Here is a 60948-nt window from a genome sequence, read left to right as displayed (position 1 = left end):
ACAATTTTACAACAAAATAAACATTGTTTCAATTCATCAATTCACTCAAGAAATACCCAATCAAAATACCTATCAAAGGTACCACAATCATAACAATTCAATTATATACATACCATACATACTAGCATAACAACTATACATTGTTCTCGAATAATATGTAAGTTGGTTATTTGCACAAAATATTATTCATAATATTTACATAAGCCAAACATTAACCAAAACCACACAAAAGCCTATACATGTTATATAATCAAAATTAAACGTTTCAAAAACTACCGAGATAATCTAGATAGTGTGACTTGGGTGCCGATCTGATCGTCCAACCTTCCGAGAATCTACAACGACATTAAACAACACAAGTAAGCTTAATGAAGCTTAGTAAGTTCGATGAGTTAAACAATAAATCTTATCGAACTAACTATAATAATTCAAACAATAATAATCATCTAAGAGAAATCCCTGTCATTCACAACTCCAATTGATAAATTCATCCATGTTCAGATCAATATGAAATAAATAACATATCTTTCAAATTCATTAAACAGATTACCTTACTAATATTTCCATCTGAAACGACTTACAGGTAAGAGTACATTGTCAAAAGAAGTTCATAAGAGCTAGTCCTCCCGAACACGCCAACAGAAGCTCGAAAGAGCTGAACAAAAGCTCATAAGAGCTTAACAGAAGCTCAAAAGTGTTGATCCATCTGCATCACGCCAAACAGAAAGTATAACACGAGAGTTTGCAATAAATGTTAAACCTCAGTTTACTTCGGTAATATACCAATATCTCCCTCCAATACCATCTCCACTCCAAACCCCCATAATACGCCAAAACACGAATATACTCTAATCTCGCGTTCAATCTAAATCGAGTATCAAAATCAATAATATATCTCAATTTACTATTCAATATCTACAATTAAAAATAAATATATAAATTGTTCAATGGTAATCTACTCAATAATTCATAATGATATTAAATTCTAAACTGTACGAACTTACTTGGACTGAATTGTAGTAGTTTTAGAAGTTCAGGGACTATTCCGCTATTTTTCCTTTCTCACGAGTATCTACGGGATCTTAATCTAAAATGTAAAATTCTTCATTTATCAGCATATATTTCATTTCCAAACCATTTTACAATTAATAACCTTTTTTTCAAAATTACACAATTGCCCCAAACTTTTACAATTTTTACAATTTAGTCCCTTAACTCGAAATTCTTTAGATTAATCAATTTTATCAAGTCAATATTTTATCCAAATATACCAAGCCCTCAAATAGCCCCTAATAAACATCAAATTCACTATCAAACGCTAATATTTTGACATTTTCTCAATTTAATCCTAAAATCAAAATTTAACAAAATCTCTTTACAAATTCATCAAATATCATAATCAAAGCTAAAAATACATGGTATTCATCAAGAAAATTTAATATTCATCAATTTAAACTTCCAAAAATTTTAATGAATAAAAAATAAAGGTAGGGCTAGTTGGACCTAGTTGCAACGATATCAAAAATATAAAAATTACAAGAAATGGAGAAGAAATTCACTTACATACAATGTTTCTATGCCTAGCCGATTCTCAAACTACCATTTTAAGACAATTTCAGTTATGGAAGAAGTGAAAATGAAGAAGAAAGGTATTGTTTCACTATTTGTTAATTAATTTTGTTATAATTACAAATTTACCATTAAAACTTATTATTTTGTCACTTTCCTTTAATTTTCCGTCCCACTATTTTAATTAAGGCTTAATTATCCCTTAAGTCCTTCCTCAATCAATAATTAAACCATTTAATCACTTAAATGCATTAATTAACAGTTTTGCACCTTTTTCAATTTGGTCATTTTCTCTTAATTAACTATCTAAACGCTAATATTTATAAACCAAATTTTAATAAAACCTTAATAATACTCCGTAAATATGGCTCGATTTATGGAAACGAGGTCCCGGTACCTCATTTTCTAAAACCACTTGACTTTAAAGTCATACCACTTTAACCTAATTATTCTTTCAAATAGTATAATTTACCAATTCAAAATTTATTTTAATACCATAATTGACTCGTAAAATTAAATAATAATATTTACGAATTTACTCGTCGGATCTGTGGTCCCGTAACCACTATTTTGGACACCACTAAAAATTAGGTTGTTACAGTGTTTGCTAGTTAAACCTCGAGAATCCTCTTCGTGAGACTTGCTACTGGGACTTCCATTACCCACCTTCGATTCTCTTCCTGATATCAAGGTGGGAGCCTTTTGGTTTGGTATCCTGAAGAGTGGTAGTTGTGAAAGTTGAAGACCGGTGTTGGTAATATCACTACCGGTGGGTTCTTCCTCGTCTTTACCTGACCGTAAGTTGTATCTCAGCTGATTTCGACCACTTAGCTCTGGGCGATATTGACCGTCGGAGTTGTCTTGACTCAAAACTATCACTTTTGCTCCCCTCTGATAAAATGTGACTCTATTGACCATTCTTCCTTATTGATGAGCAATGTCCCTTAACCGAGGATGAGATTTGAAACGCAGAAGGAAGAACCTTCTCCTCCATTGAAACCTATTCTCCTATCTACCTAGCGTGCAGTTCAATCCCTTGACTTTTAGTCGAATCTGACATCGAATCTCTATTGAGTTCTTGCTTTCTCGTGATGTCACTTCCCTGTTCATTTTTGTTTGATGGAGAGTAGGAATTTGAAATCTAATTTTTAACAATTCTCTGTCCCTTTTGAGTTTTACCTTTAGCTAGAATACTACTTGTAATACCCAATTTTGCCCGGGCCCATTAAAACCCAATTTGAAATAAAACTAAGTGGGAGTCCATATTACAACCCAAATTCGGCCTAATAAGGCCCAAATTGCTAGCCCAAGCCTGTTAGCCCAAAAGAACATAGGGTATAGCAGAAACCCTAAGCAGATTGAAGTAAATCAGTGCCGCAGCAACTGCCCACGACATGGCAACGGTTTCCACCCACGTTCAGCAATTCCCCACACCCACCATGCACGTTCTTCACCTGCAACAAACCATAAACAGCATTATAGGATCGAATATACAACAAAAAAAGGGGGCGAAATTTGGTGGATGCTTTCTGGTAAAGATTGGCTATAAAGTCAATCGATTTTTGTAAGAGGGGGTTACACACATATATTGAAAAAGACTGAAATACGAAAAAAAGAATCAGAAAAAAAAATAAAATTTTGAAGGTGATTTTTGTTCTTTCCAAGTCTTTTTACTTTTTCTGTTTTTTTGGTCTCATATTTTTCTTTTGTATTTTACTTCATTTTTTTTAAAATAAAACGAAAAGTAAAAGAAAGGGAGGAGATTCTTACCAGTAGAAGCGCGCCGTCGGCATAGTTTTCTTCGCTTTGTCCAAATCGAAGTTAAAAGGGGAGGGGGTTTTGGCGTGAAGAGTTGGGAAGAAGATGAAATAGTTTTTAAAGCTATTGCTGCTGCAGAATAGCGTTTAAATTTGAGATTGAAAAGGGTTTTAAGTACTGATGGGTTGTTTACGCTTTTAATCCTTCCATTTTATCCCACCATTTCAAAATTATTGTTGTTTGTTTTCAAATTTTTCCATGAAACATTATTAATGTTTTGATTTAATACAATGTTGCGCAATGCTTTGGGTGGTTTGGGTAAATTGTTTTTTCAGCCCTCCTTCTGTTACACGTGTTTTAATTTACTCCCTTTCTTGTTTTTATTTTCAAATTTAGCTCTCAACTTCTATTTGGCATTTTAATTTAGTCCTTAATTTGTTTCTTTTTTAGTTTATTTTTATTATATTGTTTATATTGTTTATATTGTTTATTATTATAATTATTATATTATTATTATTGTATTTATATGTGTGCGCCTATATATATTAATATACATATATATTATAAATGTTTTAACTATATAGGTAGTACGTATATATATTTTATTATCATATATTTTATTTTTATAGTTCGTACATATTTTATCTACATTCATTTTTTATATAATAATATTTATGTTTTCATGTTTTATAATTCATATGTATATACATTTTATAATATGTACATATATTTTGCATTCTTTTCAAGGCTTTTATAAACATTTTCCATGTTTTTATATTTACTAATATATTATATTTATACATTTTTTAAAAAACATGTATTAATACATTTTATGTGTATTTTATTTTATTACTATTTTTATGACTTACGCATTTTTTCCCTTTCCCTCATATTCCTATACGTATTTGCTAAAATTGTTTATATATTATACTTATAAATATGCATAATTTAATTTTAAATATTTGCTTCATATTGCATTAATATTTTAACATATTTTTAATAAATATTTTGATTTTTGTAAAAAATAGTAAAATTGGTTTTATGATCCAAAGGCTTTCAAAATAAAAACGATATTCAAAGTTAGGGATTTTCGAGGAAAATTGAGCCCTAACGTATTGAGTTCCGATTTTCTTTATTAATTCCAAATAACCGAGAATATTTGTTATTTAAAATATAAACAAAAATCATTTTCGGGAATTCAATATGTTATGTCCTAACGCATTGGGCATGACATATTGCTTTCTCGAAATGAAGATTTTCTTTAAAAAATTAATTAAAAAAGCGATATTCAAAATTCGAGGATTTTGAGAAATTATACCCTAACGTATTGGGTCTCAATTTCTTCGCATGACTTGAATAATTGATTATCCTTTTCAGATTTCAAAATTTGAGTTTAACAAAATCTTTTTAATTTTCGACACCAAGACATTAAATAATCAATTTGGTACCGATTTTTGGGCGTTACGAGGGTGCTAACCCTTCCTCGTGCGTAACTGACTCCCGAACTCGTTCTCTCAAATTTCGTAGACCAGAATAATTTTTAAGGTGAGCTGATCACACCTCAATCAAGGATCGGTGGCGACTCCAATTTTTTTGTTTTTAAAGTCGACAACTAAATTTTTGTTTTCAAAAAATGGTTTCGACAGCTTGGCGACTCCACTGGGGACCTTAGAGAGTCGAGCCATAAATTGATTATTTTGTGTCTTTTTATCGAAAATTAAAGTTGTTTTAAATCATGATTTTCCCCTTTGCATTCATTGGTTTTATCATATGCTTGCTTGATTGATCTAAGTCCGTTAGTTTATTTGCATTTTGCATTTCATGGTCAATTTTACCCCTTTAAGTGGGAGTGAGAAACTAGTCCTTCGTGAGGTTTTCACCTCCGTGTAGGATGGTGGATCGCTTTCGGAATACATCTGTACCTATGTTTTCGTGAGATTTTCATCTCCGTGCAGCCATAGGGAAATGTATTCCCCTGAACCGAACTTGGTCCATATGAGCCTATAATGGGTGAGGATCGAGGAATCTGTTGGTTCGGGTACCCTTGCTCTAGAAGCCAAAACCTCATATAGTGAACCTTAGGAACCCACCCTAGGTAGAATTACTTTGAACCTTAGTAGACACCTAATTAGGTTTTTACTATTTCTTGGTTGTATTGTATTTAATTGTTACTGACTTGTTGTGTTTTACTCTGATTGCATGGCTTTACAATTACATGGCATTCCATTATAAAGAGGCGTTGTTTCGTATTCGGTTGCTAAACAGAAAGTTTATCGTGGGAAATGGGTTTCTTGATAAAGTGGAAGATAATACTACGCTCAATATATTCTGAGAAACGCAAGAAGGGTGATGGAGGAATACATGACTTTACTTCGTGCCTCAAGGTCAAGCTGATTGTTCAAGAGTTTCTGACATTCCAATTGCCTTAAAGAAGCTGAGGAGCATTACGGGGATGGGCAGACGTTGGATTATAACCAAAATCAAGCAAAAAAGAGGTAGAGGAGATACCCCTTTTGAAGAATTCTCAAGATTTATCTTGGCATCCAGATGAAGAAGGAGAAGATGTCTTCACCTGGAGTATGAGGGCAAAGCCGTATATATATATCTGCTTTATGTAAAGAAATTTGTCTTCTAGTAAAGTTTTCTAAATGGAATTGAATTAGAATCAACGTCTCTTTTTGCATTCATCTTATGCATTTGCATTACATTGCATCATACGCACTAAAGTCCACCAAAAGAGCCAAATCAATTAAAATTATTCCTCAGTTAACCTGGAAACCAACCAGCCAACTCAGCACCGTTACGGTACAAGAGCGAAATTAAAAAATATGGACCAAAGGTTGGAAAAGCTCGAAGGGTTCCAAAAAGAAATGCAAGATCAGCTTCAGCAGCAAATGAAGGAACAACTCGAGAAGATTCAACAAAGTTTGATGAATAAAATGGAGGAATCACAAGGAAGTATGATGACAAAGTTAACGCGATTGTTGACTGAAGGAAAGGATAAGAGAAAGAGCCCTGTAACAAATATGGAAGAGGAAGGCGAGGATGGACTCTAGTATCCTCCAGGCTTCACTCCTCTACATGTGCAGCACCAAGAGGAAGTGTACCCGCGTAAATCTTCTGTTACAATTAGGCCTCAGCAATTTCAAGCCGATGCTTCAAGATCGATAAATTTTCAGGCCGGATCAGGCTCCAGTCCTGAGAATAATACTGCCAATCCTATTGTTCCTGATTTCGATGAAGCAGTTGAAAAAGAGAAAACAAAAGAGGAATTACCAAAGCAATTCAAAGAAAGATAGAAGTGGATTGAGGAGAAATTCAAAGCGATGGAGACTACTGAAGGATGTCATGGGGTGGATGCTAAGGACTTAAGTTTGGTACCGGATTTAGTGCTTCGGTACAAGTTTAAAATGCCGGATTTCGAGAAGTATAATGGGACCACTTGCCCTGAAGCCCACATTACTATGTTTTATAGGCAAATGACTGGGTATGTCAATAACGACCAGTTATTGATACACTGTTTTCAGGATAGCCTCGCGGGGGCAGCGTCTAAATGGTATAATCAATTAAGCCGTGCTAAGATTAGCTCTTGGAGGGATTTAGCACAGGCTTTTATGAAGCAGTATGGGCATGTGGCGGAAATGGTTCCTGATAGGATCACTTTACAGAACATGGAGAAAAAGTCGAATGAAGGTTTTAGACAATACGCTCAGATATGGAGGGAGGTGGCAGTGCAGGTCCAACCACCGCTCCTTGAAAGAGAAATGACGATGCTTTTTGTAAATACGCTAAAGGCCCCTTTCATCACACACATGCTAGGCAGTGCCACGAAAAATTTTGCTGATATAGTCATGAGTGGTGAGATGATTGAGAGTGCTATTAGGAGTGGAAAGATTGATGCTGGAAGAATTAATCGAAAGCAAGCCCCAAAGGAAAAAGAAGATGAGGTGAACAGCGTGAATACGTACAGCAAATCGATTACGGTGAATCAGCCAAGAAAGGTGGTTGCTAATCAGCAGGGTTCATCAAGACAAGAATCAGATGTGAAGCAAGGTACTGAGAAACTCCAGTTCACGCCAATTCCAATGTCGTATAAGGAGCTGTATCAAAGCTTATTCGATGCGCACGTTGTTTCCCCTTTCTACTCAAAGCCCCCACAGCCTCCGTACCCTAAATGGTACGATGCAAGTGCACAATACGATTATCATGCAGGAATTACAGGGCATTTTATAGAAAATTGCATTGCCTTTAAAAAAGTGGTTGAAAGGCTTATCAGTATGGGCATTGTCAAATTTAACGATTCATCCAGTGCAGAAAATCCGCTACCTAATCACATTTGATAATGGGGTAAATGTGATGCATGAAGAAGTGGTAGGAAACGTTCACATCAATGCCATACATAGAGACACAACTAAAGAAGAGACCTTGTTAGATATTCACCTTTGTAAATTTGGGAGTGTTTTAATTAATTGGACTACAAAAGAAATCTCTGTGGTATTTAGAACTTACTTAGAGTAATGTTCAAAACACACTTGTTGCTTTTAGCCTAGAGGCAATAAGAATTCCATTGTGAAATAGGCTCATGTTTGAATGTCATTATTCTATGAATACATCTTTGCATTCATTTTTGAGCCAATATTCTTTCATTCTTTTCGAATAATTCTAAATTCTTTCATTCTTTTGGATTTTCTTCCAAATCATTCATTCATTTAATTCATAATCATACTGTACAGATAACTATTCATAAATTTATACATTCTTTTGTATATTCTTTGGTATTTATTATGGGCCCCCAGATATCAATGACATGAATGACACTGCTACAGATTTAGAATCTCCTTTTGAGTAAGACATGTGTTTAGAGGGATCTCATGACTTTGAAGATAACATAGATTGTAGCTTATCTCTAGACTTGTTGAGGATGGTGGAGCAAGAAGAGAACAAATTTTACCTCTTGAAGAAACAATGGAGATTGTTACTTTAAGAGAACATGCATAACCGGAGAAACGAAGCAAAACCTTGTTAAGTTACTTCAAGGGTTCAAAGTTGTCTTCGTATGGTTATACCAGGATATGCCCAGGTTAAGCACTGATATTGTAATTTGAGCAATAACACAACGTTAAAAATTTATAGTATGTTCAAGATTTACATCATGAACGATGCAGTTAGAATTCCTTGTCGGGGCAATACCTTCTTCTCTGGCTTATCCCGTTGAAGTCAAGTTGTCATTTTTCTGTATTTTTGTTGGATTTTATCCTAATTGAAGAGAAAGATCTAAAATTTTCTCGTCATAGTTAAATTTTGCCCCTAAAGGCTCTATGAGAGAAACCTGATGCAAGAAGATCTTTCGCATACAAAATGAAAGTGGAAGATCTTATGAGGAAGACTTTATCTGGAATAATATTGATTCTGATAAAAAAGGATGACTAGGACTTACCTAATACTATGAGTGCAGATTCAATTCAAAAAAAAAAGAGGAAAAAAGAAAGAAAAAAAGAACAAAAACAAAACACAAAAACAAAAAAAAAGGAGGGAAAAAGAAGAAAAAACAGAAAAAAAAGAGAAAAAGAAAAAACCCCGCTGGGGCAATGCCTTTCTATTTAGCTTATCACAGTTTTCCATTGAAGTCGAAATTCTTTTTCTCTGGGTATTGGCTGAGCTGAAGTAGGATGAAGATCCAATCTCGATAAGATCAGTTGAACTTAATTGAAGGAAAAAGGCTATTCGTCACGGTCAGATGTACCAAAAACGGATGATGCGAGCTTACAACAAAAAAGGGTTGGTCCTAGAAAATTCCACAAGAGAGACCTGGTATTGAAAAAGATCATTCCTCTACAAAAAGATTTTAGAGAAAAATGAGTGCCAAATTGGGAATGTCCTTATGTTGTAAAGAAGACATTTTCCGGAGGAGCACTGATCTTGAGTGAGATGGATAGCACAAAACTTGTCTAATCCTGTAAACTCAGATTCAATCAAGAAATACTTCGCTTAAAGAAGGAGAGGATCAAGGTAAAAACCTACAAAGGGCACTTTGAGTTGCAAAAAAAAAAGATGTGAAAAAATAAAAATAGAAAAATGAAAAATGGAAAAAGTAAAAATGGAGAGGCTAAGGCGAAAACCCGCAAAGGGCGCCTTAGACCAAAGGGGATTTGAGTTGAAAACCCGAAAAGGGCGGCTCAAATATTGATCAAAATTGGGCATGAGGTAATTAGAGCAGCTCAAATGTTGATTAGAATGAGGCATGTGGTGATCTTGCTATGCCTGAATCAGCAGGAAAGGGTACGCGACATCTTGGGGCATTGACGGAGTAATGTAGATCTCCAAAACACATGTCAAACTCAAAATGGTCTTCAAGAAGTTTGTACAGAGAAGTTCAAGCTGCGACATTTGGGGCACCTCGTCTCCATACTATTTATTTTGAATTTGTTGTTCTTGGAATACTTCATTCTTTTCCAAGATACGTATTCCCAATCAATTTCTTTGTTATCCTTCTTTACTATTTTTGATAATTTATTCCTTTCGAGCTATGCTCAAAACTAACTTTATTCTTATCCATTGTTATGACCTTTTTGCAAGCATGTTGCATTGGAATAATGATTAATGGACTAATAAAACTTTCACAATGGAAGTTTTGCATATTACTCTAGAAGTTTCTAAACAATATAGGAGCCTGAAACAGGACTGTTGTTTAGAACGCACCAGGTTTAAAGGTTGAAATATCTGGGAAGGAAATGTCTAAATTGAGACAATCCCTTCGGATTTTGTTGTCATAACATTGATTGAACAAAATGATAGGACGATAGGTTGGTGGCAAGGCTCAGATGAACAAGCAAGCAATAATCACCAAGCAATAAAAAAGGGTTTCTTTGGAGAAGAGAATCCTTCATTCGTGCATAGGCATTTGGTATGACACCCTGAGATTGGTATAAAAGACCAAAGGGCTTCACATTTTGCATCCTTGAATTGCGATAGATGAGGATTGAGAAAAGGCCAGATTTTTCTACCCTTGGGTTACAACGGGAAAAAGATGGTACCAATGTTGCATCCCAGTAGATTGAACTTTGAAGTTCACAATGGGGGCAATCTGATTGAGTGTTTTTTTGAAGATGCTAGCCGAGCAAGAGGACGTTGTAGTGCGTCAGTGATACGACTTTAATAAATTTTTAGTAATGACTACCTAAGCGGGATCATTCTCGAAAAAAATGACATTCCGCATTCATTCAAACGTCATTCATACATGTTTAGTTAGGAGCATTTGATTCATTCTGATCATGATATCCTAATCACTAGGCATAATTAGGTTCATAAGTTGAATTATACAGGTCATGTTCCTCAGAGGACAAACCGGTGAAACTTCAGCCTTGCTTTCCTGAGTTTGCAGCGGAGCAGACTGAAGATAACAGATCTTGCCTTCCTGTACTAACAGAGAAGCAGATTGAAGATACCAGCCTTGCCTCCCTGGGTTTGCAGCGGAGCAGACTGAATATAGCAGATCTTGCCTTCTTGTATCGACAACGGCGCGATCAAGATACCACCTTTGTCTCCTCGGGCGTGAGGGAGTAGGTTGAAAATAGCAGATCTTGCCTTCCTGTACTGACAACGAAGCAGATCGAAGATACCAGCCTAATCTCCCTGGGCAGTAGTGGAGTAGGTCGAAAATGACAGATCTTACCTTCCTGTACTGACAGAGAAGCAGATCGAAGATACCAGCCTTGTCTCCCTGGGCAGTAGTGGAGTAGGTTGAAAATAGCAGATCTTGCCTTTCTGTACTGACAGCGAAGCAGATCGAAGATACCAGCCTTGCCTCTCTTGGCAGTAGTGGAGTAGGTTAAAGATAACAGATCTTGCCTTCCTGTACTGACAGCGAAGCAGATCGAAGACACCAGTTTTGCCTCCCTAGGTTTACAGTGGAGCAGACTGAATATGGCAGATCTTGCCTTCCTGTACTTGCAGCGAAGTAGATCAAAGACACCAGTCTTATCGCCTTGACGTTGCAATGGAATAGATTGAGGCCACAGCAGTGAATTTTACTTCCCTGGCGTTATAGCAGTGCAGATTGAAGCCACGACGGCTAATTTTATCTCCCTGGCGTTAAGACTTAGATTAGCTGAAGTAGAACGGATTGAAGCTGTGGACAGCGAATCCTATCTCTTCGACATTGCAATTTAAAAGATTGAATCCACAACGGCGGATCTTACCTCCTTGGTAGTGCAGTGGAACAGATTGAAGTCACGATGGCGGATCTGGTTTCCCCGGCATTGTAATTAAAAAGATTGAAGCTACAACGGCGGATCTTGTTTCCCCGACATTACACGGAGTGAATTGAATCACCAGATTTTGTACTTCTGAGGAATGCAGTAGGTTGGAATGAGGCTACCTGAAGAAGAAGAGCGCCAAGGTCCAGCACGACCGGGCAAAATTAGCCATTTTAAAGTCTTTGCTCTATTCCCATTACATGACAACGAGCAAAGAGGGGCAGCTGTAATACCCAATTTTGCCCGGGCCCATTAAAACCCAATTTGAAATAAAACTAAGTGGGAGTCCATATTACAACCCAAATTCGGCCTAATAAGGCCCAAATTGCTAGCCCTAGCCTGTTAGCCCAAAAGAACATAACGTATAGCAGAAACCCTAAGCAGATTGAAGCAAATCGGTGCAAAGAATCGCCTTACGACATGGCAACGGTTTCCACCCACGTTCAAATTCCCCACACCCACCATGCACGTTCTTCACCGCAACAAACCATAAACAAGATTATAGGATCGAATATACAGAAAAAAAAGGGGAAATTTGGTGGATGCTTTCCAGTAAAGATTGGCTATAAAGTCAATCGATTTTAAGAGAGGGGTTACACATATATTGAAAAAGACTGAAATACGAAAAAAAGAATCAGAAAAAAACAAATTTTTGAAGGTGATTTTTGTTCTTTCCAAGTCTTTTTACTTTTTCTGTTTTTTTGGTCTCATATTTTTCTTTTGTATTTTACTTCATTTTTTTTAAAAATAAAACGAAAAGTAAAAGAAAGGGAGGAGATTCTTACCAGCAGAGGCGCGCCGTCGGCATAGTTTTCTTCGCTTTGTCCAAATCGAAGTTAAAAGGGGAGGGGGGTTTTGGCGTGAAGAGTTGGGAAGAAGATGAAATAGTTTTTAAAGCTATTGCTGCTGCAGAATAGCGTTTAAATTTGAGATTGAAAAGGGTTTTAAGTACTGATGGGTTATTTACGCTTTTAATCCTTCCATTTTATCCCACCATTTCAAAATTATTGTTGTTTGTTTTCAAATTTTTCCATGAAACATTATTAATGTTTTGATTTAATACAATGTTGCGCAATGCTTTGGGTGGTTTGGGTAAATTGTTTTTTCAGTCCTCCTTCTGTTACACGTGTTTTAATTTACTCCCTTTCTTGTTTTTATTTTCAAATTTAGCTCTCAACTTCTGTTTGGCATTTTAATTTAGTCCTTAATTTGTTTTTTTAGTTTATTTTTATTATATTGTTTATATTGTTTATATTGTTTATTATTATAATTATTATATTATTATTATTGTATTTATATGTGTGCGCCTATATATATTAATATACATATATATTATAAATGTTTTAACTATATAGGTAGTACGTATATATATTTTATTATCATATATTTTATTTTTATAGTTCGTACATATTTTATCTACATTCATTTTTTATATAATAATATTTATGTTTTCATGTTTTATAATTCATATGTATATACATTTTATAAAATGTACATATATTTTTGCATTCTTTTCAAGGCTTTTATAAACATTTTCCATGTTTTTATATTTACTAATACATTATATTTATACATTTAAAAAAAAACATGTATTAATACATTTTATGTGTATTTTATTTTATTACTATTTTTATGACTTACGCATTTTTCCCTTTCCCTCATATTGCTATACGTATTTGCTAAAATTGTTTATATAATTATATTATACTTATAAATATGCATAATTTAATTTTAAATATTTGCTTCATATTGCATTAATATTTTAACATATTTTTAATAAATATTTTGATTTTTGTAAAAAATAGTAAAATTGGTTTTATGATCCAAAGGCTTTCAAAATAAAAACGATATTCAAAGTTAGGGATTTTCGAGGAAAATTGAGCCCTAACGTATTGGGTTCCGATTTTCTTTGTTAATTCCAAATAACCGAGAATATTCGTTATTTAAAATATAAGCAAAAATCATTTTCGGGAATTCAATATGTTATGTCCTAACGCATTGGGCATGACATATTGCTTTCTCGAAATGAAGATTTTCTTTAAAAAATTAATTAAAAAAGCGATATTCAAAATTCAGGGATTTTGAGAAATTATACCCTAACGTATTGGGTCTCAATTTCTTCGCATGACTTGAATAATTGATTATCCTTTTCAGATTTCAAAATTTGAGTTTAACAAAATCTTTTTAATTTTCGACACCAAGACATTAAATAATCAATTTGGTACCGATTTTTGGGCGTTACGAGGGTGCTAACCCTTCCTTGTGCGTAACTGACTCCCGAACTCGTTCTCTCAAATTTCGTAGACTAGAATAATTTTTAAGGTGAGCCGATCACACCTCAATCAAGGATCGGTGGCGACTCCAATTTTTTTGTTTTTAAAGTCGACAACTAAATTTTTGTTTTCAAAAAATGGTTTAGACACTACTAACCACCACGCTATTGATGATGATGAGGGAGGGAGGTTGAGGATGGAGATAGAGATGGAGAAGGTTTTGAGACATTTGTGGTGAGATCGACGGTGAGGAGTGAGAGGAAAAGGAGCGGTGGTGGAGGTTGGGACGATAAGGAGTGAGAGGGAAAGGGTAAGCATCTTCAAATTGATCAAGCATCCTTGAGATGTCATTTTACTTGCAGTTGACTGACGGTTAACTCACGCTTCCTGTTAAAATTGGGTTGATTTATGAAAAATCGTAATGTTGAGGGTGTCAATAAAAAAAAAGTTAATGGGTCAAACCCAAAAACCCATAAACATTGATGGTATTTTCAAAAATTATGCCTAGTGAGATTAATGTTAAAAAAATTCATCAAATTAATCACACTCATTAAGGTAGGACTTTTTGCTAAAACATTTTGTTGCGGAGTATTTGGTATAAAAAAATCGAACATTCTTGCTACTCAAGATCATATGAAAGGGTCTAAAACTCTAATTATATAAGTACCATTCACAACTTTTAAATTGTTTTATATATTTAATTTTGTTTAAAAATTGTTACTTAAACATGATGAAATCATAATCTTTCAAAACAATTTGAATGAATTATGGCATTAATCGTACAACCATTAATCGAATTGAATGGATTATCCAAGTAATTATGCAATCATTATCCAAGTCAATAATTTATAGAATTAATCATACAATCATTGATCAACTTGAATCAATCCATGTACAAATGTAACGATATTGTAGTGTTCAAATAATTTCAAGAATATTGATCAAATGCACATTCTTCTAATTATTGGAGTATTGTGTAATCAAATGTATTATGACATTAATCATACAACTATTAATCTAATTGAGCTAACGATCATACTAATCAACTAACGGTTTCCGTTAACAGAAGGGGCCAAATGATTTTTTTTTTTGGGTCACGGAGGACTCAATTGGGTGCATTTTTTTCTTAAGGGCTCAATTGATGTTTTTACTAAGGACTTTTTTGACCCTTTAGCCTAAATTAATTAATTTAATTTGATAACTCATATCAATTAATTAAATTTGTTATACTTATAAACTTCATAAATAATTATGTTAAAGAACGTAAAATAAAATATGCATAAAAGCAATAATGTATGCACCTACCATATATCTTTTAATTTTGTTGATTTGATTTCCACTTTTTTATTCGATAAAAATTCACGATATGGATTTATTATAAGTTTACAACAATTGTCTTTCTATAATAACACATTGTTATTGATGTATAACAACTACCTCCTTATGTCACGGACTTAGATTACGCAATCCATAACCGCAAAATATTAATAAGCAAATGGGGTTGGGTATTACAATTTTATAAAAAGCTTCGGTTCTTTTTAAATTTTACTCCTTGAAAACTATATTTCCTTCAAAATTACGATTTTTAAAAATATTAATATATTAAAAATTAATTATATAATTTTTAAGAAATTATCCAAAAAAACTACAACTCATATTTAAAAACTAATAAAATAAAACTTTTATTCAAATAAATATAATTTCGCACTTAGGTATCAGTATATCTAGTTTTAACATTATTTGGCAGCTTTTCAAAATACACTTAAGATAGATACAGACATTAATTTTTCCTTTTTGTTTTACACAAAAAACAATTATTAAAGAGGGTAAAACTATTATATAGTAATCAATCTAGGAAAACTAAATTACTAACATTGTTATGCAGTATATTTAAAGCAAAATTAAGAGATTGAAATAAAAGAAAGTCAATAACCATTTCTTCTGCAATCTTTTCTAAGCAATCAACCATTTTATTACATTCTCGATGCACATGCATAATATCAATATCTCAATTTCAATGTAATAAGTCTCGAATGACATGAATAGTATATAAATCTGATTGTTATATCATCAAAATACCCTTAACATAATATAGTGTTTTTAAACCATTTGTTTCAAGCAATATATCATGACAATCATATTCCTTTTTGTTTTGTTTTTATTTTTTATTTTTTTTGCCTAACTTGGACGACTCATGAATGCGTAGCAGTAAACACTGGCCACCGCTCCTAACTAGAACAAGTAGACAAAAGAGGCGAGTGTAGAGTAGTAGTGTTCTAGAAGCAAGCTCAACACTTTCAAACTTGAAAAGCACTAATAAAAGTCGATAATGAACACTCGAATAGTGTAAAACAAGTCTATATATACATCATTAATTTGAATATATTAAAAGTATTATTTAAATTTAATTAAAAATAAAATTATTTTTTATTTTTAATGTATCTATTGAAATGAATTCAATAATTAATTCTTCATGTTTTATAAATTCATTAAAAAATAAATATTAATCACAAATTTTAAAATTACTGCAAAAATCGAACTCTCGTTAAATATTTTTATAACTTATCTAATTCAGTAATTGAAAAGAATTACTCTTTTTTTGTTGTTGTTATGAATGCATTTCGATGGAGAGACTAAAATATCTTATGAAATTGATAGGAATGCTGTAGATAATGGACTGATGGTGACTAATGAAATGATTTCCTTTTGAAATATTTAAATATTCATATCTATTAAATATTCTCATAGATAATTAATAGGAAAGTTGTATATTATATTATTAACAAAATTCTGAATAAGTTTGTGTCATGGATTATTTGAGAAATTATGAAAATATCATTCTATAATTAAAATAGGTCATATTATTCAAAATATTTTAGTTTTTTATTTAACAAACACTAAAAAAGTATTCATATAATGAGATTTGGACTCATGCCAATTTGATTAATAAAGTTTCAAATTTACCACTCAACTAAAATTTTATTTAATATTTTTATACATTTTCTAATATGCATAATTTAATATCTCCACCAATTGTATATATAAAAATAATTTTCTTAATTGAGTTGGTCTCAAAAGTTAATTCGATATTAACTCACAATTGATGACAAAACCATGATAAATAATTATAGTACATTTAGTATTATTTATCTCTTGTATTTATGTATTTAAATTTCGTTTACTCATAATTTAATCTAATTTTTAAATTTTAATATAGTACATATTTAATGTGTTATTATGATTAATTAGTTTACAACCATACGTTTCGTTGTTTCTTGTATGTTATTTTTAAACACACATATGTATTCTAAATCTATGGTTTCCACAAACATACCCGTGTGATAGGATTTCTAGTAACAAGAAAATATTTAAAAATAAACGCTTATATGTCAAAAAATCCTTTATGAAAATACAAAAAAAATCAATTAAGCCCTTTCGTTAACAAAAACGATCAATTAAGCTCTTCATTAACGATTTTTATCATTTACCACATTGATTGTTAAAATAAATTGATGAATCAATTAGATGATGACATGTGGTAGCTTTTGGTTTAATCTAATGTTTTTCCCATAAAATTATAAAAAATCATAAAAAACTATAAAATAAAAATATTAAATATTAAAATTGATATAAACTTATTAAAATTATAAAAAACTTATAAATATTATAAATTTAGTAAAGCTTATTTAAAATATTTAAATTAAAAAACATATTACAATTATTAAAAAATTGTAAAAATATTAAAATTGATATAAACTTATAAAAAAATATAAAAAAGTCATAAAAACTTGAAATAGACAGATTAACTTGTAATTAGCAAGGGTATTGTTTCGGGAAAAGCCATTAGATTGGTAGACCCAGGAACCGGGAGGTTGAACTAATTGTTTTTTTAATATTTTTATCAAATAAAAATTTCATTATCCAACTATTAGCATATGCCAAATTGAAATATTCTAACCAAGGTTTTCAAAACCAGATCAGTGGTTGAATTAATTAGGCCATCGGTTTGCTAGTTCGACTGATTCGTCTAGTTCAATTAAATAAAAAATTTAATAAACTAAAAAAACTAAAACATCATTTCAACCGTTCGGTTCCCAGGTTAATCGATCTCATTCCTTTCTCGAGACCGACATCCTTATCGATTTTGATCTAATCTGTCTAACCAACTAATTTGGTTCAATTCAAGTTTTTATGATTTTTTTTATAATTTGTATAAGTTTATATCATATTAATATTTTTTTTATGATTTTTATATAAGTTTAATACTTTTTATATAATTTTATATATTTTAATATGTGTCGAAATCATTTTTTTGTAAAAAGGGTCGACTTTGATTTTAAAAACGAAAACGAACATGAGAGTCTCCACCAATCCTTTTTATTAGGTGTGGTCGGATCACCTTGTGATTTAATCGTTTTAATAAAATATTTGATTTACTAAAACAACAATTTTCGGTCTACACAAATCCAGGAAATGGGTTCAGAAGTCGGTTACGTACAAGGAAGGATTAACACCCTCGTAATGCCCAAAATTGGTACCTAATTGATTAATTAATGTCTTAGTGTCAAAAATTGAAAATTTTGAAAAGATTTAAAATACGATCCTTTGTTAAAATATCACTTAATTGAATTTTTTTTAGAAAAGAGCGTATTTCACGTCAATCGAGAAAAAGAATTATATCCCGTGAGTTAGGACACAATGTCTTAAATCCTTGAAATGACAATAAACACCAAAAGTTTTATTTATTTTAAAAGATATTTGATTATCTCGGTTTTAGAAAAGAAATCATATTCCATAAATTAGAACACGATCTTTTTTAATTCCCGAGATTATTTAAAAACTTATGTTTAAAAAGGTTCGTGTATTCGGATTTATCGAGAAAATTGAAACCCCGTAATTGAAACCCCGTAAGTTAGAGAACGACTTTTCGAATCCCAAAATACGACATGTCGCTTATTTAAAAAATTATGTATTGGGTAATGATTAATGTAACATGAATTTGTAGAAATAAAGTACGGTGTTGATATGCATAGCAGAATAACAATAAATGCGTTAATGTAAACGATAATATAAAGAACGAAAATAAAATAAAATAAACGAGCCAAAAACAAAAAGACAAATAATAAGGATAACGAACTAAAAATTTGAAGCTAAAGACCTAATATTAAATAAATAAATAAATAAATATTGTATAAAACAATTTAAGAATAATAATATTAATAATAATGATGATGATATTAAAAATAATATAATAATAAAAATCTAAAGTTTTAAATTATATAAAATGATATAAATAGATGAATGACATGATGTAATAAAATAAATGTATTTAAAATATTTAGGTAAATAAATAAATAAATAAAATAGAAATAATAATGCAAAACTAATTTATTTAATAATATGGTAATAATAACAAATAAATAAATAAAAAGGAAAATAGTAATAGTAATAATAATATTAAATTAATTACTTTTAATAATAAAATAACAAAAAGGGACTAAATTGAATTTTAAAATAGAAATTTGGGGCAAATCAAAAAATAATAAAAGGAAAAGGACCAAGTTGAACGCGCGAATAACAAATAGGGACCAAATGGGCAACAATCCTCACCCTCCAAAACACGCAGTTCCAAAGTGGACCAATTTGTAAATTGAAATAAATTATAGGGCGCAATTAAAAAATGAAAGAAACTTGATTGCAAACCATAAAAAAAGCGGAAGGGCTAAAGGCGCAAATAGCCCATTAATAAAAAACACGCGGATCTTCCTAGGCGGGTCGGGTCGCGCGCAGGTCAGCCTCAAAACGACGTTGTTTTGGGGCTTTCTAAACCCTACCAAAACGGCGCCGTTTAGCACCCTATAAAAGTCAAATTTTTGCCCCAAAAAAATTCATTTAGCCCATCATTTAAAAAAAACCTTCAAAAAGCTTCTCAAAACTCTCTCCCCTCTTGTAACTTCCGGCCATCGAACTGCAGGCCGCCCGCTATGCCAGCCGCCGGTCACTGGCGACGGTGCCACCGTCCGTGGTGCCGAAAAATACCAAAAACCCCAGTTTTACTATTTTAACCCCCTAAACCTAAATTAGGGCCCAAAATTCCCGGAATCCTCACGAAAACGACTTGAAAGTAAAGAAAACCTTTTGACTTCTGGCTACTTTTTATCAGAAGTGGCTACCTCAGCCGTGCGCAAAAATTTGTCTTCTAAATCTTTCTTTTGTTGTCTTTTTTTTATTATTTTCTATTTATAAAATGAATCTATTCGAAAAAATAACACAAAAAAAGAACCACCTTTAGAAAATTGCTATTATGTTTTTGATTGATACTTGAGTGTCCGATTCTCTGTGTTTTTTGTGTGTAAAAAAAATATACATGGTGGTTTCGTGGCTTTTATAGCCGAAAATACAACATTTTTTTCTTTCTACTGCTATTTGTGTCTGTAGGTGTGGTTTTGGTGCAAGGCCAGCTGTTTTGGGAGCATGCTGTGGAGGTACGAGGAGGGTACGAAGGCGCTGACATGGAGGCACCAAGGGGAGCAGCAGAGGGTGCGGCGCTGGAGGCTGTTAGGGTTTATGTTTTTTTTTGAAAATGTTTAAGTTGTGGGCTAGGACTTTGGGTTAGGGTTAGGGTTAGGGTTAATTTTGGGTTTGTAAATTGGGCTTTTTGAGTTTAATGTATTTTTTTGGTTTGTAATTTATTTGTAAACTGGGCCCGGGCGAAATTGGGCCATTACAATATGTTTTATTAATTTTATATTTTTTTATAATTTATAGTTTTTATATTTTTATAATATTTATAATATGTTTATAATGTTTTTATATTTATATCAATTTTCATATTTTTAAATATTAATATTTTTTTGATAATTTCTTTTATTTTAATCATTTTTATGATTTTTCAATTATTTCTATAGGAAAAATATTAGATTAAACAAGAAACTATCACGTGTCACCATCTAATTGATCTTTCAATTTATTTTAGTGGTCAATATGATCAATTACCGAACTATTAACGAATGGACTTAAGTAGATACAAATTTAATACAGGGACTTAATTCATTTTTCGCATTTTGTTAAAGGCTCTTTTGAGAAAAAAAAGACTGTCTTATATCCGATTTACCAGCATTCTTAGCTCACCCAAGCAAAATAAATTATTGTAACATCTCAAAAATTAGGTTAGAAGAAATTAGGTTTTGAAACCATGTATGGTCATCCTTCGATTTCAAGTTTAGATTTTGGAAATTTTTGAAAAGGAAATTGATCTGGTTTAGGTGTTTTGGTCATGTGTGAGAGGTTTTAGGTTTGAACCCTATTCCTTGAAATTTTGTTATTTTTATCAAACCCTTATTCGTGATCGCCTGACATAAGTTCTAATTCCGATAAACTAATAACAAGAATTAGCTTGTTGGTTCAATGGCTAAGTGTTTGTATATCCTTTGGTCTTGTGTTTGAGTCTGTGTACATAATAGGGAAATATTTTGCACCATTTCGTAATTTAATTGTTTTGTTTGATTTGTAAAGAAAACAAGCTAATTAACTTCCGAAAAGGATATTCAGAACGTTCTCTTCTCCTTCTATTTTTTTCTTTTTTCTTTTGCTTCTCTCTATTCAATATTATTTTTTTCTCTTTTCTTTCTTCTACTCCGTTATTCTGTCATTGAATCCTTCCTTTGTGCGATTAATCTTCAATCGAACTGTAAGTGCCTTTGTCAAGTTTATTTGTTTGAGTTTGATGATGGTCGAAGTTACGTTTAGTTCTTTTCGTTGGAATGGATTCTGAGTTGTGTAAGTCTTTGTCAGGTGAAGTTCTCAAGAGTAACGTTCTTTCAATGTTCTAAATTTCTGTTGTTGATTTCGTGCGAGGAGGACAAGAAGTCATCCTGGTTGTTTCTGCATCGAATCCATATCAGGTGCATACTGAAACTCCCTGTCTTTGCGAATTTTGAACGAAGAAAAATGTGGCTGTCGGCGCTACATGGACAGGGACATAGGCGTGTGCCCAGGCCGTGTGAGCCACACGGGCAAGGACATGGGCGTGTGCCCAAGCCATGTAACTCACTATTTATGATTTAGGGCCACACAGGCATGGACATGGGCGTGTGTCTAGGTCGTGTAACTCACTTTTTATGATTTAGGACCACAAGAGCATGGACATAGGAGTGTGCCCAGGCAGTGTGAGCCACACGGACATGGACATGAGTATGTGTCCAGACCGTGTAACTCATTGTTTGCGAATTAGGACCACATGGGGGAGTACACGAGCGTGTGCTAGACCGTGTGAAACCACACAGGCCAGTTCTCCAGGCCATGTGAAACCGCACGGCGTGTGAATCTATATTTGGAATTTTTCCCTAGGGCCACAAGAGTCGTCCGAAACAGGCGCAGGCCTACTGTAGGGTCTGTACAATCTGAATTAGACTATATAACTTGATATCTGATGATGTGACAACTTGTGATCTGTATGTATATCTATTATGGTTGAACCTAAGTGAGTAGGATCTGTCAGAACGTAATGTGCTATTGTCTATGTCTGTGAATTATCCAGGTACGATCTGTATTCTGTTAAGTTTGTTGGTGTGCCTGATTAAATGCTAAAGTTACATATTTTATGTAATTAAATTGGTTAATTTATGAGAGTGCACCACTAATTTTTCCATGTTTTTATTGAATTTTGTGCAGGGATGCAATTTGGGGCTAAATAGAAGAAAAATGAAACAATTGGGCTAGATTGAAGAAAGAAGCAAAGAATGATGGCCAAAGCAGAATTTTTCCAATACTAATTAGCTGAAATTTTTGTTGACTTAGTGGGAGATTATTTTGGGATTTTTTTTATATCATGGAATATTTTTCCTTGATTTTCTATACTAGTTGGCTCTTAATTTAGCAAAGCCACTAGTATAAATAATGGTCTATTTTGTTCATTTTAATCATCAAGTGAAATATCAAGCTTTTATCTTTCAATACATTCTCTCCTTTCTACTCACAAATTTATTTTGTTGCTTTTAGTTTCTTTTTCTTCAATTTATTAATTCCTAGTTAGCCACCAACTTAAACCATTTGCAATTCCTTTTCCAAATTCCCTTTTTATTTCCCGTAGCTAACCATCCCTTTCACCCATTTTACCTTATTTAATTTATGCCCAATACCAACATGCCCCAAACCTTAGTTAACTAAATCCATTTTCAGCTTTAGGTCGGAGTTAGCCTCGTCAAAACCCGTGAGTTACGAACTCGAGCAGCTAAACTCCTAAATTCCAGTACTTATTATTTCTCTGGATTGAGAGTATGATTTTGTCAACTCATAAAGTCAGATCAACACTGAGTCAAAAAAGACACCGTTTGATTTAGTGTGGTTAGACGTACAATTGGAATTCTGAAAGGATCGATTCTAATCGGTTTTCTGTGAACCCATTGGCGTGCCAAGTGGAGATTGTTGTTTGGTTCCGTCAAGGGAAGTAATAACCGGATTTAAATGTCCCACGCGGTTGAGGGCATTGGTTCGAGCTAGGCTCTTCTAGAACTCAAAGCTGCCGAAGTTCTAAATCACGAATGTTTCGTTGGTTGTTCGATCGGTAAGGGTTAATTATTGGACGTTCCATAAATAATTTACACAAGGAAGAGTTGGTGTCCAAGGCGTCCTTGGTAGCTATAACTAGCTTATTGGAAAAGAGGAGTTCATCTAATTTCGAGGATCTGTTCAAAGACGAGGAAAACTCGTGCCTAAAGCTGAGCTTAGTTTAATTCATTTTTCTTCAAATTTATTTAACTGCTTTTTATTATTTTATCTTCAACTTTTACTTTTACGCATTTTATTTATTTATTTCAGGTTCTAGGTTTTCAATTTTTTTTCCCTCCCCTTAACTTCTTGGGCACGACAACTGCTCCGACATAAATCTGGTCAAGAGCAACAATTTTCAGTAAACCCACTGCTTAAATTTGCAAAATTAGGTGTAGGTTTATATTGGTGGATTCGACACCCATCAGTGCCTCTGCGTCATTCTGTTGATGAGGAATATACGATATCTGAACCTGTTGGATTGATTGTTACTAATTCTAATTTATAACCGTGTATGTGATTTCATGGCAAATCTGATATGGTCTGTTGAGGTTTGATAATTCTGTTTTACAAAACATGGACTCCCATATTTACTAATTCTATTATTGAGAGATAGCATGACTTACATTCTCATTACTTTAATTCTGCAATAGCATGCCATGACACATTGCATAGGATTTGGGTTAATATAAAAGGAGGAAGTTTCTGGTAGTTTAATGATTTGCATTATCTAGTGGTTTATCCACACTTTTGTTTTTGTAGTTCGATTGTATTGTAGTGGCTTGACCACATGTACTCGATTTGACAGTTTTAATTGCAAAATACTGGTGGCATTATCCATTGTTATTTGTTGGTGTGATCTGGCTGGACGAGTTCTGAGGAACTCTTTTTCGGTGTGTAGTGGAGTTGGGTTGTAACACCCCTATACCCGACCCGATCGCCAAGTCAAGACATCAGGATGCCACATTCGTTGCTGAAGCAACTACCGAAAATTTCAGATCAATTTATCTTATTATTTAATTAATGTAGATCATTAACTAATTTTAGTAATAATTGAATTTACGATAGAATTAATTATGAGTTAAAGGAGCTTATTAAAACATCCACAATTGATCAAAGGCCAAATTGTAAAGTTCATAAAAGTTTTTGAACTATCGTCGCGACGTTGGGGGTTTCCACGTAGTGACATGGCGAACTTGTCATTGTGACGCCGTCTCCATTTTCTACAAGTTCCAAGCTTTATTTTTATTTATTTATTTTATATCATTACCTGAACCATATTCAGATGTCATAACCACCACTTCATTTTACATATCATCCATTCACATCTATTTCTAATCTCAGGTCCTCGTAAAAACACGATATTCAATTAAATATAACAAAGTTTATAAAATTAACACAAATATTAAAAGTTTACAAATAAGACCATTGGAGGACTTACACTTGCAAAATTAGTTTACCCACTTTATGTATATTTCATATTTATTTCTAAATTGTGTCAATCAATTTAATTCTTCATAAAATTTTAACAAAGAATTTACATCAATTAAAAATTATTCACTTATTATGTTATCAATTCGCTTTAAACATACTCATATGTATCAATCATTCCATCGCCTACAACCATTTCAAAACATCTCAAATTCATCTACTATATATATATATTCATATATTTTTCCTCCACTTCCTCTCCATTCCACATCTTTTATGTATATATATTTGTTAGAATCTTTAGCTTTTAGTATATAACATGCTTATATGTAACATTATCTATAATTCCACTATTTACTTATATGTTCATATCAAAGCTACCTACTTGAGTCATAGCCACTAAATTATTTATATCTTAAGCTACAAAATTCTAAATTAAGATCCGCTTGATGTTTTTTTGAAACTAGACTCAAATATCTTTTTACCATAAAAATTTCAGAATTTATAATTTAGTCAATAAGTACAGTAAAATCTTCAAATTTATCCCTGGTCTGCTGTTTGACAGCTTTGACCTTTCTTTACTAAAAATTAATTATCTCTTAGTACGGGGTTTGAATGATATTTCTGTTTGTTTCTCTTGAAAATAGACTCATTAATAATTTAAAAATTATTTTTTTTACAATTTTTGATGATTTTTCAAAGTCAGAACAAGGAAACCCGAAATCAACTTGACCTTGTCTCACAAAAATTCATATATCTCATCATATAAAATTTTTTTCCTTACACCGTTTCTTCTATGAAAAACTAGACTCAATAGGCCTTAATTTATTACTTTAATTAATCTTTAATTCAATTTCTACAATTTTTGATGAATTTTCAAAGTCAAACTACTGCTGCTGTCCAAAACTGTGTTTAGTGCAAAATGTTGATAACCAAGTTTATAACAACCATCTTTCCTTTCTCTACAATATTTCCCATCACTTCCTCTTATTTCCGTTCACTAACATATCAAGAACCTAAAACCTTATATAAGAAAACTCTACTTTAACATCATTTTCATGCTTTTTCAATAATATCAAACTTAAAAATATATTGAAATCTTGATGTTCTTACCTTGTCCTATTGATTTCAATCTTTAACTTGAGTTTCTCTCTCCTCCAACTTTCATTTTCTTGTATCCAAGGTGATTTTCTTGTTCTCCATAGTCTCCTTATCACTTTTCTCTCTTGGTGATTATGAATATTTTTTGAAATTCTTGGTAAAAATGGCGGATTTTTGGTGGAAGGACCAAATTGTAAAGACAACAAAGTTTTCTTCTTCTCTCCCCCTCACCCACATTGGAAAGATGGGAGGATCCTCTCTCTTTTCTTTTATTTTTTTTCATCTTCCTCTTCTTTTATACTAGCTATTTATAATAAAATATTAATAAAATATCTCATTAAAATATTAATAAAGTAATATTTATCTAATTAAATAATTATAAAATATCATCAAAATATCTCCAACATCATCATTGCCTTCTAAAGTTCTCTCTCTTTCTAATTGACCATTTTACCCTTTATGATCTTTTAAAATTTCATCATTGAATCATCACTTAATTTGGTAAAATTGTGATTTAGTCCTCATAATTCTTCATCTATTCAATTTGGTCCCTACATGCCAATTCCGTATCATAGTAAATTGGATTAGTTTCACTTTTGGTCTTTCAAATTTCTCATTTTACACTTTGATCCCCTAAATTTTAAATATTTACACTTGAGCCAAAAAATTTCACATATTTACGATTTAGTCCTTATTTTAAATCAATATACTAAAACATACTTCTTAATTATTATTATTTTTAATACTCCTCAATATTCTCTTTTATCATCTTTATATCATTTTCTCATTTTATCGAGAAATCAATTATACATCATGTCATGCTTCTTGATTTAACTCTCTTCTGATATCTTACAACTTTCATTTTCTTTGATCTTATACCTTATGTCACTAAAATTTTATCTCATATTATTTATGACCAAGGGGGTTTTGAGGATGTTACATGGGTAGAATGTTTTTGATAAATCTGCATTCTGGTCTGTTGAAAAATACTGCATCTGTATAAACATACATGCTCTGTTCTGCGCTATTCCGTTCTGTTCCGTTCAGCATTGCTATGCTCTGTTCCATTTGATTATGTTTTGTTTGAATTGCGTTGTTCTGTTCTATTCTATTTTTCTTTGTTTTGTTGTACTACCTCTGTTGAAATTCCTGTGATACTCTAAATCTATTCCGTACAGGTTATACAACTATTATCAAATGCTTGCGTTACTACAGCTTATATATTAAGTTTTGTTTATTGTTATTTGAGTTTGGTTATACTCGGTGCTTGGTGACTCACCCTTTGTCTTACTTTTATCTGTCAGGAAAATATTTGATTTAGGATTGGACGGTGTGCTGGAGCTCGAATTGTTTTGCATTGAGATAACTACAATTTAATCCTTTGGATTTGTAATATGTTTTGGACTTGTTTTATTTTTCTTTTTATAATCTCGTCAGTATCTGTCAAGTTTTAAAACAAAACTTCAAAATCATTTAAATCATCTAAAATGAATTTCTGGTTTTCAAAGTTAAAAACTTTGGAAAGAAATACGTTTTTACTACGTTGGTGTAACTCGTCTAAGTTCGACTTAAACTTCTAGACTAGGTTTGGGGTGTTACAATTAAAACAACTTCAAATTTATTATTTAATTCCTTTGAAATAACTGCACATATATCATAAAATATCAGTTACTGCTATTGGTCTTATACAAAGAGATGTATAAATAGAGAGGCAAAGAAGAGTAGAGCATTATGAAGGTACCAGAGAGATAAGACGGCAATGGAGAGGAAGGTAGGTATCGTTGGAGCAGGTGTAAGTGGCCTCCTTGCTTGTAAATACATCTTATCTAAAGGTTTCCATCCAATTGTTTTTGAATCCCAAAGCTCGATTGGAGGGGTTTGGACCAAAGCGCTTGAGACTACAAAGCTCCAAACTCCCAAGCCATTTTATCAGTTCTCTGATTTTGCTTGGCCATCATTTGTCACTGAATACTTTCCCGACAAACACGTGGTATTGGATTATGTTGAGGCCTATGCAAAGCACTTCCACTTGCTTAACCACATCAAATTCAACACCAAAGTTGCTGGTATTTTGTATGAAGGTCCCCGGGATGAAGAGATCCAGTCTTGGAGTTTATGGGGTGGCACTGGCGAGCCTTTCAGCTCCAGAGGCAAGTGGAAGCTCATTGTGGAAGACTTGAATACTCTTTCAACTGAGGTAGGTATTTACATACATGTCACTCCATCATCCATGTCCATCCATCATCCATCAACTTTCTTTTTGCAGATCTACCAAGTGGACTTTGTAATCTTTTGTGTGGGACGGTTCAGTGGTCTGCCAAACATACCAGAATTCCCCCCAAATAAGGGTCCGGAAGCATTTCATGGTAAGGTCATACATTCTATGGACTATGCAGCCATGGATGATGAAAAGGCTGCTGAATTCATCAAAGGCAAAAGAGTCATTGTTGTTGGGTTCCAGAAATCTGCTTTGGACATTGCAATGGAGTGCTGTTCAGCAAATGGTAAATACAATCTATTTAAACGAACTCTTAGAATTCATCCATATTTGTTTCTTCTTTCAATTTGGTTTGCAGGGGTAGAAAACCCATGTACAGTTTTATACAGGACAGCACACTGGCATCTCCCTGATTATCTTCCCTGGGGGTTTTCACTGGCATATATGTATCTTAATCGGTTCTCAGAGCTTATGGTTCATAAGCCTAGTGAAGGGTTTCTCCTCGGTCTCTTGGCCACTATTCTTACACCACTGGTAACAACAGCAATAACTCCGAATCAAATGACATGCCATTTATTTTCTTTGCTCTTATAGTTATTTTTTTCTTTCTGGTGTCATTATTTGACAGAGATGGGCATATTCGAAATTTGTTGAAAGTGATATAAAAAGGAAGCTTCATTTGGCAAAGCATGGCATGGTCCCAACACATAGCTTCCTCCATGAAATCAGTTCTTGCTTGACCTCAACAGTCCCAGAAAAATTCTATGACAAAGTTGAAGATGGAGAAATTAAATTGAAAAAGGCCCCAAGTTTTAGTTTCTGTGACAATGGCGTTATGGTGGAAGATGAGACAGTACCTATAGATGCAGACGTGGTGATTTTGGCCACAGGATTCAAGGGAGGAAAAAAGCTCAAAGACATGTTCGTGTCCCAAACCTTTCAAAACTTCATAGTTGGATCCCCTGATGCTGCAACCCCACTCTACAGGTCAACTTGAAAACTAATGATGATGATTTTGTTTTGTCGGTTCAAGATTTTCATAAAAGTATTGTCATGTTTTCGGAACAGGGAATGCATTCAGCCAAGGATACCTCAACTAGCTGTAATAGGATACTCTGAAAGTATTGCAAATTTGTATACCTCAGAGATAAGATGCCGATGGCTAGCTGAACTTCTTGACGGCACATTCAAGCTACCAAGCATAGAAGAGATGGAAAAGGATGTGAGAAAATGGGATGAATACTTGAAACAATACTCGGGTGGATACTATCGAAGAAAGTGTATCGGTGCACTCCATGTATGGTACAATGATCAACTGTGCAAAGATATGGGGTGGAACCCTAGGCGGAAAAAGGGACTGTTTGCTGAATTCTTTGAACCTTATGGTCCCTTGGATTATGTCCCTTCTTGAACGTGCCTTCTTTTAACCCATTAGATGCTGACAATTGTTACTTTCTTTACTCTTGCATGTACCAGCTCATGCTTTGATTATAATATATGGATGAATCCAAATAAAAACAGTAGCAATCCAGCATATGGGGGACAGGCGGATGGTGTTGGTTCATTACTTGATCAACTTTTCTACAATTAGCCATCTACATGATATCTTCAAGTGGAATACGTAATTAAAAGTAATAGGCAAATTTTTCTGCTTTCCAATTTACGCCATCTGGTTGGGGGAATGGTTCAGTTCTGGATTTTATCATTTAATTTTGAGGAGGTTAATTAAAAAATTAAATTGTTTGATTATATATCTTTTTTACTATATTCACCAATATTTTTGTATCAATATTTTTAAAAAATTGTATTAATATATATTTGTATATAGTTAGCTTCTAAATGTGACATAATTTAATTATTTTTAATATTATTTTTTAATCGCAATAATTAGCATAAAATAATATTTTTATTTAAATTATTGGTTATAATTAACATATATTAGCTTAACAATTCAAATGTTATAATAGAATTTTTCAAATAATATTAATTAAGACATTTTAACCTATTCAATATACAATACAGCTTATATTTTATGTAAGTAATGCAAAGTAACGTTATCAAATAATAACTAATTAATATAATTAACTCTAATATTAATTAGGTGATAATAACTCTATTTTACATCTATTAAATTGACAAAATTTTGTTTTAATCAAAAAATTTTAACTAATAATGATAAATTATAATTATAATTATCACAAATTTTTCTTATATTTTATGCTTAAGCTCTATGCAATTAAAAACTCTATTTTAAATTTAGTACAATTTTTAATTAATAATTGTAATTTAAATTCTAATTGTTTTAAATGTGTAACTATCATAATTTCTATTAAATTATAATTATTTTTAAATGTATAATTATCATAATTTTTATTTTATTTCAAATTTTAACTAATAATTTTAAATTAAATATTATAATTATTTTAAATATGAATTTAATAATATAATGAAAAATAAAGGGTATTATTGTCAATTCAAAAGTTTTTTGAACTTGTACTTTTATATATATTATTTATGGTTTTAATTCACTTCCTAACTTCCAGGAGTATTTGGTACTAATAGAAGCAAACTTAAATAATTGACATGTGTCTCTTTTTTAAAAATATATATATATATAGTAATTTATTATACCCCTATAGTACACTTGTCAACCTTGACCCTGCTTATGAAGCTTAAAAACTTCACTAGTAGTGTACCAAATATTTTCCCTTTAAATTTTATATGAGCTACTATATATGCTTATGTCAAAGGAATATACTTATTTAGATACAAAACAAAAAAAAACAAGAGATTTCCATATTAAAGCAAGTAAAATGTTGAGGGAGTAATTACTTCAGGAGAAATCTTCGAAATGTCATTTGTAGAGTAACCAATTAGACTTCAACAATGTTAAGTTATTGTCCCTTGATAGGGGGTTTTGTCTCCTGTACTTCGCCAAGAACCAGCATGTTGTGAGAACATGTCTGATGGGTCTGGTTCATAGAGCTGAGAGCAGTTTAGTATGTGGATCTACAAAGCTCAAAGGAGAGGTGTCATATGAAGTTACCTGAGTGAGGGGAACTTGAACCACCAACCTGAGGCAAGTGAGGTTATATTTGTATAATTATATCACACCCTATATTAATATCTATCTTGTGGGTCTTATGGTCCACCAACTGAGGCACTTAGATTTGTGAGCCAAATCCCTTAGGTAGCCACTCACGACATATTAGCTCGAGGTAAGGCACAAGAGATAAAACCCCCATTAGGGGACAATAACTTGAAATTGTTGGGAGTTTGGTTGACTACCCATTGAATGATACTTCAAAAACTTTTCTCAAAATAGTCAACCCCTTCAACATAGAGAAAAATTATTAGCTAATAACAACCACAAGATAATTTTTTTCATTGCTTGCAAAACAATTAGGGTAAACTACACCCAAGGTCACTAAAAACTATTAGTAAGTTTATATTTTGGTCACTTAACTTTAAAACGTTACAAAATAGTCATTGAACTATTCAAAAATTTTCATATAAGCCATTGAACTATCCGAACGTTTTTATCTAAGTCATTAGATTGTTAAGTTTTTTTTTTTAAATCCGACTAGCGAGCTCCAAATGGAGATTCGACAATCGGTATAGTAAATCAATACTTATTGACAAGTAGAACATACCTTAGATCTAAGTTGATTTGACGACCAGTGTCAAAGATTGAAAAATAAAATTGTTTGGATTTTGATTTATAGATTCATAACGTTCAAAGTTGTTTCATGAAAAAAACTAAATTGCAGAAGAGAATAGGATTGAGAGTTTTCAATTGACGCAGGTGGTGCGAGTAGAAAAAGTCATACAAGAACGATTTTAATAACTCAGTGACTTAAATGAAAACTTTCAAATAGTTTAGTGACTATTTTGTAATTTTTTAAAGTTGAATGACAAAAATATAAACTTACTAATAGTTTAATAACCTTAAACATAGTTTACCCAAATAGTTAATACAAACTTGGAAAAGAAAATTAAAGAAGGCAAACATGGACAACAGGAAAGGTAGAAAAATTGACTTTTTTGGTGGGTAAAGGTTCAAATACACTCAAAAGTGAGGGTCAACTGTAAGAAAAACTATTAACGACCGTAAGATGAAATAAAAAAAAAAATTGGGTTTTGATAGTTTAATAAATATAAATTCTTACTTAATATATTCAGAAATTTCGAATATGAAATATGGAAAATTACTTAAAGAGTAAAAAATCCTCCTGAATTTTTCTATACCATTTGTCATCACCCAAAACATCCGCTTAAATTCCACACACGTCGCTTCCAACCCAAGGTCAAACCTCACTTTGTCATAGTCGACACCCACCACAATCAATTTTTTTCTTTAAATTACACATAATTTTTAAATAAATTTGTTATATATATATTGAGAGAAAGCATTTGTCAAATCCAATTATTTATTATCTTTAATATTTTAAATTTTAAATAAATTATCATTTTTAGAATTAAATTTTTAGAATTTTTATTAAATTTTAAAATTTAAATTATTTACTAACATAACATATAATCCAAAATAATATCATGTGAGCTATGTGAATAAAAATGGTCAACATCAGTTAATGAATTAGTCAAAAAAATTTAATTGAAGGTTTAATTGAATATGTTTAAAAGGGATGCAGGTGCTTTCATTGGGGATCATGAAGGGAAATGGTTAAAAGGACGTTTCCATCATATCCTAGAAGCTAATACTTTAGAAGTCGAACTTTGGACATTAAGGGACGAGCAGTTGACCTTAATATATCTTATTTAGAAGTAGAAGTTGATGCATCTATTGTTATTAGCTTCATGACTAACACTGTAATTTCTAACAATTTTCTTGGTTTACAAAAATGGTGTATACCTTCAGGGAAAGAAACCAGAGTGTGGATGCTCTGGCAAACTTAGGGAGCCATTTCCATCTTTGTAGCTCCTCGGATAATATCTGTTGTAATGATCTTATTTCCTTTTGTGATGAGCTCCTGAGGCCATCAAGTTATGTTTGTATGCGTACTGTTATGTAATCTTCCTTTATTTACCCAAGAAATTAATTTCTTTTTTGGAAAATTTCAAGAATGTAAACACTTAATACATTTCAGTCCCCTTTTTCTATTTCTACTCTACTCTATTGTAGTTCCCCAAAGCAAAAGGTGAAAAGAGCAAGGTAGTTGAAGGATGGAGAAGAATATACAGACACCAATTGTGATCTGTGAATATGATTGGTCAAGAAAGAAAATCCTATTTGAATATGAAAGCAGAGTTTGGGTTTGGGTTTGGGTTGAAATAAATAATAAAAAAGGTTCTACTTTACATCACAATAATTGCTGATAAAAACACAATAATCATCAAAATCTGAATAATCCAAAGGCAACACTTTGATAAACTAACCAGAAAACAACGTAAGCATCAAAGAAAAAGAACAGTTAAAAGCTTTTTGGCTAACTGAGGGGGGACCATGTAGAAAATAGCCAAAAGTCTTTTGTTTTTGAGAATCTGGTAGCCCACTGAAGTCGTCTAGATTGTTTCAAGCATTACTAGATGGAGACTAAGCAAGACCGATATGATAACAATGTCCCATTTCAAATTGATTCTTGACACATCATTGCTTGGAGTCGATGTTGTACAAGATGAGTCCTGGACCAGGGTAGTGAAGATGGTTGAGTTGTTAAAGCCAGCATAGGAACATGTGGTTCTACTGCAACCCGAGGTGGTGACATTGCCAAGCGATAAACCTTGAGAATCTTCACATTGCATTGATGGGCATCTTTCCCATCTCGATGGTCTGTTCTGGGAAGGTTCACATTGTAATCTGACCAAACCAGCATCAGATTTTAATTCAATTAGCATATTGAAAACCCCAAAATTTCCTTAAAAAATAACAAGGCGTTTAAACATATATACTCACGTCCAGTTGTTAGCAGCTTCGCAGGTGCATCTCACACAGCCGTTTGCAGTGAAGACGTATGTGCCATTAGCAGCAAGTAGAGGAAAGTCCAATGAGTCACTTCTTACTGATGAGTTACAGGCTGTAGAAAAATTAATAAAAATTAGTCAAATTAATCGAAAGTTAATCTCACTTTGAAAGGTTGGACCACAAATCACAAATTCATTGAATCATGAATGGTAATAATGATTTTCCTGCATCCACACCCACTCGTTAAGCCCAAACACCCAACCCAACTAACAGCCAGAACAGAGCAATGGGAAACAAACATATTGGAAGGCAAAACATCCATCAGACATTTACAAGTGGGTCCCACGGATGGAAGAGAAAACAGGTTAAAAATGGTGGGTCACCCCATCCCATCATAATAATTTTTGACAATACTATTGATTATTTGAATGGTTAAAATAACTTTCCTTTTAAAAATGAAAAAAAAAACCTTTTTAAAAAAAAACTACAGCTTTTTTGTTTTAGCAGAGGGGAAAAACGAAATTATTATACCTTTAAGAGGAACATCAATGGGTTGCTCAGCTTTTAACTGATTCTGGGCGGTGATACCATTAATCCGAGCTAAAGTTGCCTCATTGGTTCCAAACTCCTGAGCAATCTCTGGCAAAGTACTGTTAGGTTCCACCACGTGTGCGTAATGCACCACTTTCTGACCGTCAATGTCATCGCAGCTACACGGCAACGGGATTTGCAGAGTGTCCCCAGCAGCTATCAAATCTGGATTCGAAATGTTGTTGGCAGCTGCAATTTGTGGGAACAGCACTAATTGCGAGAACACCTCGGCCGCTATGTGGTAAAGCCCGTCCCCTGGTTGAATCGTGTATGTGGGACCGCCGCTGGAAGTCCCGGTTCCGTTGTAACAAGCACAATTGATGGGGACTCTGATGAGTTGTCGTGCAGCTATGGTGCGGTTGCGCGGAGTGGAAAGAGGCAAGTCGTTGGCTCCGAGGAGACTCTGGAAGCTCGAGACGTTGAAAAGCGATTGGATAGCGCCAAGGTTGGTGTTGTTGACGGTGATGTACCCGACAAGTGCACGGCATGAACTCGGGGAGCTACATCTGAATTCTTGAGCAGTGCAGTGATCCAGGGTGAGAGCTAAGAGCAACCCAAGAATTATAACAAACAGTTTAGAGAACCCCATGTTTCTTTTTCGCATGCAGATTGAAGAAAACCTGGGAAAAATATTTGATGTTCAGAGAAAAATTAAACAAAGCATGTGAATGACTTGAAACTTTGTCTTAGTTTATATACATGTATATATTTAAAAATGTATTATGGTTATCGTGCTGCTTACAAGTCGTATTTTATGTATATGAGAAAAGGATATAAGTTAACTACGTAGCCGCCATTGGAGTATTGACGCCATTATTATATTAACCGGTCAACGCGTTTTTTCATAATGCTATATTATCAGCCATGGAAGGCCTAAAGCTCCTTTCTATAATTCGCGGCATATTGAAAACTTTGATTACTCAGTCAACAACAGATCGAAGTTTCTAAGAACCAATCAGTACCAATACCTTAAGGTATACGTAACCTTGTGTTCCCATTTGTCAAATCACATATTTAGCAAGGCTTTGTTGTGTGCAAGTAGACAAATGAGGCGAGTGTAGAGTAGTAGTGTTCTACAAACAAGCTCTGCAATTTCAAACTTGAAAAGCATTAATAAAAGTCGGCATAAATGTCTTAGGTACTAGGCAGGGCAGTCCATGGTCCATGCTTCTTTTTTCTTATTGAATTTTTATTAGGTATTTAGAGAACAGATTTTAAACTTTAGTCTTAATTTTTAAAATTAAAAAAATTTAAGTCTCTAATAAAATATTATATTTAATTTCATACTTTGAATTTTAAATTGCAATCAAGTTTTTAAAATATATTTTTCCTTCAATTTTCTAGTGATTCCTTAAGTAATGACAAGATAATTTATCTCACACTTAACCTAGAAAAATGATGACATAGTAGATAATATTTCAACTTACATAAAAGGGTAAACTACTTAATTGGTCACTCACATTTTAAGGTGTTATCATTTGCAATTTCATCACTCAACTTTTAGGGTGTTTTCATTTTAGTTATTCAACTGCTAAATCTCTAACGGCGCTTAACTAAACACCCTACATCACGTTCACACTTTCATTTTGATCACTCAACTTCTAGGTCACTTTTATTTTTAGTCATAAAAAAATCTTTTTTTAAAGTATTGATTGGGGTAAAAAAATTAAGAATTAAAATAAAAAAAGCGATAGAAACTAAAATAATGCATTAAAAATTATAAAACTGTACTTGTTTATCACATTGTCAAAAATTCTAATTTTTTTTAATATTGAAATTTTAAATTTCAAAATATTAAAATAAATTAAATAAAATGTTAAAAAAATTATCTATTAATAATGTTAATCTGTAACAGCCCAATTTTGACCCTAATCGGAATAGTGGTTTCGGGACCACAAATCCGAGTCTGAAAAATATTTTAATATTATTTTGTGTGTTTATGATGTGTGAATTTAAATGTGTGAAAGTTTCGTGAATTAATTTTGTTGTTTATGTGTTTAATTGACAAAAGTATCAAATTGCATAAAATGTGAAGTTTGATTATTAAGGTGTAAAGTGCTTATTTGATGGTGGCTTTTAAATATGAGGTTCTTAAAGGGCAATTAGCCCATTTTAAAGGATAGTGGACGGCAATGATAGTTAATATGTATAGTTTTTATATATTAAATATAAAAGTTATAATAATAATATAATATTATGTTATTATATCATAAAACATAAAAGAAATCAACTTTTTCTTCATTGTTTGTATCAGCGAAAGTAGAAAAGAAAAGCTGGGTTTGAGAGCTTGAAATATTCGGCCCTTTTGAAAGCTTAATTCAAGGTTAGTTTTTGTTCGGTTTTTGATAATTTTTACGTTTTTGAGATCGTTGCTTTGAATACTTCAAAACCCATGCCTTAATTTTGTGAATTGTTGATGATTTGAGAAATGCCATTGATGAATGCTTGAGCTTGTGATAGTTGATGATGAAATATGAAAGTTATGTGAAAGATTAACATGCTTTGTCTTTGAATTTTTGATGAATTTGAGTAATTAGGGTTAAGTTGTAAAAATAAAATTTTTGAGGGACTAAAATGTGAAATAAACAAAATGTGTGGGTTTGTATGGACACTAGGAATATTCGGCCCTTAAGGAGTGTAGTCAAATTTTGTGTATTTTGTCTTTTGAGCAAAAAGGACTAAATTGTGAAAATGTGAAATATTAGAGGTAAAAATGTAATTTGCCCATTTATGTGTTCTTAGACTAAATTGAATGAAAATATGTTTAAATGAGATTTATTTGAATATGTTTAGATCAAGAAACCAAGAAATCGGATTTAGATCGGGAGAAATCAAAGGTAGTTGAGTAGCCGATTTATTAGTCGACGATATCCGAGGTAAGTTATTAAGCATACATATTTGTGTCGTTTTAAATTATCTTAACATCTACTTAATTATGCTGAATTGAATTGATATATATGTAGTGATAAAAAATTTTGAAATATGACTAATTGAGTTGTCGACTTCCAACACTAAGTGTGCGAGTATAAAAATATACGATAATGAGATTAGCACTAAGTGTGCGAGTTTAATTGAAATGCACTAAGTGTAAGCAGTATAAGGGTAAAACACTAAGTGTGCGAGTTTGATTATTAAGCACTAAGTGTGCGTACTTATTAAATATTTTCAAAGATTACTAATATCAAGTATTTGACTTATTGAGAAATTATGAGTAATAAAGTGAGTAATAATTATTTTGGTGGTATTCAAGATTAAGTTTTGTAAGTATTAAACCTAGGTGGTGATTATAATTGGAATCATATTTATTTAAGATGATTCTTTATATTTTATGATAATAAAATGCATAATGTACTTGGCCTTGTACTTAAATTTGAAGAAATGCTTATAGTTGGGTTAATATATTGATTTTTGTTAAATCATAGTATGAAGTGAATAATTATATTATACTATGGTAAGCTAAAGGTAAGATGATTTAGAAGTATGAATTGGTTAAATATTATTCTAGATGTTAAGTTAAATTGTAGAGTTTATTTGCTTGTAACTTACTAAGCTAAATTAGCTTACAACGTGTTGGATTATTGTTTTGATGTATAGATTTTGGTGATCGCTACGTGTTCGGGATCGTCATTAAGCTCATCACACTATCGGTGTCTTCTTTTGGTATTTTGCTAAATTGTTTTCAAGTATATGGCATGTATAGCATAGTTAAAAATGTTGATTTTGAAACCAATGTGTTTGTGTAATTAAAAGCCATGCGAAAATGACTTATCTCTTTTGTTTGAATTTGATTTTGATACATATAGTTAATGGACAATTTGGGGTATATGCTTATGTATCATGTGCATGATTAATTAGATTTAGATAATATATATTTGGCTTAGATATAAGTTCAATAATTATTTTCTTTTTAAAGATGTGATGACCTATTGTGTGGTACAGGTTTGATTTAGTGTAAGCATATTAAGCATGTAAATTAGGTACAAAATTAGAGGTTAATAGTGTATAATATGGTGCAAGTTGTCAAGGTCATATGAGCACATAACGGTAGTGAGAAAGTAGGTGCATTTTTGTGTTATAATTTGATGTATAATGCTATCCAATTAAAGCAATTTAAAGCTGCCAAATTTGATGTCCAATTTTGAGTGTATTGATGCTGCCCATTTTAATGTGTAATGCTTCCAATTTTGAGTGTATTGATGCTGTCCATTTTAATGTGTAATGCTGTTCAATTTTGAGTGTATTGATGCTGTCCATTTTAATGTATAATGCTGTCCAATTTTGAGTGTATTGATGCTGTCCATTTTAATATATAATGCTGTCCAATTGTGAGTATATTTAAGCTGTCTAATTTGATGTATAATGCTGTCCAATTTTGGGTATATTTAAGCTGTCTAATTTGATGTATAATGCTGTCCATTTTGAGCATGTTATTGCTGTCCAATTTGTTGAATAATTGCTGTCCAAAATAGAGTTGGTTCTTTATGTCTGTAGTATGTTACATAGTTAATCATTTATTAATGAAATAAATGTATGCAAATAGTAGTTTTAATATTGGCTCGGCATATGATATGTAATGATAAATGTTAATTCTTAAAATGTTTTAAGTATTTGAATGATATAAAAAAATTTTATTAGTAAAGCATGATTGATATTTAGTGTGGATTGTTAATGACTTATATTTTAGCGAATAAATTGTTTTTGATAATTAGGTGAAATAAATTGGATTTTAAATATATATATTTACATATTCAAGACACATATTTATATGCAACTTGATATTTGGTTCATTCTGTTAAGTGAAATGTTTCAATATTTAGTATCACTCCTTAATCCTAATCCGGCGACGGATATGGGTTAGGGGTGTTACATAATCGATTTGTTACTATAATATTGAAATTAATTAAAATGATCTCCTTCTAAATTTTAAATTTTATTTTATGTTTCATGGGGTAATTAGCAAAAAATGTTGGTTTTAAAACTTAATTAGGAAAGTAGGCTGTTTTTCCCAAATTTAGGGAAATATGTTGATTTTGTAGAGAGAAACAATAAACTCGTCCCATCCTTCCAATTTTTTTGTGTGTTGGGTGTTGAAAATTTGGGAAGAAAGATTTATTTGTGTTTGTGTTTTAGGGAGAAATTGTGATAATTTTAAGGTATGTTTGAGTTCATGATGATGCAGTGGCGCTCAAAGACCTACACATTTCATTTGTTGTGTGGGGAGTGCACCATCACCTTGGAAGATGTCGCATTACAACTCAGGCTCCTAGTTGACGGTGGTTATGCGGTCACAAGTTCAAGTTTCAAGCCACCAGAAGAGAATGCTTTATAAACCTATACATAAGTTTGAGATAATAATCATAGGGGAAAAAGAGGCTCACCAGTATAACTAACTTATTCTTTTTCTACATCAAAGTAGTATATTCAACCTCATTGTCCGAAACCTGTGTCAGAGGTAGGGGCAAGAAGACTTTCAGGGGGGAGTGATTGTGATAGTGGAGAAAAGGCTGAAACACAAGTTGGGGCGGCAACGGTTGTATTTATTAATAAGTTCTTTAATCACAACAGTCGTTGTCACCTTGAGTCACGTTTCAGCTTTTCTCCACCGTCACAATCACTCCTTCCCCTTGAAAGTCTTATTGCCCCTAACTCTGTCACAGGTTTTGGACAATGAGGTTAATGATACTACTTTGATGGAGAAAAAGAATAAATTGATTATACTGGTGAACCCTTTTCCCCCCTATGATTATGATCTCAAACTTATGTATAGGGTTTATAAAGCATCCTCTTCTGATGGCCCTAGTTATACTTCAACCCGTGACCGTATAAACACCATCAACTGGGAGCTTGTGTTGCAATGCGACATCTTTTAAGGTGATGATGCACTCTCTACACGACAAATGAAATGTGTTGGTCTCCGAGCGCTATTGCATAATCGTGAACTCAAATATATCTTAAAACTATCACAATTTCTTCCTAAAACATAAACATAAATAAATCTTTCTTTTCAATTTCTAACACAAAAAAAAAACAATTTTTGGAAGGACGAAAACACCTGGACGCATTTTCTATTTCTCTCTCCAAAATTAACCTATTTCCCTAAATTTGAGAAAAAAGGCCTAATTTCCTAATTAAGTTTTAAAACTAAAATTTTTGCTAAATACCCTAATTGTCTATAAAGCTTAAATTTATTTTTATTATATAAATTGAATCTTCCAAAGCAAAGTAAAATAATTGCAATTAATTAAATTAATTGGTTGTTCTTCGTTTAGGTAAAGAAGTGATGAAAAATCCTAGGTTTTGTTTGGCATGGAAGATAAATTTAATTAATTGTAAGGATTTTTCTTTGTTTTTAGCTTAGTATGAAAGGCTCGAGATCATATAATCATTAAGAATTTGAGTTTTAGGTACAATTATTAAAAATAATTTATTTGAGTTGATTTTAATTTAGAAACATAAAATAAAATTTTAAGATTTAAAAGGAGTCTAAATTAACTAATTTAATTAATTTCAATATTATAATAATAAGTCACCAATGTTGACACTATTAAGAGATAAAAAATTCAATAACTTATTTAATTGCTTTTGATGTTTTAAAACTTAAAAGTTCAATATTAAAAAGGAAATTGGAACTTTCAGCAAGGGATAAACAAGTACAATTTGACAAATTTTAAAACATTATTTTAGTTTCTACCACTTTTCAATTTAATCGTTAATATTTTTACCACGATCAATATTAAAAAATGATATTTCATAGGTGACCAAAATGAAAGCGCCCTAAAACTTGGGTGACCGACGAGGTAGTTTATCTTACATAAAAGCTACTATATATTTTTTTATAAATATATATTACAAATAAAATGAAAAATAATAAAATCTCTAAATTTTTTAAAAATAAAAATAGGAAGTTTTAAAATTTTTAAAAAAATAATCAATAAATTTATTCAAATATAAATCAACATATTTTTAACTTACATTTATAGAAATCTTACATATTCAACTATTGCATCTAAAAGTAACACATGTTTTGAGAACACAAATACAAGGTATCTCAATTTGGAACCGTGTGGTTGGCCCGTGTGGATTTCAAGAACCGTATGGTTTGAAATTTGGGAGATAATTTGTCAATTTCACAATTTTAACATTTATGTCCCTACACACAAAACTTCAAACGCAACCAAATCAATATACAATTTAAGCATATAAATCACTCATAGCACTAACATATTATCATACACCACAAGCATAATGAGATTTTGATTAAGTTCTCAAATTGCTAAAGTTTGTGTTTTAGTCCTTTATACCCATGTCCCAAACTATATTACCTATGCACATGCCAACTAAGCCAAAAATTGAGTATCATACTTTCTTCCAAGCTTGACGATATGACGAGATGAGCTGATGTCGATTTTTAACCCAACACTTTTTATCTAATTTGTACCTACGCGTTAGAAAAATAACATGTTAAGTTGGTGACAGTTTAGTAAGTACCCATGAAATTAGAATCTATTCATTTCTTTGATTTCTATTTATCATAAATAATTTTATTATTTTAGTTCACGGTTATATCTTAATAATTATTAAGTTATCTCATGTTTACAACATGCACTGGTACTTTACTCCACCTTTTCTTTTTATTATCATTATTTCATGGTTTAACAAGAATGGGACTTTTTATCAAAATCATTTACCATGATTTTTTAGTCTATGCTAGACATGTTTGAACCAGATGGATACACAAAGCACAAAAATGCTAGAAACATGGGCACTGAAGTGCATAACAATACAAGAGCACCGAAGTGCTAAATTCACGCAGATCACGATTAACATGAGAGCACTCGAGTTCCTATAGCATTCCAACCATATCCACGAAGTTCAACACTAGTCTACATTGGCATTTTGTTTGATTTGGTACTCTAAGTGTAGTATTTTTGTCTAAGCACACTAGTAATTTTCTCGAACAGATTGGTTAATAAAATTATTCATAAATTACATTAATACTTCGTATATGTAATATCCTGAAAATTACTATTGTAATACCCCGAAAATTACTACAGTAAGAAAGTAGGTATAATTGATATAGTAAAATAAGGAAATAAAGTGACAAAAAGAGAAATTTTGAGTTATGGCAACATTGGGAAGTATATTATGATATATTAATTCAAGAAAGGATTAAATCGCAAAAGTGAGAAAAGTTTTATTGATTAAGAGTAAATATTCAAAATTTGAGGGGGTAAAGTATAAATATGAAAAGTTGAAGGACCAATGGTGCAAATATTTCAAGGGTGGAATTGTAATGACCCAAAAATTCACGGGCATCGGAAAAGTATAATATCGGGCCTCCGTCTTAGTAAATTGAGTTCGAAAATAATTATTAGAAGTAATTAAGAGTTTAGTTTAGTGCTTAATTAGGTATTAATTAGGTGAATTTAGTTTAATTAAGAGAAATTAGGAAAAAGGACTAAATTGAACTAGGGGTAAAGGTTGAATTATAGATTAATAGAAAATAAAAAGATTAAAATGGCAATTAAGCCATTAACAAGGAATGAGACGATATAAGTGATAAAAATCTTAGATTTTTATGTTTTATATATATATTATTTTATTATATAATATAATATAATATATTGTATTGTATTATATTGTATTATATTATATAAATTAAATAGATGACAAATGTATGGTAAAGATTAAGACAAATGTAATAGTAATAATTACATAGGTACACTTGTAATAAAAATAAATATATGCTTAAATAATAAGTAAAAGATTTTTTATATAATATATATTATTAATATTACTAGTTAAAATAAAAGAAATAAAGTAAAGTAAGTAAAATAAAAGACAAAGAAACAAAAGAAGAACAGAATAGAAACAGAGAACAGACGAAAAAGAAAGGAAGGAAAGGGAAAGAAAATAAAAGGAAAACTAGGGATTTGAAGCTTGAAGTTTAATAGGTAAGTAAAATCAAGTCCTTTTCTCATAAATTTGATGTTTTGGACCCCTAGAGTGAAATACTCATGGATTTAAGTTAAAAATTTGAAAGTTAATAGATTTATGAGTAGGGTTTATGTTGAATAAATGATGAAATTGAGGGTTTATTTGATAGAATTTCTAGTTAGAGTTGATAAAAGGATTAAATTGTGAAGTAAGTTATAAGTTTTATGTTTGTAGGGATTAAATTGAGGAAAATTCGAAATTAATGAAATATGCTGAAAATTTGGTAGTTAAATTTGAGTTTAGAAGAAATTTGAATAGAAATAGAGTGTGAATTAAATTAGAAAAGTAAATAAATTTAGTTAGGATTAAATTGGAATTAAAGTATAAATTAGATAGAAATTCTATTATTATTATTAATTAATGTTGTAATTGATGGTGTAAACTATTATTATTTTCATAGCTAACAAGGAACTCGAGGCATCGGCACACAAAGGAAAGGAGAAGGTTATTGAAGAATAATCGAGCAAAATTCGGGTTTGTATTACTATAATTCAAATTTATTTATTATTAATTGTTATATTTTAATTAAAATGCATGGTAAGTAAAATTAGGTAAGCAATTGGAATGATAATAGTGACTTGAATTGAATCAAATTAAATTGAATGATGGAAATATGTGAGTATTTGAAATGTATATTGATTAAAAAGTATTAGTGATTTGAATTTGATTGAAAAATGAATTTAAAATATGAATTAAATAAAGTGAATTAATTTATGAATATGTGTGAAAATGTGAATTGTGTATTGATTGAAAAGTGGTTTGAATTGAATTGAAATATGATTATATGTGATTATTTGAAATATATATTGGCATTAAATTGTTAATTGACTAGAAAGTGGAAAAGTGATCTTGATTTTGAAATAGAAAAATGATTTGAATACCCTATTAACTAGTCGGGCTAAGTCGGATATAGTTGGCATGCCATAGGATTTAGAAGAGTACGGGATTTATCGGCTTTGCCGATCAGGCATTTTATGTGTCGTATCAGGCACCTCGTGTGTCGTTTCAGGCACTTTATATGTCGTATACTGATCATGTACTATGTACCGTTTAGGCACAATGTGTCGTACTGGTGTGTTTGGGTTGGAATCCGTGTATTCGTCAAAGTCCAGATTGTTAATAGGGTGAACAATTGAATATGAGAAAATTTAAAATTTCGGATTGAAATTGATATTGAAAATGAAAGGCATGAAATTAATGCTTATGTTGTGATTGAAATTATTACATGTGATATGTGATTGAGATCGAAAATTAGCTAAAGAAAAATTGTATTGTTATTGTTAAATAATGAAAGTTTATAAATTAATTGATATTTAAGAAATCAGATAGTTACATGCTTGGTAATTATAATTCTTTATTGCTATTAATTTGAATTATGGTAATACCACTGAGTATAAAATACTCAGCGTATGGTTGTTTCCGTGCGCAGGTTGAAAAGAAAAAAAAAAGGTCGAGTCTCGATTCAAAGATCCGTGACAATCCCGACTCCGACATAAAAATTTTGGTGATGTTTTCTTTCTTTAAGAGAATGTGGCATGTACATAAGAATTATAATAGTTATTTTGGTATGTTATATAGTTTTGTTGTAAAGTAAGATATTATGTGTTTTGATGATTATATTAGTAAAATGGTAGAAATCCTTTATGGCATCGGTATCAAATTGAAATGGCTTGATTAGTTTTATGTATTAATTAGAAATGATAATATGATTTTTATTAATTAAGTTGTTATGTCAATATGTCAAGTAAGATTTAAGTATATAAATGCCTTGGTTGAAATACTAGAATTGGGTTGGTTATGTTTGAAATTTTACAGGGGGTTGTATGTAAAAATAAGTAGAAATGTTGCCGAAATTTTTATAAAAATGAATGAAATCAATTAGTAACATTTATAACAATTTATGAATTATTATAATATGTTGGTTAATTATTTAACCATTATGTGTAAATTGTTGATATGTCCGGTAATGCCTCGTAACCCTGTTTCGGCGACGGTTTGGGGTTAGGGGGTGTTACAGGAATAATCTAGAAACTAAGGAAAATGGATGAATTAGGACTAAATTGAAAAGGTGAAGAATTTTGAGGGACTAAATCGTAATTTTACCAAATTAAGTGATGACTCAAGGATGAAATTTTTAAAGATTATAAAGGGAAAAATGGTCAATTAGAAGAGAGAAATCTAGAAGGCAATGATGATGTTGGAGATATTTTAGATTAATTAATTAAATAAATATTAGTTTATTAATATTTTAATTTAATTTTTAAATAATATTTTATTATTTTATTATTATTTTTAGTATATATATAAGAAAAGGAAGATGAAGAATCACCATTCCACCAGTTTTTCCCATGCACCAACGTGAGAAGAAGAGAGAAAGACAGAAAGTTTTGCTTTCTTTACAATTTGGTCCTTCCACAAAAAATTCACCATTTTCACTTAGAAATCAAAAGAATTTCCATATCCATCAAGAGAGAAAGATAACAAGGAGGCTATGGGGAGCTAGAATATCAAGTTAGATTGAAGAAAGAGAAGCTGGAGGAGAGAGAAAATTAAGTTAAAGGTTGAAACTAATAGGACAAGGTAAGAACATCAAGATTTCAATATATTTTTAAGTTTGATATTATTGAAAAAGCATAGAAATGATGTTATAGTAGAGTTTTCTTATATAAGGTCTTATGTTCTTGATGTATTAGTGAAGGGAATAAGTGAAAGTGATGAGAAATATTATAGAGAAAGGGAATAAGGGAGTTATAAACTTAGTAATCAACATCTTGCACTAAAACAGTTTTGGACAGCAGCAGTAGGTTAACTTTGACAAATCACCATAAATTTTGGAGATAGAATTAGAGGATGAAAAAAAATATGAAATTAAATCTTACTGAGTCTAGTTTCTCATAGAAGAAACGGTGTAAGTAATGGAATTGTAAATCATGAGATATAATAAATTTTGATAGACAATGTCAGAATGAATTCGGGTTCCCTTGTTCCGACTTTGGAAAATCATCAAAAATTTGAGAAAAATAATTAGGGGCTTAAATTTATATTTTTAAATCCTTAATGAGTATATTTTCAATATAAACAAATGATAACATCATTTGAATCCCGTGGGAGGATATAATTAATTTTAAGTGAAGAAGGGTCGAAACTGTCAGACAGCAGAACATGGATGACTTTAAAGAATAAACTGCACTTATTGGCTAAACCATAAATTCTAAAAATTTTATGGTAAGAATATATGTGATTCTAGTTTCATATTAATTTAGCGGATCTTAATTCTAAGTTCTCTATCTCAAGATGTAAATAATTTAGTGGTTATGACTCAAGTGGACAGCTTTGAATGAACATATAAATAAATATTGAAATTATAGATAATGTTATATATAAGCATGTTATATACATTAAGGATGTGGAATGGAGAGGAGGAGGAGGAAAATATATAATTATTCAACTAGCATGAGTTTTCATTAAAATGGCTAATTTGCATGTTTTAGGTTCGGGGACTAAATTGAATAAAAGTAAAATTTTAGGGTAAATTTGTAAAAATATCAAAAGTGACCAAATTGCATGAAATGAATTGTTTTATTATTTAAATTAATAAATTGAATGAAATATTAATTTAGATCAAGATTGGGTAGAAATTGAGGAAAATAGAAAAATACCAAAATGTCCCTAAATTTTGGTATTTACGTAATTTAGCTTGTAAGTTCGAATGAACTATATTCTGTATAATTTTAATTAAAGTGAGTGTTATTTGGTGATGAATATTATATAAATATGTGTTTTATTATTGGAATTGAATTATTATTGGTAATATGTATAATTATTAGATGCATTGAAATGATTATCGGAAGCTTGATTGGATTGGAAGCTTGTCGGAGATATATCACACTATCTATTGGTTTTATCAGTAATTTTGGATGATTTGATTCTTGTTATAATGGCATGAATAAGTTAAATTGGCCAACGTTTGCTCATTAATGTTTTGATTTTGATTGGTTATATATATGAATGCTTGATGAAATGAAATGTCTGTAAATTTATTTGTAAACTCCAGTAATGCTCTATAACCCTATTCTAGCGATGGATACGGGTTAGGGGTGTTACAGTATATTGTCCTCATATGATTTTTGCACGCAAAAAAAAATGGAAGCAAATGTTGCTCATGGGTTGTCTAATGTTTAAATGATACTAAGCGACATTACGTGGTCAGATCATAATACGAAAAGACAACTTGTATTAGTAGAAGAACCTAAAAATGTCCTTAGTCTAATCGGAAATGAGCAAACTAATTGAAAGACTAATAAGTCATCTATCAAGTCCAATTGGGGAGATGTCTTATCTTGGGTGTAGAAGCGGATGACTCTCAAAAGATAGAGACATAGATGTGACTAACTGGACCGACAGTACATCGAATAGGATCCAAGCAAAATAGATCATGAATCTGTTTATGGATTTATTCACTTATGATGTTCATAGTATGACACACCTAAATCCTGAGTGGATGGGAAACTATGTATGCATGACTCATACACTGTGATGTAAGTAAAAGCCTAAGTTCGAATAGATAAGGAACTGAAAGCTGGTGCGTTGGGTGTACGACTTCTGCTGTACATAACGTTATTCACAATAGTGGAATTCATAGCTCTAGACATGAGTAAATGATATCCTCTCATTTAGGGGTGTTCATGGTTCAGTTAAAACTGAATTAACCAATCGAATCGATCTAATTCGATTAATCGGTCGGTGACCGAATTTAGTTTGGTTGGAGGTCGATTAATGATTTTTTGAAATTTCGATTATCGGTTAATTCAGTTTGAAATCGAGTAATTAATCAAAATAAATAATATATTATATATAATATATTTTTATGTTAGCAATGTATTTTTTAACTATTATTTTTATATTATTTGAAATATATAATATATAACATATAATATATATAATATATATTTTTGAACTATTAAAAAATGAACATTAGCAACGTAATTTTTTATATGTTTTATACTTATTTCAACCAAAAGACAAAAACATATAAATTTCGGTTAATTCAGTTAACCAATCGAATAAACCGAAATATTTCGGTTCAGTTAATGTATTTGAAAAAAAATTCGGTTCAATTAACGGTTAAAGATTTTTACATTACGATAATTCGGGTAATAGTAATTCGGTTCGATTAATAATCGAACCGACCGTTTGAACACCCCTACTCCCATTGGCATTACGTGGTTGATTAAAAGTAAACATGGTCACGATTCGTTCGTCTTTATGATGAATGACTTGATCGCTATTTGATAGTAATTGACTTTTCTTGAAAGACGATGTAATGATTATCATGAGATAAAATAGGATCATGTTGAGAAAGTGAATATTATCCCAAAAAGATCAAGGATATCCTATGAGGGTAACACACTTATGACAATGTCATTGGATGAACACTGGGCATATGCTTTTGTAATGGTATGTTGTTAGGGAGAGCTCAGTCACAATACTATATTGGAATGACTTCGTGACTAAATGAGTTTATAATCAATAGGCGAAAATGAGGAACTTAATTATAAATCATTTGAGCCCTAATTACATATGTCCAATTGGTCCCGCCGCTAGCTCGTTGAAACCATAAATGGATTGTGTGTTTGAATTGAAAATGAACAGAATGAATAGAAATAGATAAATAGAAGACATTTAGAAATGATTATGGTCTTCTCCAACATGGAGAAATGTAATCATTTTGAAATGAATGTGGTTTTCTCAAAATGGAAATGAAAATGAAAATGAAAATAAAAATGAGAAATGATACATTTGCAAATGTACATGGATTACTCAGAAATGATCGGAATAATGAGTTTATGTTTTTAAGCTGTTTTAAAGCACGAAAATAAAAATAAACCATTCGTTCATAGTGAACATGTTGAGTGGTGAAATATTATTAAACATATTTTCTCAAAATTTTACAGGGGGTAACATCATCATAATTTTACTAGGGGTAAAATTGGGATGAAAAATTATTTAATATAAAATATTAATGTTTATTTTGAAAAATAGAAAAATATGTATTGAGTTGGATTAAATTATAAAGTGCTGGGTTAAAAATTTAGAAAGCACATATAATTGGGCCTAATGCAATAAGAGGCCCGAATCCCTATCATAATACATATGATGGGAAGCACACCCTATTAGCCCCTCTTCGTCTCCTAGTTGGATTTGGAAGTTGTTTTTTAATTTGAAATAAACCTCTACAATTCAACAAGAGTTCCACTTTCTCTCCTTATAAATAGATGACACTAATAGAGTTGTTTAGACAATTTGAATATATTGTTACTCCGCCGAAAAGTAGAGAGAATTTATTCTCAACTATTATATATATATTTGGAATAACAATTCTGTCGATTTCTATTTTGAAGAGAGAAGTTTCTTTTTCACCCTAAAAGTAAAGAAAATTTTTTCTAGTTTTGTGTTTTGTTCGATTGGTTCAAGCCCACACTTGAAGCAGTTCGTGATATGAAAATAGAGTAGAAGATCGTTTGGTTAAAAGTAAAAAAAGGTCAAGGATCCGCTTATCCGAAAACACATGTATGATTTCGGTTCAAGGTTTATTGCTATAAATATCACAAACCGGGTCAGTTTTTAAATTTTAAATTTTTAGCTGTGCAGGAAAACCGTTTTTAAACCTAGTTTTTTTTCCAACACATTTCACGATAAAAGATTTATAATAATTAAACACGAATAATTTATTTCACATTTGTCACAATTTCGTTACATATTCTCATTCATTTAATTCAAATTTACTATTTACTCTTTTTCGTTTAGTCCTTATCTATCCACAATTTATAAAACACTTGTAATTTGAATTACAATAATCTTGTATTTTGTACTTTCCACTACACTCATTTATTAAATATTTTTTGTAGACTTTCGTAACTTTTCAATTTAATCCTTTTTACATAAATATTCATTATTCACTAACTTGTCATTTTTATCAATTTTATTCCTTGTAATACTTTAATCACATAATTTATTTCAATATCTTGTATTGCATATTAAAATTTCCATGTATTTCACTTCTCTTATTTCAACTACACATTTCTTCAAGCTTTACAATTTAGTCCTTGTTATCATAATTTCACATATTCAAACTTTTATATCTCTTTTGCCATTTCATAACCTTTTTTTTCGTCTCATAACACATTTATTATGCTTTTATCATAATTTCCTACTTCATATACTAAATTATTTCTCATTTTATTTTACTAACTTACTACCCTTTTTACCAAATTCACACTTTAATACTTAAATAACAAGGAAATTCATGGGTACTTACCTCTAATCTATCAAAATCACTTACTTCTCTCTTCTCCTTATCACTTGATTCACTTCCTCAACTTTTCTCTTTATCAACATGTCAAAACATAATATTTCTCATGAGAAATCTTTACTTTAACATCAATTCTATACTTCTAACACTATTAAACTTGAAAATATCATAAAACTTTAACATCATAACTTATTCTCTTGAAATCAAGCTTTAGCTAGGTTTTCTCTCTTCTCCAACTTCTGCTTTCTTGAATCTAAATTGATATTCTAACTCTCCAAAGACTCATCATTTTCTCTCTTGGTGGATATGAAAATTCTTTTGATTTCTAGTAAAAATAGTGGATTTTTTGTGGAATGACCAAATTGTAAAGAAAATAAAATTTCTTTCTTCTTTCTTCCTCTCACATTGGAATTCTTCCTCCTTATACCAACAAAATATTAATAAAATAATATTTATCTAATTAATTATTTTAAAATATCATCAACATCATCATTGCATTCCAAAATGACCCCTCTTACTAAATTACCATTTGCCTTTCATGATCTTTCTCAATTCCATCCTTAAATCATCATTTAATTTGGTAAAATTATAATCTAGTCTCTCATAATTCTCCACTTATTTAATTTGGTCCCCTGCATACTAATTTCTGTCATAATAAATTGGATTATTTTCACTTTTGATCCTTCAACTTTTCATTTTACACTTTGACCCCTCAAACTTTAAATATTTATACTTAAGCCACAAACTTTTCATATATTTACAATTTAGTCTTTTCTTTACATTAATATATCACAACATACCTCTAATTAAATTTTCGTTGACATAGTTCAACTTTCTCTTTTGTCACTTTTATTTCCTATTTCCTTATTTCACTTTATCGAGGACAATCTTGATTTTTCACTACTTTCGTATTGTAACGATTTTTAGAGTGTTACAAATGTATTCCTATTTTAATTTTCAAAATTCTTAGATTTTAAAAGAAAAATTTTAGATGATTAACATCCACTTTTCAAATTTCATTTATATAAGTAGAATTCAGAAAATTCCTTAAACTTTACTAGGAATTAATTACTCTTTAGGTTTAAAGAGTTAAAAGTTGTCAAACTTTGGTAAAATAATCAATTAAGTCCCTTCATGAATAATGCATTCAATTAAGCTTTCAAAATTTTAAATTAAATCAATTAAGCCTTTTGGCCAACATTTTCTGTCTTTAACTGTAACGTTTTTTACGTGGCACTCCTTGTCAACCACATTATTAAAGTGGTGGCACCACGTCAACAAAACAATTGAAAAAAAAATTAAAAATTCGGCAAAAAAATCTAAAAATTTTATGCTCAGGATGAAATTGAAAAAATGGCTTAAAAATGATTAAAACTAATTTAAAATCCGTTCAGATTCATTCCGAATGCTTTTTTTTAAAACTAATATGAAGTTTCAAAAAAAATTAATAACTTTTAATTTATTCATTATTCACGCTATTTGATTAAATTTTATATTTAAGGCTTTTTAAAAAAATTAATAATATTAAAATCCTTTCAAATTCTTTTCAAAAGTAAATAAAAACATTATTAACATACTCAATTGAACACATTCATTTTTTTAAATGAGTAGAATTAATAATTAAAAAAATCTATATATATTCTATTTTTTTTCATAATACCTAATAAGTACTGGTAGAATTAAACATTTGTACACATTTTATATTTTTAAAGAAAAATAATTTTTAGTATTTTTAAAACTTAATATAATTTAGAAAAATCATTCAGAATAAATCTGGACATGTGGTTGTTCAGATTCAGTCAAAACTTGGACAACCATGCAACACCCCTAACTCGTATCCGTCACTGGAACAGGGTTACGAAGCATTACCGAAATATACAGATCAAGTAAACAGATATTCCATTTTATACAGTATTCATGCCAGAAATCAATTATAAAGTCTCTTATATGAACCTTCGAGGTCCAAAACATGCATTAGAAACGAGTCGGGACTAAACCGGGTACTCATAGAATTTTTCGCAAAATCTCAAAATTTTTCCTAGGTGCAAGGGTCACACGCCCGTGTGGTCAGGCCGTGTGGTTCACACGGCCAAGGGACACGCCCGTGTCTCAGGCCGTGTAACTCTCTGACTTGGGTCACACGACCAAGACACACGCCCGTGTGCTAGGCCGTGTATAAATACCTGGGCATTCTGTTTTGAAATTTTAAAGATGCAGGGGACACACGGCCAGGTCACACGCCCATGTGCTAGGCCCTGTGTCACACACGGCTGAGACACACGTCCGTGTCTCTAACCGTGTGGACGAAAATAGACTATTTACCATATATATATATACCAAAATGGGCTGATGGATAGTGTGAGTGATTTCAGCCAAGCTTCCAATCCAACGAGCCTCCGAATTACTATAGAATAGTGGAAAATAAAATAGAGTAAGCATGAAATGTTTAGTAAATTCGTATAACATGGTAATTAACTTACCACTCATTTAAATTCAATATAAACATACAAGACACATTCAATCAACTTGATCACGAGCCCTAACACATATCCTTATCACCCTTGTTAGTCATATATTTCATATAAATATCAAGAAACATGTATGGGCTCAACAATAATTAGATTTCCATGTACATATATTTTCCACATCATGTATTCATATAACATATACAAATCGTATCCTTGTATTTCAAGTACATTGTCATAATAATTGTCTCAATTTTAGATTATTTCATGTCGGAAGTTTTCCTGTTAAACTATTTGAAATATCAATGTCACATGGGTATTACACTCAAGGTGTACAAATTTATAATCATGGATGAACATACTCATCAAACAAATTCCATGCTCATATATTATCATATCGTATTTCCATATATCATGTATCATCATTTTCATGTATTTCAAGCAGATACATGTATTAATTAATTTCATGTTCATATTTTCTCATGTCAGAATTTTGCCCGTTGAATCATTGAAAACATCGATGGATACACAGGTAGTACACTAGAAGTGTACAAATCAGAAATCCGTCAATTCATATTCAGGAGTGCTCTTTAAAGCACATAATCGGGAAATCCTCTCTCAAGCCATATAACAGGAATCTCACAAAGAGCCATTAATCGGGAAGCTCACAAAGAGCCTATCAGGAAGCTTATCCGGGCTATATACCAGGAAGCTCATAATAGCCATAATTAGGAAGTTCACAAAGAACTTTTAATTAGGAAGCTCACGAAGAGCCTTTAATCAAGAGCTCCGGATAGCCATATATCGGGAAGTTCAAGCGAGCCATATCAGGATGCTCACAAAGAGCTGCATTTGTGTCTGCAGTATATGCAGGATCACAACTGATCATATAACAGAACGCTCACAAAGAGTTGCGGTAGTCCGCAACACATGCAAGATCACTACCGATGAAGATGTTCGCAGGAACCATATAACAGGAAGCTCGAGAGGGCTTATAACGGGATGCTCGTAGGAGCTGTGGTGTGTCCGGAACACATGCAGGACCATGATCAATTAGGAAATCCTGTATCCATCGAATTCCATTATTCAAACGAGATTCAATATTTATCTGGCTTTGTCAGATATGTAACCAATTTCATATATTTGGCACTTATACAATTCACATGCAAAAAAATTAATTCAAGCATATAAATATACACAATTTAGTTACACAAACTTACCTCGACAAATGTTCGTGTACGTATAATCTACTAATTTGACATTTTCTCTTTTTCTCGTTCTAACTCCGAATTTGGTCTATCCGAATCTATATGAATGAATTTAAAATCAATTCATGTTCATTTCAATTCAATTCACATCTTAGGCAAAATTACCATTTTGCCCCTAAACTTTTAATTAATGATGATTTCATCCCTAAGCTCGAAAAATAAAATTCATGCAATTTAATCCTTATTCCAAGCCTAGCTGATTTTTACATGTAAAATTTATAGCCCATGTATTTCATAAAATTCATAATTTTTCCATAAATTTTACATCTTTTCAATTTAGTCCCTAAATCATAATTTCATCAAAATTCCCTTTACAAAAGTTGTTTATCTATTAACAACCTTTCAGTTTTTTACCAAAAAATTTCATAATTCATCTATGTTCATCCATGGAAAACCCTAGTACCTTTATCACTTTGCAAATTAATCCTCGAGATAGCTAGATTAAGCTATTACAATCTCGGAAATATAAAAATCATTAAAAACAGGCAAGAATACTTACCTAATCAAGCAAAATAAGTTGGCTTGAGCTTAGGTTTCCATGGCTAGGGTTTCCATGCTTTTAATTTGGGAAAGATGATATAAATGATGATATTTTTATTTTCATTTTTATCATATTTTATTATTTCACTTTCCAATTTCATCATTTTCTTTATTTTATTTTCCATGGATGAATTATCATCCTTAACAACTAAGCATTTTTAATGGTCTATTTTCCATATGAGGACCTCAAATTTTGAATCCCATAACTATTTAATCCTTTTAGCTATTAGAACTCAACTTTTACACTTTGTGCAATTTGGTCTTTTATCAAATTAAACATGTAATCAGTAAAATTTCTTTACAAAATTTTTATACGACATTACTATCATACTGTAGACAATAAAATAATATAAAAATAATTATTTGTTTCCGAAATCGGATTTGTGGTCCCGAAACCACTGTTCCAATTTTACTAAAAACGGACTGTTACAAATCATATGTCAAGATTCATTTTGGATTTAACACTTTTAAATGATTTTAATAATTTTTTTTGAAATTTATTTATAAATTTTATTAATTTTTTACAAATTTTTAATTTTAAAAAATAAGTCCAAAATGAAATTGGAAAATAGTTGTCCAAGTGCAAATGAACCTAGACAATCATATTTCCATGGTCATTCTAGACATAAAAAATTTAAATAAAATTTTTTATTTTTAAAATTTTTTTTATTTTCTTGATGTGGTAGGTGATGTGGCTTTCCTAGGTCTAGCAACTGTTATTGGCGTGGATCGTCTCGCTAGCACCGTTAACAAGTATGTCTACGACGTATCGGTCAAAAATAGAAAATGTTAATCAAAAAATTTAATTGATACAATTTAAGAATTTGAAAACTTGATTGAGTTTTCGTGACCCGATTTAATTGATTATTTTGCCAAATTTCAAGGACTTTTTTTACCCATTATGATTTCTTGATTGTTATTTCTTAGATTCTAATTGCAGAAGTAACTTCAAAATTATATTTTCAATCTTTTTCATATTATTAGATTTATGAAAATCTAATGGCATCTATATTGTATATTTTCTTATTATTTCTAGTAATAGTATTATTTTAATATGACATATCAAAAAATCCGAAATTTTAAGATAAAAACATTCCTTTTCAAATTTCTAACCCAAAGAAATTAGTGAAATTATTTTAATATTTTATTGAGAAAATAGGTAAAATGGTTCTTTAGGAGTTGCCGCATGAAATCAAGACTTTATTAAAAGAGGATACTCGTTTGAATATTTTTGAAGAATCAATTACTACTTAGCATTTTTTTTTTAACTTGACGTATGATTTTTTCTACCCAAAAAAACATGACTTTGTCTAATGGAACAATTACGAAAACTAAGTTGAAATCTTATGTTGAAGAATTCATTTTTGGATGAGGCCCATCATCACCCTCATCTTCAAAACTGCATTTTTAACTTTTAACAAAACCTACACTTTTGGAAATTCCCAATCTCAAAACCTTTTTTTTTTTAGTAATTTTAATCTTTCAGTAACTTGTGTATGGTAATTAGCCGGATAGATCCATTCGAAAAGTGAGAGGGTTTGGGTAAAAATATAGACTTGAAAAATGAGTTGCGACAAAAAAAATAAAACCCGTTTTTTAAATGGGCCAGGCATTGAATAAACTTTTTTTGGCTTCGTCCCGACCCGAATTTGTAAAAAAAATTGCAGCTTTTTTTTATTACTTTCATTATTTTGCTATCAATTCGTTATTATAGTGCTACTATTTTGTTGTTATTGTTTAGATATTGTATAACTCTGTTTTATTATTAATTTTGCTACTATTTTAGAGGTATTTGCTTGCTAAGTTGCACTTGTCTTAACGGTATTCAAGTATATTTTTTTCTCATTTGTTGGGAAACATTTATTTTAATGTTTTTATTGTATTTAAATTTTGATGTATTATATTTTTAAAATTTATTTTTATATAAAAATATAATATAAAAAATTTAATACGAGCAAGCCAAGCTGTGTTTGAGTTTTAGCATTTTCTATATGAGGTAGAATTGGACAAAATTTTAGGCCTATTTTCTAATCGGGCTTACTTGACCCAGTGCGAACTCAACTCATGAACAACTCTAATGGTGATCATTGAAGACATTTCATTTTTTGCGCATAAAAGGTGCTATATAGCTAAATTTTAGGAATTCTGTTTCAATATTAGGATTTATCAACTTTTGAGGGGTCAAAATTCGAAAATGAGAAGTATTTTAGTAGACACTTACAGTGCGTTTGGTTCGCTGTATTGGATTAGAGGTGTATTGGATTAGAGGTGTAATAGCAAATCAACTGTTTGGTTGAATGTAATGGAATAGAGGCGTAATAGTAATCTTGTGTTTGGTTGAATGGAATAGAGGTGTAATAGCATAATGGAAAAAACTAAAATGACTAGAATACCCTTAGCATAAATTTGTTTTGGTAAATGATTATTGTTATTGTTATTTAAATTTTAATAAGATTATAATTATCAGTAATAAATAATTTAATCATATTTAAACATAATTAATATTAAATATATTATAATTAAAATATATAATTTAATAAAATTCTTAATAATTAATATTCTTATATGAATTTACTCAAATCATAATATATGATACGTAAATGAAAATTTGAAATAATTAATATTAAATATATTTTAATTAAAATATATGATTTAAAATAATTTAAAATAATTATAACTAATAAATTATATTTTATGAATTTGTATAATTTAAAATAATAATTATTACATATAATTTAATAATTAATATTAAATTTCATAAAATTCTTGATAATAAATTTTCTTATATGAATTTATACAATTTAAAATAATTAATATTAAATATAATTTAATAGTGATATATAATTTCATAAAATTCTTAATAATAAAATGTTTTTATATGAATTTACTAAAATCAATATATAACTTGAGAATTATATTCGCATAAACATAATTAACTTATATTCGAAAAGGTTAGATGAAAATGAAATTGTACATCATAATCCATATTTTATATAATTTTACAACGTCAAAAAGTTTGAACATTGATATTTAATGGTGAGAAAGAAATCTTCTGACCCATTCTAATCAGGCAACAGAAGGTAAACTATAGAAAACGATCATTTGAGCTGGATGATCGGGAATTTTACTCAAAGCATCATACCGCTGATCGTCGGTTAAACCTTCAATTGACCATAAGGCTGAAAATAAATTTGAAGCTTTCTCTTCCATCTTTTGATGTTCTTCTGACTTCTGCTGAACAACCACTTCGGAGGCAATACTCCTACTGATTTGATCGCCAATGGCCTGGATTTTTTCCCCCAACAAAGTGGCAGCCTCATCAAATGAAGAATACACATTATCACGAGCATTAGATTTCTTCTTTCTCTTGTTTGAAGATGAGGAACCCCATTGGTCTCTATCTCCTCGCGGATCCGTACCAGAGACATCCATGTCGTCTAAAGAGACGTCAGCTTCGCAGTCATAGAATGTATTTCTCTTTTCATTCATATCTATAGTACGTTCATCCTCAACATGTATTTCTTCAAGAACATCAACAGTTGTTTGAGCGTCTTTCCCAGTCGCCCAATCTCTTGCGTATATGGCAGTAAGCTGGTTGTAGTAAGGGAAAGAACGATGTCTGAACTGAGAGGCTTCTTTGTGACTCTAAAAAAAACGAGGAAATCATATTAGTTATAAGTTTTGTAAAAAAACAAATAAACACTTGAAATCGCTGTTGTTTTGACCATCCCAACCTGCATCTTCAGCAACAACGAGCTGCCTATGCTCATCCCAACCAAAATCGCTGTTGTTTTGACCATTAAGCATGTCGTAAACGACTGACCATTCCCTTTTTAGGCACCTAATCCGAGATTCAATATTTGGTCTCGCCTTCAACATTGCTCTTGGTAAAGCCTTTTCTAGCATTTTCTCTAGCTCATTCAAATAACCGGCTTTGAACCCGGTATCAGCATTAAATGTTCCTACATTGTGCAAATCCACTATGCAAGAAACCAAGGCAGCATCCTCTTCTGAAACCCATTTTCTTTTGCTTCCTCGAGAAGCTTGAGAAGAAGCACCCGTTGATGGAACACCTGACATATTGTTCTTAAGAAAAAAAATTAATATTATTTACTAATTTGAATATCATGAATCAAAAGGTGAACAGTTTATAATATTATATCGGTAGTTCAATACTAAATTTAAATTTATAACACATGCTGAATGAAAAGATAATTAAATTATAATTCAATAAAGTTTAGTACAATACAGAATTTTAATCAAAGACCACCAAATTTTAATAAACTAGATACATAAAATAACATCAACAAATCAATTCAAACTCAATTTGTCCCTAAACCTAACTAATTTCTAGATGCTTGCCATTCATCGAACATTTGGTTGGCTAGTTCCATTCTCCAAGTAGCCCAAGCATCCGATGGATGAATATTTGTGATATTCGGTTCATCGTCATCCACCACATTAGTAGGTAATCCTTCTCCCACCTCCGCTTCAATGGGATCAATACTCATATGGGTTTGAATAAAATTATGGAGCAAACAACATGCAATAATAATTCTATTGTGCACCCTTACAGGATAAAACGATGGACTCCTAAGTATTCCCCATCTAAGTTTTAATAAGCCAAAGCATCTTTCAATGACATTACGTGCTGAGGCATGTTTCATATTAAAAAAATCTTGCGGAGAACTTGGCTGATAACCCTGACGCCACTCGTTCAGATGATATCGCTGTCCTCTAAATGGTGCAAGAAATCCCTCACAATTTATGTATCCAGCATCAACTAGATAATAACAAACTATAAAATAAATTTTTTAAAAAATGATTAATTCAGCAAACAAAGTTTGATCTTAATTAATAATTCAAATTAGACTAACTATACACTGTACCATGAGGAACTTTTAGTCCATGTCTTCTACTAATGGCATCTCGAAGCACCCATCCATCGGCAACTGAACCTTCCCAACCAGGAAGAACATAAACAAATTGCATCTCAGGTGTACAAACACCTAGCATATTTGTTGCTATGTTACCTTTTCGGGTTCGATATCTAGGTTTATCAACTGTTGGTACCCTAATCTTGATGTGGGTTCCATCAAGAGCACCTAACCAATTCTATATCACATGATATAAAACCTTGAGTTAGAATACTAATTTAAATCTATGTCAACTAAATGTTGTACAAGATATATATAAAACTCAGTCTAATACCTTAAATCATTTCCACCTTGTGTCAGATGAATCGGCTGTAATTGGCTCCGGCTTTTTAAATAAGACATCTTGTAAGCGTATGATAGCATTTAAAATACTATGAAATGCTCTGCTTACAGTTTCCCCGGACCTTCTAAAGTGATGCTTGATAACTCGATTTTTCAGGTGATGGGAGATGATATGTAAAAACATTGCTACTTGCTCATCAACAAGCATGAACCTTGACGACTTCAATCCCCCTATCGACTCTAACATCTCACATAGTTTAAAAAAGGCAGTTCTATTCATCCCAACTTGTTCAATACAAGTCTCGTCACTAGCATATACAAGCCTCTTCACATAATCCCGTTGTGCATAAAAATCTAAGGTATAGGACCTAATCCTTGGTCTATAAGTATGTAGGCTAAGGCTGGCACCCATTCTAAATAAGAACCAAATCGCAATTCTACAAATTTCCAACCATATTGTCAATGCAGTACCAATTCTT

The 60948-nt window shown here is 31.3% G+C and overlaps 2 protein-coding genes and 2 long non-coding RNA genes across 6 annotated transcripts; 2 read left to right on the top strand and 2 right to left on the bottom strand.

The window, feature by feature from the left end:
• Positions 1 to 2069: 2069 nt before the first annotated feature.
• Positions 2070 to 12746, bottom strand: LOC105787322 (uncharacterized). 2 transcript variants are annotated; one of them, XR_008198384.1, is made up of 2 exons: positions 12368 to 12746; positions 2070 to 3023 (listed from the first exon to the last, which is right to left on the bottom strand). It is a non-coding gene; the product is annotated as an uncharacterized LOC105787322 (long non-coding RNA). The 2 variants fall into 2 exon arrangements; XR_001131543.2 differs by lacking the exon at positions 12368 to 12746 and adding an exon at positions 3340 to 3564.
• Positions 12747 to 27612: 14866 nt separating this feature from the next.
• On the top strand, positions 27613 to 29822 carry LOC105785984 (probable flavin-containing monooxygenase 1). Of its 2 annotated transcripts, XM_012612196.2 has the most exons (5): positions 27616 to 28133; positions 28203 to 28440; positions 28513 to 28688; positions 28783 to 29141; positions 29223 to 29822. In XM_012612196.2, the coding sequence occupies exons 1-5, from the start codon at positions 27696 to 27698 to the stop codon at positions 29563 to 29565; spliced, it is 1554 nt and encodes a 517-aa protein (XP_012467650.1). In that variant the 5' UTR covers positions 27616 to 27695; the 3' UTR covers positions 29566 to 29822. The 2 variants fall into 2 exon arrangements, with proteins under 2 accessions (XP_012467649.1, XP_012467650.1); XM_012612195.2 differs by having other exon boundaries at positions 27613 to 28133; positions 28203 to 28688.
• Positions 29823 to 33404: 3582 nt separating this feature from the next.
• On the bottom strand, positions 33405 to 35401 carry LOC105785983 (lysM domain-containing GPI-anchored protein 2). The gene is made up of 3 exons (XM_012612193.2): positions 34609 to 35401; positions 34069 to 34189; positions 33405 to 33972 (listed from the first exon to the last, which is right to left on the bottom strand). Exons 1-3 carry the CDS (start codon positions 35270 to 35272, stop codon positions 33678 to 33680), a joined length of 1080 nt encoding a protein of 359 aa, XP_012467647.1. The 5' UTR covers positions 35273 to 35401; the 3' UTR covers positions 33405 to 33677.
• A 1487-nt stretch (positions 35402 to 36888) lies between these two features.
• Positions 36889 to 39075, top strand: LOC128039750 (uncharacterized). Its single transcript, XR_008194257.1, has 3 exons — positions 36889 to 36991; positions 37462 to 37544; positions 38263 to 39075. It is a non-coding gene; the product is annotated as an uncharacterized LOC128039750 (long non-coding RNA).
• The last annotated feature ends 21873 nt before the right edge of the window (positions 39076 to 60948 follow it).

This window comes from Gossypium raimondii, chromosome 1 (genome assembly GCF_025698545.1).
Source record: "Gossypium raimondii isolate GPD5lz chromosome 1, ASM2569854v1, whole genome shotgun sequence".
NCBI classification, from domain to species: Eukaryota; Viridiplantae; Streptophyta; class Magnoliopsida; order Malvales; family Malvaceae; genus Gossypium; species Gossypium raimondii.
Note: the sequence above shows the minus strand (reverse complement) of the source record. Positions and strands in the feature narration are given on the sequence as shown.

What these genes read in the sequence shown, in the direction of transcription:
- LOC105785984 (XM_012612195.2), top strand. Translation starts at nt 27,696, where the DNA reads ATGGAGAGGAAGGTAGGTATCGTTGGAGCAGGTGTAAGTGGCCTCCTT. An exon ending in CCACTATTCTTACACCACTG is followed by an intron (nt 28,689 to 28,782) that starts GTAACAACAGCA and finishes ATTATTTGACAG; the next exon opens with AGATGGGCATATTCGAAATT. An exon ending in GCTGCAACCCCACTCTACAG is followed by an intron (nt 29,142 to 29,222) that starts GTCAACTTGAAA and finishes TTTTCGGAACAG; the next exon opens with GGAATGCATTCAGCCAAGGA.
- LOC105785983 (XM_012612193.2), bottom strand. Translation starts at nt 35,272, where the DNA reads ATGCGAAAAAGAAACATGGGGTTCTCTAAACTGTTTGTTATAATTCTT. An exon ending in CATTGATGTTCCTCTTAAAG is followed by an intron (nt 34,190 to 34,608) that starts GTATAATAATTT and finishes ATTTTTCTACAG; the next exon opens with CCTGTAACTCATCAGTAAGA. An exon ending in GAAGCTGCTAACAACTGGAC is followed by an intron (nt 33,973 to 34,068) that starts GTGAGTATATAT and finishes TGGTTTGGTCAG; the next exon opens with ATTACAATGTGAACCTTCCC.